The sequence below is a fragment of the Urocitellus parryii genome, chromosome 4 (assembly GCF_045843805.1).
Source record: "Urocitellus parryii isolate mUroPar1 chromosome 4, mUroPar1.hap1, whole genome shotgun sequence".
Classification (NCBI taxonomy): Eukaryota; Metazoa; Chordata; class Mammalia; order Rodentia; family Sciuridae; genus Urocitellus; species Urocitellus parryii.
In genome coordinates this window covers 29,162,533-29,234,621 of record NC_135534.1, presented here as the reverse complement: position 1 = coordinate 29,234,621, position 72,089 = coordinate 29,162,533, and positions in this window count along the sequence as shown.

Genomic DNA, 72,089 nt, shown 5'->3' with positions numbered 1-72,089 from the left:
TATGACTCTGTGGTAGTTTTTATTGATGCCAGTCTCTTCTGTAATATAGGAAACTCAGTGAGACCCAGGACCATATATGATGGTTTGATTTTGTTTTGCATTTGGTTTTGATTTTTGTTCTTTTCCTGGTGTGTGTGTGTGTGTGTGTGTGTGTGTGTGTAAATTCAACTGATTGACTGATACAGGAAAAAAAATGCTAGGTAATTAGGTTGAGCCCTCACCAAAATCTTTAATACAGACAACATCACATAATTTGCTTTCAAGGAATTTGAAATTTCTTTGAAGAAGTGAGATAAGCACAAGATAACCTACACCACATTTAATTGACAGGGTGAGATAGCAAGAGAATGGATGTAGCAGGAAATCATTCTTTGGCCAAACACATTATGCAGACACCCAGCACTGTGGCTCATCAGAGAGCGATATCCCTGTGGGGAGGGGGAAGTGATTATGAGTAAGCCCTTTTTCAGGTATCCATGCCAACAGACACATCGTGGGCCAAAGGAGGGATTGCAGTAATGAGGCGCAGCCCTTGACCAGATCCAAGTGGGAGCCCCTGAATCTCACCAGCCAACTGATGAGAGAGGGCTCTGAACTGAAGGGTTGTTGCAGAAGAATGGAACAGAGGATGGTTTCTTTTGATCAGTGCAGAGAAGCCTTTGTTGGCAGATGGAGACGAGAACTCACTTTGGCCTCAGGGATCAGAGGCAGGAGTTTCTTGGTGGATGCTTTGGCTTAGCTCTGGCCTCCCTCAGGGAAAAAGGCCTTTCCTTTCTCCCCTGCCCATGTCATAAATAATTCTGGTCAAGGGAAGAGTCTCTAATTGTGTCAGATCTGAGGTGAGATGGAGCGAGGCACTTCCTGAATGGAATAAGATCCGTGATACCCGGGGAGGGACAGAAGCTGATCTCCTCGAGATATTTTGTATCCTCATGTGAACGCTTCCCTAACCATTGTAGCCGACTGACCAGGACAGTGCCAAGACTCGCATAAAAGACCCAGTAATTAATCCATGGAGACACCTCTGTGACAGGTCAAATTCAAGATAAGGTGTTTCTTGGCATTTCATACTGTTTAAAATTGGTGTAAAGTTGGCATCAGAAAATAGCCTCTTTGATGGCAAGGAAGGTCCACAGCCCTGATGTGATGGACTTCTCTTCTCAACCTACCTTAGCCTACTTATTCTTTTCAAAAATTCAACTTTATTTTAATTTTTTTCAGCACTGAACTTCACCTGAGGAATGAGAGAGGTTATAAAAACTCCCCAATGATAGGTGGAAATGTCCAGAAACTCAGCCATTGTTATTCTTCTAAGTTTACTGAATTGTAAAGGAATCAGGAGATTCTATGTGACCTTTTGCAGAAAGAATTGGATCTGGGTCCAGATTTTGTTTGTACTTGGTCCCCCTAAAACACTGATAGTGATTCTTGTTATTAACTCTTGTGCTATGGGTGTCCTGTTAAGGAATTTGGAACCCGACCCCACAATATGTAGATCGGAGCCAACTTTGGACTTACTTAAACTGAAAAGTTTTTTCTCAGCAAGAGAAACAATAAGAGAGGTAAATAGGGAGCCTACATCCTGGGAACAAATTTTTACTCCTCACACTTCAGATAGAGCCCTAATATCCAAAGTATACAAAGAACTCAAAAAATTAGACAATAAGATAACAAATAACCCAATCAACAAATGGGCCAAGGACCTGAACAGACACTTCTCAGAGGAGGACATACAATCAATCAACAAGTACATGAAAAAATGCTCACCATCTCTATCAGTCAGAGAAATGCAAATCAAAACCACCCTAAGATACCATCTCACTCCAGTAAGATTGGCAGCCATTATGAAGTCAAACAACAACAAGTGCTGGCGAGGATGTGGGGAAAAGGGTACACTTGTACATTGCTGGTGGGACTGCAAACTAGTGCGGCCAATTTGGAAGGCAGTATGGAGATTCCTGGGAAAGCTGGGAATGGATCCACCATTTGACCCAGCTATTGCCCTTCTCGGACTATTCCCTGAAGACCTTAAAAGAGCTTACTACAGGGATACTGCCACATTGATGTTCATAGCAGCACAATTCACAATTGCTAGACTGTGGAACCAACCCAGATGCCCTTCAATAGATGAATGGATAAAAAAATGTGGCATTTATACACCATGGAATATTACACAGCACTAAAAAATGACAAAATCATGGATTTTGCAGGGAAATGGATGGCACTAGAGCAGATTATGCTTAGTGAAGCTAGCCAATCCCTAAAAAACAAATACCAAATGTCTTCTTTGATATAATGAGAACAACCAAGAACAGAACAGGGAGGAAGAGCAGGAAGAAAAGATCAACATTAAACAGATACACTAGGTGGGAGGGAAAGGGAGAGAAAAGGGAAATTGCATGGTAATGGAGGGAGACTCTCATTGTTATATAAAATCACGCATAAGAGGTTGCGAGGGGAACGGGCAAATAAACAAAGAGAGAAATGAAATACAGTAGATGGGGTAGAGAGAGAAGATGGGAGGGGAGGGGAGGGAGGATAGTAGAAGATAGGAAAGGTAGCAGAATACAACAGTTACTAATAGGGCATTATGTAAAAATGTGGATGTGTAACAGATGTGATTCTGCAATCTGTATTTGGGGTAAAAATGGGAGTTCATAACCAACTTGAATCTAATGTATGAAACATATGTCAAAAGCTTTGTAATGTTTTGAACAACCAATAAAAAAATAAAACACTGATAGTTAACTTTTATTGAACATTTATTAAGTGTTAAACATAGCATTCTAAGTACCTTAAACACCTTATTTTGGTCCATCTCTAAAATAAATCTCATAAAATACATTCACTCATTGCAATTTTAGAGATGAGACTCTGAGGGCTGAGCAAGATGATTTGTACCCAGATGGTCTAATTTCAAAATGCAGACTGTACCACTGTGTGAGTATTTCAACTAAAGACTTTCTCAACTCCCTTTAAACAATAAATGTCAGTGATTCTGTGACAACCAGTATTCAGTATTGATAGCAACTACCTTCAGAGGCATAGATTTTGAGGGAGGGTCTTGCCTGATGTGTTTCTCATGTTTTATATTCTCTTTTGAGTTGTACTAATTGGGTACAGCATAGGAAGATATATTGGCCTCCTACTATTCACTAATATTTGTGTTGTGTTTCAAGGTTAAAAAAATATCTTGCCCATATAATTTTCCATTTAATCTTTGCTGCAGGTGGTGAGGTTGGAAACAGGTGGAATAAATGTTATTATTCTCACTTTTTGGGGGCTCAGAGAATTAAAATACTTCGATGTTGTGATTTGGATCTGAAATGTCCCACAAAGGCTCATGCATTGAAGGGTTGTTCTTTCATGTAGCAATGTTCACAGGTGGGAATTTGGGGGAAGCAATTAGATCACAAGGACTCTGACCTCATCAATCAGATGAATCCATTGAGGGACTCAAAGATGAATGGATTATTGGGGGGTGATGGATACTGTAGGAGGTAGAACCTAGTTGGAGAGAATGGGTCGGGGTGGTGTGCCCTTGGCGACTATATCCTGTCCCCCGCCACTCTCTTTCTCTTTCAAATATCCACGAGGAGGTAACATGTCCTTCCTTCATGATGTTCTGTCTTTCCTCAGGCCCAAAGCAATGGTGCCAGCCAACCTGGGACTGAAACCTCTAAAACCACGAACCTATGAAACTCTCCTCCTCTAAGTTGTTGCTCTCAGGTATTTGTCATGAGATGAAACCTGATGAACACACTAGGTTTACTCACCTAGGAAATATTAGGTGCAAGGTTGGAATCCTGGTTTCCTAGTATATTGAGTGATGTCGTTCTGGATCACTAGGAAAATCTATTTCATCTTGCTTGATCTAAATCTGAAGCACAGGTAAGAGCTTGGAGAAAGCCCCTGCCATGATTTGCTAATACTAGAAAAATCTCTCTTCTTCAGATTCTAAAACGCATTTTATAGGCTCTCTGTGCACTTTTAGGATAGAATTCTGTGAAGCTAAATTAATATTTGCCAGGTGGTTGGGCCTTGGATGAGAGGTACACAGAATGTGAAAGTGAAGAAGAGAAAAACAGGTCCATTGCAAAGGAGTCCTGATGCTGATTTGCCTCTGGAAGATGCTCTACTGTTCTATGGTGGTCCTTTTGGGAGAACACAGGTCATCTAGTTGGAAGACTAGCTCAGACATGGTAGGGACCAAACATAGCTTGGTCACCTTTCCCCAATCATCAGGAGAAACAAGGTGACCAATAACCAGCAAAACTGATTCCCAGATGGGTTTGCTGACCCTGGGTGGCCTCATTGCCATTTGTGGCACACTTCATGCTTTCTTCCTACTGAGGGGCCCGGAGGCTGACCAGGCCTTTCCACCAGTCCCTAGCTCTGAAGTTTTGGAGATGGACACTTGTTTTCCCTGGACCCTCTCCAAGTACCCAGGACTGGCTGGTGTTCATTCTGGATGTCTCATCATCTGCCAAGCAGTCACTTCATCCATCAAAAAGAGCAGGACCAGAAGAGCACTGGGAGAGTTTGCTTTCACAGTGTCTGTGTAAGTATTTGCCAGAGTTCATGATATGCTTTGGCTGAGCCGATTAGTGAAAATGATCCAGCCCCAAATCTGTAGCACAGCAAGAGGGGCTAGTGATGAATCTCTTTCCAGCCTGAGGTCATTTCCACCTCTGCCTCTACCCATGTGTCCTGGAGGCCCAGGAGTCACAGGGTCTGAGTTATTCTTGGCAGCAACCAGGAGGGTCCTTGTATAGATGCAGCTGGTGAATATAGTTTGGCCTTGAGCTCTGACAGCTCTGCTTTCTGCCATTATTCTTCTCTACTCTGGACCCAGGAGGCAGCTCTCTGTTGACTAAATTCAGGCCAGAGGCAGGGACCAGGTGACATTTCCCTTTCAGGGTGAGAAAACATTGTCTTATCTTTGACAAAGAATTTGTTTGCCAAAGCCTTAGACACTGAAAATTAACACTAATTTACTCTCACTGGCCTGACCTGGAAGGGAAGGACAGCATCTCTCACCCAGAACATGTCCACAGTGCTGGCATTTCTGCACACAAGCTTCCATAAATACAATCAGTGACATCTTACGAAACAGTGATGACTTCCTTTGAAGAGTCCTTTATTTTGACATAATATTTTATTCTTTCCAAAGCACTGTCATGTATTATCGTATTTGATTCGCAATTTTTTAAAAAATATATAGAGTTGTTAAATATTCTATTCTCACTCCCAAAGCCAAAACACTTCCACATGCATAGCATATCAATGTCCCCAAAATTTCAAGTTTTCATCGCTTTATTTTTTTTTCTACTTTTCCGCTTTCCTCTCATCTACAGGGTACTCAACCTTTCTGTTGGCTGTTTCCTTATGAATTATGCATTACAAAGTACCCCAAATGATTTTTTGTATCTTAACAATTTAAATGCATGTGAAACAAGGCAAAAAGAAATGTAGAAAAGTTCCGACCCCCTGAAACCAGTTGAAAAGAACTAGGTACAGTTATAGTCCTTCCTACTTGAAAGGTATTTCTCTTTGGAAAAAATAGTTGTCCTTGCACTACTCATCAGAGACTTACAGGCAGCTACCTAAGAATGAAGATGAGGTGTTAAAAATGCAGCTGAATTTTCTTAAAGGAATAGGGGAATAAAAGAGGAAGCAGGATACTAGGGGGATAGATGGGAAGGAGACAGTATTTCTGCTGCCATTGAAATGACTGTTCAGTTCTTGGGCATTGAAAAGCTAAGCAAAGGCTAGGCTTTTGAAAAATGTGATGGCAGAGGATTGGTTCTCATTGGACCCTTCCTTCTTGAACCATTTATGGCGACTTTCATTCAGGAAGCTGTGAATTGTGGTTCTCCAGCACAAGAATCATGTGGGCATGAAGAACCACCTTTCACATGCTTGAATGAGTCAAGAGCCTTCGGCACAGGACTACAAATGTTCTCTTTGGAGGCTAACTCACTTGACAGAGCTCACACTCAGTTTAGCGCTAAAGCTTAGATGCAGGGATCAAAGAGAAAATAGAAACGAAGAGGATTTGAATATATTGAAAAGGATAGAAAGCTACCTCTAATCAAATAATATGGTGATCATGGTTGGGGAGTTGCAAATTCTTACACTTTTCAAGAAGACATGAGTATCTCAAACGTTTTTCTCTGATTGTAGAATCCCATTCCCATTTCCTATGTGGATGGTGACCAGAGGGTTATAATGGACATTTATAATCAACCTCTTAATGGGAGATTGCTGCAGTAAAAAGTAATGAAATCTAAAAAAATCTGGGTTAGGCTACCTGACATTCTGTGAAGATAAATTCAAGAAGATCCTCTCTATCTTTGCTTCTTCCTGGACATCACTAAGATACTATTCTGGTCTTTGTCAAAAGTAACATGGGCTAGATTTCTCCCAGTATTGGTTTTGGGACTATCATTTTGCAGCTGTTTTAGGAGCTGGGACTTACTTGTTTTCTAGATCATGTAAGAAAGTAATTTGGGATTATGAAAAACTGAGTAAATACAACATCAGACTTCTCATGGAGTAGGTGTGCATGATTTAGGATGGGAAATAGAATCAAGAGGTATCTTAGGATACAACATAGCTTTGGATTTAATTTGATTAATATATAAAAGTTAGCTACTGCTGTAATAATGGCATGTAACAAACTATTCCAAAACTCAGTGAATTATAACAATAAGCATTTAGTTTTCCTCATGTATGAGCCTGTAGTACATTGATACTTCAAGTTGGTAGTTGGCTAGCAGGGTTGGTTTAGGGTTGGATTTGAATATGCTCCATATGTTTATTCTTCTTGATTGAAGCAGTTGCCAAATTCTCATAAGCAATGGCAGGTGCTTAAGAGAGAGCAAACACACATGATTCCTCTTAAGGGTTGGTCTCAGAACTAGACACCTTCCATTGGCTAAACCCAGTATCAGTGGGCTGAGGAAATATACACTGATGTTCTTGTTCATGGCAAGTTCTTATTAAAAGAGGATATTAAGAATTCACAGTAACTAATCAACTTCAAGAAATATGCCATTTCACCTCTTATTCATTCATAAGTTGGTCAAAAATCTTCCCTCACAAGTCCTCTAAGGTTCTCCAAAATCGTTAGCACTTAACCCCAAATCATTGAATTGCAAAGTTGCCATATGACATCAGAAATTTGTCTTTTTAACACTATCAGCAGATGATTTCAGTGAACTACTGGATTTCAGTACCTGGTCCACTTAAGTCAGGAAACTTAGCTCCTATTCAACAAGGTATTCATCTAATTAACTTATCATCTGCTTACTAAGTTGTTATTGAAATATATATGTGTTTGGAATTAGCTGTAGCTACGTTAGATCCCTCACATTTCTCCTGACCTACCTTGCAATTTTCTGTCTTGTTCATGTTGTCCTTAACCTCCAGAACACCCCCAAGTGTCTCCATCTACATTCTGCTCCACCTGACTCATTGATATATATTAAGATCCCCCCGGGCTACGTGTTCAGTTCATCTTTTCCTATCTGTGTTTCTGTATTGCGTATCAGATCCTGCCTTTTATCAAAGGTAATTGCACTCGTGTGCCTGCTTTGCCTGTGTGCCCTCCTCAGCTCCTATGAGTGGACCGTTCCCCATTTCAAGCCTTAACTAGTGCTCCCCTTGGATCCTGGGTCTTTTTCCAGTTCCCTGTGCACCCTCTCTCCCTTCAATCTTGCTGGTTTTGAGGAAGATTAGCCAGAGCCCTCAGTTATGGAATCTCCCTTCCTCTGTTATCACTCTGTACAAACCTCTCTCTTGCTTTTTGATTTCCCCCATTCCAGTTCCAGTTTTGCCAATTTTGTCTCTTCTAGTTCTTCACTGCACTAAGTATATTGCAGCAGGGGATATAGATTTTTTTTTCTTTTAAGCTTCAGGCTTTACTCTTCTCTTGAGAGCTTTCTCTTTATTATTTTGAAAAGTGTCCCTTTGAAACACGAGGGGAGGCTCTTCCTGTTCTAGTTTTGATCTTAGGTTTTAATCATATCTGAAAATTTCTTCCAAATGCTACTGGAGCATTTTCTTATTGTGTGTCTATTTATGCCAAATCCTCTGGTTCTTGAGCAATTAATGGCTGCTGTTTCCTTAGTGTGCCCTGATGGGCATTCCTATTTTACTACATTTTTTTAAAGGACCACCTGCTTCTTTTGGTATGTACATTTAGGACTGTTAGAAACATGCTTCTAATTCTATAATGCTCTTGACATATTCTATGACATTGCTTTCCAAGATCATATTACTCCTGGCCTTATCACTTTGTGCAATTTTGACCTCTTCCCAACATCACAATTCTTGCTGTCAGAAGAGGAAGTAACATCCATTAAAAATACATTTCATTCCCTATCCCATTTGCCAAAAAAAAAAAAAAAAGATAAGGAAGGGCATAGGCTTTCCCAATTTTTATGTTACTAGTGTGTTGCACTAGACAGATACAACACAAATACTGTTGTATTTTTTATGATTTTCTTCTTGTCCTCCATAGTTCTTTCAAAAGTTACTTGTTAGAAGGGGATTGCCTGCTTCCTTGTGCCTGTGACATTTCTGATCCCTTTTAGGTAATAGAAAGTTCTCAGGTCACTTAAGTTTCAATAAGGCCTGGACACGGAGGTTAGCATGTCCGTTCCAACATGGTAAATGAGGAAGATTTAATGCCACATTTTTTCCTGCCTGTGGTTGGGGCTTGCTTCAGCCTGGAGGTCAGCAGGAGGACAGGGGAATGCCTGGCTATTGCTCCGTGTTTCTGCTATTTCCCTCCCTTCTCCTCAGTTTTCTTGCCAGTTGCTGACTCTTCCAAGTTCAGAGGTCAGAGTGGGAAAGTTGTAGGAAAGGTCCACCTCAAACTGTACCAATCTAAACTGTTTCCTCACTCTTTGGCATGATGGCGGTTTACAGCTGATTCTTTCTGTCTGGGGCAATAATGGAAGTTTATTTCAGCGACTCTTCAAGCCCATAGTCTTTTGGTCGAGGAAAATGCTTTCCCCATTCCATTTGTGGATCCTTTCGTAGTCTCTAGAAACCTAGCCTTTACTTCCAGCTTTCTGCGGGGGCCCCTGTGTCCTGTGAGCAGCCCACTGAACAAGACCCAAGGTGCCCTTGAAGCTGGCTTCTCATGCGCTCCACCTGGTAGTGTCAGCTGCTCCTATCTCTGCAGGCTGCTTAGCTTTCCTAGGCACATGTCACGCACCAGCCCTCTGCTCCCAATTACATGGAGCACATTTCAAGCCAGTAGTGATTTATTCATTGGCCAACTGAAATAGGTGATAAAATTGCTCTTCCTCTGAGAATTATCTGGGACAAAGGACTAAAAAACAGGGTTAAGAAGCAAAACAACAAAAACAAAACCTCTCAAAAAACAAGATCCAGGCTCAGGAAAATCCAATTCTACTACTCTGCAGTTGTTGTTTGTGAAGGTTTTCTGGTTCCCAAGGTGCTGGTGGGGCTTGTTATCACATCCTTATGTGTGTCAGTGAGTCTGCTGCAATCCCTCGGTGCAGCTTCCCCTCCACCTTCCCGCTTCCCTTTGTCTCCCCCTAGTGGCCAAAACTCGTTTAGACTCAGGGCATGTGGCATTCACAAAGTTCATTTGATTTCTCACAGCCACTTGTGAAATGGTAGCTATGGGGAAAGAGACACCAAAATATGCAGTGACATGTCCTCTATCTGACTGCACGTCCCAATACTTGGTTTCTGAGTTCTTTATGCCAACCTGGAATCGGATAGTGCCCAGGTCCCCCTAGACACTGCCCTGCATCTCTGTGATGCAGGATGTATAAACAGATTTATTGAGAACCTGGGAACCATCAAAACTGTAGAGTATTTGGCATTTTGTTCCTGATATAGCAACAGGAGCCACTCCTTTTCTGGCTAGGTGATGACTCAGTTTTAAATTTTATTTTTTTTCCCTTCAGAGAGCCAGTCTTTATTTGTTCCAGCCAGCCTCCTTCGCGTCCTTTAAGATCTCACTATTGTGAACCAGACTCCTCTGGTTGCTTGGACACCTTTATTTCTGCACAGGAGTTTCTCTGCCAGCACCTCCAGTGTTCGCCCACATGCAGCTTTGCTCATCTTATGCTGTGTGCTTGCGCAGCTTCACCCACAACAAGCAAAAGGAGCCCAATGTTTGGATCTTTCATTTTCCATCTTAGTCTAAGCACCCTGTGCTCAGACCATGTGACTGAAGGAAGTCTAGGCCCTTTTACAACTCTTTGTGAGGATCCCTGGGAGACACTCTCCTATCCTTCCTATTTACGGCCTCCACATCTGCACCCACTCCCTTAGTTCTCTGATCCCTCTATTTCATAACATAGCTTCTGGGTGGCTCCCATCATCAGCAACTGCTAGCACAGCTAGGCAGTTGGTGCACTGCACAACTCCAGGGGGTGCTTTCCATGTCAGCTAAACTTGGTACTGCTCCTTCTCCCTGCACTGCTTAAATCTCAAGAAGGATAGAGCCTGTCTCTTTGATCCTCACTGAGCCCCAACACAAAGCTGGTTTGTGTAATAACAGAACAACAACAACAAGAAGAGCAGAGCCTGAAACCGGTTGTCAGGTTCATGGTGTACATTGTTCCTTAGTTTCTCTCTTTTGGTGGTGGGTCTCTGCCTCAGTTCCCAGCCTGCTTCTGTGTCCAGTTTCTCCATTAGGCCTCCATGATCCCCCTTCCCTCTGATATTTTGAAGAAATGATAGATCAGTTGACAACTTAATATCCGGCCAGAGGTGCTGCCTATACAAAATGAAGACAGCCCCTTCCTGCCTCTCTGCCCTCCTCTTCCCCTTCCCTATTTCTCTCTTCTTTGCCTCCCTCCCTCCCTCCTTCCTTCCTTTCCTTTCTTCCTCAAATACTTACCTGTTGACTCCTTTGCAGCAGGCATAATTCCTCTCCGATGATTCTGTGTTGAATATCTATGCAAAGGGCATGCCTCCATGATACCTCCTTTGTCGTGGGAGATTCACACACAAATACATGATTTCAGATCATGGCAATCCTCCTGAAGGGCGAGGTGACAGTGGGGATGGAACAATGGTTTGCATGAGCTTCCCTTTAGAATCACCTGGATTCTCAACACCCGCTAGGCGTCCCACCACCCTCAGAGTGTCACATCGGAGTGGCCTGAAGGGAGGCATCCGATGTTTCTAAGGTGCACCAGGATGTTAGAAGCCACGGGGTAGAGCAGAATGTGTAAGTCCTACTTTAGAAAAGGGACTTAGGGATGGCTTTCTGAGACGAAACCTAGAATAATGCACTGATGGGCCAGAGGGAGATTTCTGGGGTGCAGTCGTGTCCTGGTTACGCACAGCCACGGACTCTCCATGAACAAGCGCCCCGATTGCCAGGGGTGGCAGATACCCATGATGTAAATCCTAAACTACCAGTGTGACAGTAGTGAACAGGGAGCAGGGCTAGATGCCAACAGTTGGTTCCTGTGAGCCTGTAAGAGCTGGCTCCAGCATCCCACAGGCTTCATAGTCCCGGTAGAGAAAAAAAGTGTGCACCAAGGACCAAGGCCCTGCCACTTTTTTTTTTTTTTTTTTTGATAGGGGAGCTCAGCACCTCTCAGCTCAGCCTCTCCCTTGGGGCCTGGGCATTGAACATTTCCTTGATCTAATCAAAGCATCAATTGAAGTATTCCCTCTGCTCCTACAAAACCCCACAAACAGACAAGAAAACAAACTCGTCCTTTCCTACAAGCGGTTTCTGTTTTAGAAATGGCTTTAGGCTTCAAAGCGGAACTCCTTGTTTTTTTTTCTGTTCCTTTGGTTCTGTCACCCAAAGCATCCTGCGTGTCTTATCTTCCACTCACCAAACCAGGCCAGCAGTTCATCTCTGTTCCCCAGCTCCTACAATCTCTTGACACTCTGAGTAATGACTTTGTGTTAGTTCTCCCTGGGTCTACTCTGTGATCGTGAAAAAGTAAGAACAAAACCCCTTAAAGTGGAAATCCAATAGAGATGGGACACTTGCAGCCCTTCTCAGAAAGCCTCATGCCCACTTTAAGACATAACCAGAAAGCATAGGGAATTATAGCAAGTGTTTCTTCAATTGTATGACACTGATGATTTTTACCATCAGAAAAGTGGTGAGTGTGTGCATGTGGGCACGTGGGTTTATTTCTCTGAAAGCAGACAGAATATCAAACAGAAGTTGCATTTGGACGATGTGATTTACATACAGATGAATCCATTATTAGTCTAAGTGAGAATCTTGATTCAGCAATATGATATTTATCATCTGATTGCTTTGCTCATGTATCCAAGTGACTTTGTAACTTTAATGGTATTGCATGTTCTAGAAATATTACCCATGATTATACTCTGTTTGATATAATTAGGTGGTAATTAGCATTACAAGTTTCTTTTAAAAATACTATCATTAGAGAGATTGCTAAATGAATTACCTGGCATGGGGGACTCAATTTTCTTGGCATAAACTGCTTTCTCTGCAAAAGGGGCCATGGCATTCAAAGACATTCTTAGAGACAGTCTGTATTAGTTTGAAATAACTGCTGTAACAAATGACCATAAACTTAATGGCTTAAAACAATACAGATTTTATCTCAGTTTCTGTAGACAGGAATCTGGCAGACTTTGGTCTCTATTTAGAGACCCTAAATGCCAAAATCAAGGTCTAAGTAGGGCTGCATTCCTTACTGGATGCTTTAGGAGATAATCCAGAGTTCAATTCCTCCCTGTTGTAAAATTGAGCTGAGCTCTCTTTTTCCATGCTAGTGAGGTCCATCCTCAAAAAATTTTAGAGGTTATCTATGGGCCCTGGCTAGTGACCTCACCAACTTCAAAGCCACCAATGTCCATTTGAGTTTCTCTTGCTCTTTGAATTGTTCCTGTTTTTTCTTCCAGAGCATCTCTCTGACTTCTGCTGAGAAAATTCTCCTGTCTTTAAGGGCTCATGTTTAGATTTGACTCAACTGGTTAGCATGAGATACTCTTCCCACTTTTAGATCTTGAACCACAATCATCTGAAAAGTTTCTTTGTGTATGAGGTAACATGCACACAGCTGCACAGGATCAGAGGGTCATGGTTTGGGCACAGGAGTGAGGTGTGGGGGAGTGAGTACCAGCTATCACAGAGCTTGAGCCACAGAGGTGTTTCCCTGGGCATACCATGTCTTCTCAGAAATACTAGCAGGTTAGTAGTCATTACTTCTTTTGTAGTATTGACTAACTCTCTTAGGCGAAGACAGGAGGAAAACTGAGTTCCTTGATGTCTAGGACATATCAAGGTGTTACAATAGGCAGAGCGAAGATAATTTCTGTTACTTACTGGTTGATATCTTTGGGAGAGGTTGCCTCATAATGAGCTGTTGATTTTCAAAATATTGGCTTGTGTAAAAATTGAATTTTACTTGTAAAAGTGTCCCAGGGCTGGGGTTGTGGCTCAGTGGTAGAGCACTTGCCTAGCATATGTGAGGCACTAGGTTTGATCCCTAGCACCACACAAAAAACTAAATAAACAAAATAAAGGTCCATCTACAACTAAAAGTAATTTTTTAAAAAAGTGTCTCAAATACAACCCCATGAAAGCAGAGATGCCTGCCTTGATCAATATTGTGTCTATGGAGGCAGGAAGAGGACCTGGCATGGAGTTACATGAAAACTATTTTCAATAACACCCATTGATTGAATGAACTCTTTCTCTAGTAACTACCACCATAGCGTAACCAGGGAGTCTGGCAGAGAACAAGATAGATAGGGTCCCTGCCTGCCTGATCAAATAAATAGTTATGCAACTAAATTAATCCTAATGAGGATAAAGCTCCAAATTTTGGAAGTGGTATACATATGTACTTTACTATTTTAACTTAAAATATATAGTTGTCCACCAATATGTTAAAATATCTAGTTGTTTACCAATGTAGCATCAAGATATTTTCTTTGAATAGATTTTGGTTGAATGAAGTTCTACACCTTTCTTAAATCAATCAGACTCAAAAATGCTACTTCTATGATTGTCAGTTTTTGCTTTTCCTCAGTATAATGAGGGCTCAAGATCAGAGTTTGGCAAACTATGGCCAGAGCCAAATGTAGCTCACCATCTGTGAGGCCCTGAGCTAAGAATGTCTCTTTCTACCTTAAAAAAAAACAAAAAAAAAAATTTAAGTGGTTGGAAAAATTAAAAGAATAATAATATTTGTGACATATAAAAATTATATAAAATTTAAATTTCAATACTTATCCACAAATAAACATTTTTGGGGTGCAATAAAACCATACACAGTCATTTATGTGTTGCTTGCAGCTGTGTTCATGCTACAGCAGCAGAATTAAGCAGAAACCTGCTTAATTTGGAGAAAAGTTTTATATACTCCTTCTCAGGGTATGTGAAAAGCAAATTGAATGCAGAAATCTTGCATATTCCTCTCAACTACTTTCTTGATAGTGTGTATGTGGGAGGGAATGGTGAGAAGAAGTCCATGATTTACTTCTACTATATTATGTTTTATTTTTGTATTTTATTTCCAAAACATTCCATTTATTTTCCATAGGAACATCCCTCTTATTTAATTCATATTTCATCAGTGTACTCGGTCCTTAATTAAATTATGCAGTAGTGCTAATAGGGACAAACACTGCCAATCAATTTGGAGATGATTCCTGGTAAACAATTATCTCTTGGGGTGGAGAAAAAACATGCATTGTCAAAGAGGGAAGCTCACTGGTCTTAGAAGCAATGAGGCCATGTGTCTTTACATTCTATAGAGGATTGGAGAGGTCTAATGTTGCTGCAAATTGGTCAAGTAAAGGTTGTTTATGAGATCCTCTGCAGTGCATAAGAAAATTTGGAAGCCTGATGGCAGTGCAAAAACCTGACATCCCAGGGAGGCTGGCCAGGGGGATTGCAAGCTCCAGGCCAGCTTGGACAACTTAGTAAGATCCTGTCTCAAAATAAATAAAATAAAGGGGGTGAAGAGGCAGCTTGGTGGCAAAAGAAAGAAAGAAAGAAAGAAAGAAAGAAAGAAAGAAAGAAAGAAATTCCAAACAAAATGTTTTTGTGGATGTCATGTAACTTGTATTTAGAATTTAGAATTTTGGGCATTATGAATGTGCAGAGATATTTTATGTTAAAGGACTTTGAATGTCTAAGAGACTCTTGTTCCCTTCTTGGTGCTGCCTCTGGTGGTGGCAGCCATCACTACATCATAGTCACCCTCAGCCCTCTTGTGAAACCCAAGGATGACAAAAAGGGGACCAAGACGTTCATTTGGCGAGACTGCTATGTCTTAATTAAATGCAACTGGTGGAAACCCAGGAGTACTGACAACAGGGTGAGGAGGGTATTCAAGGACCATGTCTTGATGTCCAGCATTGGTTTTGGGAGCACATGCTGTCCTGTGACTTTTGGAAGTTCCTGGTCTCCAAGGTCAAGGAAGTGAAAGTGCTGCTGATGTGCCACAAATCTCACTGTGCTGAGATTGCTCACAGTGCTTCCTCCAAGAATGGCAAAGCCATGATGCAAAGAGCAGACCAGCTGGCCATCAGAGCCTCCAATCCAGTCCCAGGCTGTGTGTTGAAAAAAATGAACAGAAAGCTCATATGCAAGTTTTTTTTGTGCTTTAATAAAATCCCAAAGACTTCCAAGAAAAACAAACAAACAAAAAAAGACTTTCTTGTCGAAGTTCTTAGAACTCTGGTTTTATTTTCATACAGACTTTGTCTTCCAACCAAATATCAAAGTGCAATACTTTATTTTACCTCCTTCTGTTTAGAATTCATTCAATAAATGCAGTTATTTTCATTGCTTTCCTCAGGGAGAAGGTTCTCCTGTAATTTCTCGATTCAGGAGAGACTATTAATAAAATCCACTTTAAACGTTTTTAAATATGCCCAGTTATATGCTTCTGTACCCTCTTAAACCAATATACTTTTTTCTGTATGATAATTTCAATTCAATAAAATGAGGGTCATCATTGTAAAGTATCCTGGAGAACTAGAAAGTAACATCTTAGCCAATAAATGTGTTAAAAATACAGTTGCTGCAGATCTGGTACCACTTTCAGTTTAGAAACTTTGTCTTTTCATATTTCAGTAGTTCCTTTAGCCCTGAGATGTCACCTCCTCAATGAACAACCAGCCCATTTTTATGTTATACGGTTCTGGGATTCCAGGGTATAAAGCAACCTCTATCCATCTTTTCTAATTTGCCTCAGTAGATGCAATATGAAAAAAAAGCAAAGCATTAAGGAAGGATCTTTCCTTTCTTTTTAGTTTCTCTCTCTGGAGCCAAGTTAAAATGGAATACAGTCATTAAAAGGTTATCTAGTGTAACAAGCTCCCTGCCAAAGGCAAAGCAGAAGGCTCCGTTCCTTTGTGAGTTGTTTTATGAAGTAGCTCATGGCTGACAATCAGTGAACTAAATCCTTCGACAAGGAGAGATTTACAAGGGCTTGTCTACAGAGACGGAATGTTTCTACCGACTTGAGCAGAACTGGGACCAAGGATTAGCAGCCCTGTACATAAATATATCTCAAGGCTCTGGGATTCCACATCTGGGAGCACTCAATAGCCGCTCTGCGTAAAGACACCTATGGAATTGAGCTCTAAATACTGGCCCTGCTGCAGAGTGGATTCTCAGGGCTCCCAGAGTCTATGAATGGGTTAAGAAGGTGCATGGGAGGATTGGAGGACTCTAGATAGAGCGAAGGGGAGGGAGGAGAAGGGAGGGGACATGAGGGTAGGAAAGACAGTGGAATGAGATGGGCATCATTACCCTAGGTCCATGTATGAAGACACGAATGGTGTGATTCTACTTTGTGTACAACCAGAGATATGAAATTGTGCTCTATATGTATAATATGAATTGTAATTCATCCTGCTGTCATATATAACAACTAAAAAAAAAAAAAAAGAAGGTGTTTTCCAGACACACATCTTGACATCTTGACCAGGGAGCTCTTTTTCTTAATCTCTTTGGTAATGACAGAGCTCCCCCCTGTTCTGCCCCACACCAGTGGCCACTAAAGAAAGGGCTGCCCCAATTTTTACCCTGGTCTACATTACTCTGGCTCACAACTGTGTATTATCCTTTGTGGTGTCTCTTGGCAAATTCGTTATAGATATTAGGGGCAGTGATAACATTGTACTATAGCCATAGATATTTAATTACATAATCTTGTTTTGATATGACTCTGAATATTCAAGAGTTAATTTTGTTAGGTCCAAATAAATTTATCATAAATTGCACAGGAACTTAAAGACAGAGAATAGCACAGTTGGAGGCCCATTAAAGATCATTCAGCTCATCTCTATTAATTTTTTTAAATGAGAGAGCTAAAGTTTGTAGAAGGTAAGAGACTTATCCATGGTCACAAAGATGGTCTGGTCCATGTGGGGACTAGAGCCTAAGGATTTTAATAGACTCCACTGCTTGGGCAGTTTTAGGATGCAGTAGTTATAAGCATACGCTTTGGAACTAGATTTCCTGTATTTGAATCCTCCTACAATTTACTTGCAGTCCAACCATAGGGAAGGCATTTGACTTTCTGTGTTCTCAATGTCTTCATTGGCAAATGGAAAGAATAAGTGTGCTACTTCATGTGTTGTCCTGTTTATTGAATTGGTAATGACATGTGAGCCACATAAAGCAACAGCTAGAAATTACTGTTATGCATTGGATCCCAAATGTCCTCCAAAGGCCTGAACTGAAGTTGGTTGCCAGTCTTTTATGCTCATGGGATGTGGCAGAACCTTTAGGACGTGGGGCCTGGTGGAAGGAATGGAGGGCCCAGGGTATATGTGTCCTTGAAGGGGATGATGGGATCCTGGCCCCTTCCTGTCTTGTCTTCTCTCTCTGCCTCTTGACCTCCATGAGGTGAGTAGCTCTGCTCAGCCACATGCTTGCTCTCTGTCATGAGTTTCTGCCTCAAGACAGGCTCAAAACTACAGGACCAAGTGGCAATGGACAGATACCTCTGAAACTGTGAGCCAAAATAAACATTCTCCTCTTTTAAGTTTATTTTTCTCAGGTGATTTGTTATAGTGATAAAAATTTAAGTAGCACAAATAGTAAATGCTCATGAAATGGTAGCTGCGTAGTTAAATATCTAAGGGTGTACTGCAATATTTCATGAGTATCAAGAGTTCATGAAATATTGCTATAATACTCATGAAATATTGCTACTACCCTACCACTATGATTTGCCCCCAACTTAGTGTGATCTATGAACAAGTATAAAAAATAAGAAGAATAAATGTACTCAGTTAAGCATTTTCAACTGAATCATCAACATGAGAGAGAGAGAGAGAGAGAGAGAGAGAGAGTGTGTGAGTGTGGGTGTGTGAGCAAAAAGTATGATCCTACATGTATCATAGTTTATCCCCAAACTAAATAGAAATTAATTCAATATTTCATTACCTTCAAATTGTTTATTTGTATATATTTATTAATCCATTTTGAATTCACATGTGACTTTGAAATAAGTATATACATTGTAGTATATCTGGGGGCTGCTACTTCAATTAAAAAAATCTTACATCATAAAACAGATTGAATTTTCATTTGGAACATATTTAAGATAGAACCCATATGAAACATGAATTTACTAATTACTTAGTTTCTGAATGTATTTTTTTGTTGTGGTTGAGAAGAGTATTAAACTGATTGAATAAATTTACCAAAATAAACACAAAGTCTGATGGCTTATACTAGTATCATTTCTTTCTAAAGAGTTTTAATACAAAGTCCTGCAGAAGATCCCATTAAAAGAATGTTTATAATAGCTCTGTTAATAATCACAGAAAACTAATGAGCATTGGGAAGAAAATGGAAAAACAAATTACAATTTATTTATGCAATATTGCAAAGCATTAAAAATGAATGAGCTATAGCAATGTGCAACAACTTAAACAACTATTGGTAACATAATGATGAGCAAAACCACAAGTTCCTGGAGACAGAGTGGCACTCATCCTATAATGTTTAAAGACAAAACCACTAAACAATATATTATTTAAGAATATATGCATATGCAATAAAACTCTTTTACTATATATGTGTACACACACACACACATTTATATATTCATTTTTAAATAATAAATGAATGACCATAAATAAAAGGAGACTATGCATTGGCTCATAACAATATTGCATTAGGATGAATCCAAGTCCATGTAGCTTAGGTTGAAAGAAAGGCAAAATAATTTCAAAAAGAATGATTTTAATGCCTATAATCCCAGCAACCGGGAGGCTGAGAAAGGAGGACTGCAAGTTCAAAGCTAGCCTCAGCAACTTAGGTCCTAAGCAGCTTAGCAAGACCCTGTCTCAAAAAAAAAAAATGCTGGAGATGTGGTTCAGTGGTTAAGAACCTTGGGCTAAATCTCCAGCACAAAAAAAAAAAAAAAAAAAAAAAAAGAATGATCAGGCATGCAGAGGGTACAGAGCCCCAACCACAGAGTGTGACTTGGGAATAGAAAACTGTTATTTAAAAGTTCCTACATTTTATTTTATTTATTATTTTGGTCTTATCTGATAACATCTGTCCTCTGTAGCCTTTTCACTCCACAATTTCTGGTCAAGACATTGCTATTTGTATCTGAGTCTATGGGGTAAAGCTATGAGATAGCCTTTATAAGGCTCTGTTTAAAAGAAATAAAAATCTGGGCACATTTCCATTTCCTCTAGTCCTACTGAAGCCCAGAGTAGAAAAAAGGCCATGGCTTCTGAGGGCTCATCCTTCAAATACATGGAGAATAGCCCAGCTCATCCTTTCTTCCACCACTGGCTCAGCTTTTATCTCTGCCGTTTGTCTCCTGATGCTGCGCTGTAAAGTGGGGGTGATTCCCAAAGCAAGGACAGGGTGGGGGAAGATGCATAGCTGAGCCTGTGAGCCACCTGAGAGCACCCCTACATGACAGAAGCATGTGTCTGGGTTTCTCCTCTCCCTAACTGCCTGACCTCTGTTGACTTTCAGGTAGGATGGCTGCTGCTGGATGATAACAAAGAACAAGCTTGTGTATCATCAAGTGCAAGGCCGGGCTTATAGGAAAGGGTAGAATCCACAGGCTATTTTCTCCTTTTTTTTTTCTTTATTTCTTATGTTGATAATAAAGAAGTGTGATAAACAGAGTTCTGAGCCTTCTCTGTGTTCTGACTTTTGAATTTTCCAATTCAAAACTTTCTTCTTCCTGTCTGATAGAGTGAATTTGGAATGAATTTCCCCTGTCTCACTGGAATGCTGAGAGAAAACTGTCCTTCAAAGGGTCCAGGGGAAACTCCAGCCAGTGCAGCCCATTAGCCGTGTAGGCCCATCAACCTGGATGACCAGGGATCTGTCTGGCAGTATACTCCCAAGTGGCCTGTGACTTGTTTTAGTTTTTGGAAACATAACAATTTTTTTCCCCTAATGCAAAGTTTGCCTTCTTTAGTGATATGTCTGTGGTTGTTTTATGGAAGGGTTTATTCCTGCCAAAATGTCAAAAAAAAGTGTCCTCTATAAATGTTTAATCCTGTGACTTCTGGTATCTCCAAGAATATTACTATTACCAAAGGTATTCATACCTCCGTCAGAAAAGTACAGTTAGGCAGTCCAGAAAAATGGCAGTATTTTCTTTTTTGTTCCATAAAGTTGTTTCAGTCATATTCAAGTTAAAATTAAATTGATCCAATCAAATTGAATTTGACGAGTGATTCAAACCACAGATCAAATCACAGAGGAGCAACAAGCAGTTAGTGGCTATTTTAGTCACTGTGACCAAAATACCTGACAAAAACAAATTAGGTTTATTTGGGGCTCATAGTTTCAGAGGTCTCAGATTATTGACAACTGAGTCCATACATTGGGCCCAAGGTGGGGCAGAAAATTATGGCCAAAGGGCTGTGTGGAGGGAATCCGCTCACTTCACGGTGGCCAAGAAGCAGAGAGGGAAGAAGGGGCACCAGGAACATGCACCCTTCCAGGGGACAACCCGTTACCCGCTACCTCCAGTTACTTACACCTCACCTGCCTGCAGTTACCATCCAGTTAGTCCATTCAAACTAGAATGGACTGATGAGGCCACAGCTCTTAGAATCCAATTATTTTATTTCAGAATATTCAGGCATTAACACAAGAGTTTTCAGGAGACACCCCCTTATATCCAAACCATAGCAGTAGTTAATTATTACTTTGCTGTATAGATGAGATATAAAACTGACTAACAGCTATTACAATAAGTAGAAAATTCTTAGCATGTAATGCATTTATTTTTTGGTCCAAGGAGCCTTAAATTTGTTTGCAAAACTAAGAAAAGTTTAAACAAAAACACATAAAAGTGCTAAATTATTGAACTAAATACAATGATATGTGACTAGAATGTATTTGTATGAACTAATTATCAAAAAAAATTGTACTAAAAGTGAAGTTCTGCGCCCTTTTCTTATCATTTTGTCTTTGTCATTAAAGTATTAAATAATTGAGCAAATGCAGTAATGATATATAAATAGGATATGTTTGAGTAAATTAATTATCTAAGAGCTATATTAAAACTGAGGGTCTGCCTCCCATTCCTTATCATTTTTTGTCTTTGTTATTAAAATGACCTCCTAGAAAAGAAAATGATCTAGGAAGTTAGTTCTACTATTTTGTATAGGACTACTAAATTTGTACAATCAGATCTCATCTTTATCTTGAATCCCAAGATAGCAGTTTCTCTTAAATATCCTTAAGAAGCTTAAGAAGCAGCTTGTACCTAACATAGTCAGGGTAGAGCTGTGTTCCCCATGTCAGTAGATGGTACCCAAATGGCCCAGTGACCAAAGCTTCAAATCAGATATTATTTTTGATTATTTGTCTTTTTGCTTCACTTGACCCTAAATCCAAACCAAAATGTTAGAATCTGTCCACATACATTCCTCTCCATTGCTGCCACCCACACCTGTGTCTTTCCTGAACTATAACCTGGCTTGCACTTCTGATGGCTCATCTGTCTGTTCGCCTGGAATCAGGAGTGGATTTTAAGAGTGTAAACATGCAAGCTGGGTTGCATGGTTGCTCAGAGCCCTCCCCTGGCGTCCCTCCCAATCCAGTATAATACAGAGCTTCCCCTCCCAGTCCACAGGAGTGAGTTCTGCCTCCGTCTCCCATGCCCTGCCAACAGTCCTCTCTTCCTCTTCATTGTACCTTAGTCACAAGGGCTTTATCTCTGTTTCTAGAAATCTGGTTTCTCCCCCTGGGACCTTGTGCTTCCGCACCTGGATGCTTCTAGATCTTTCGTGGCCAGGCCTTTTCCTTCCCTCAAGATTTAGCTCAAATGTCATTTCTTCAGGGAGGTCTTTTCCTGACCAACCTATTTAAAGTAGCCTCATCTCCTTAGTCACTCTAAAAACATTACAGAGTTTTGGTTTCATTCTTCTCTTAGCAATTACCACCTTTTAATGTTTTTGTTATATAATATATTTTCAGATTATATTTCAAACTTCACCAGTGGAAGGCAAATTAACCACTGCTTTATCTCAGCACCTGGTTCAGGGAACACTGAGTATCTGGGAATGCCTTGAAACCCCTTGATGAACTTCATTTGATCCTCATAACTACCCTCTGGGTAGACACTGTTATTGATTTTTTTCAAGGGTTGATGCCTTAATTATCGTGTGTCTTTAGGCCCTTTTGGCAGATCTATAATACATGTTTTTTGAAAGAATGTATGATTCTCATTTTATAGAAATCTTGGTGTTTGTAGATGCCAAGTAACTTTTCCCAATCTTATGAAATATGTAAATGGCACAGTTGGGTCTTAAATGTATGTGTTTTTAAAACAATTTATTTCTCCAAGATTTATTTAGATATATTTGATGAATAAAATTTGTATATGTTTAAGGTAGACAGTGTGATGCTTTGAAAAATGTACCAAAATATAGAGCCCGGCATACAGCAGACATCTGAAAATGTGATTAAATGAATCCAGAGGCTATGCTGTCCTCCATATCTTTGACAAATATTAACAGGCATATGCCTTTCATCAATTTTCTTAAAGAATTGAGAAATATGTCTGTTGCTTCCCCCTTTTGCCGTTACTGGCCAAACCAAACCAAATTTCTAGAATTATTTGAACAGAATTTCAAAATGTATTTTTTTCCAACTTAAATTATTGTTAACATGATAATATGTATTGTAGGAGAGTCTCAGCTTTCTGCTCAGATTTTCAAATTGCCCAATTCCCCCCCCGTTTTTTTTTCATTACAGAATTGTACAATACTCCTCCTAAAAGCTGATCTCTTCTTCTCAGGCCCAGTGATCCATCATTAGTCTCTTTCCAGAGCATCTATCTCTTAATCCAGGCATTCTCTGTTATCTTTTTTCCTTGTTGATGGAAACATATCATTTTTCAGTATTGCCTTTAAGCTGAGAAATTCAAAGGTGCATATGGATTGCAGGAGTCAGGAGGATGCAGGCCATCTGCTGCCTACTCATGGGTTTGCTGCTGCTGTAGGGGGAGCCATGATTTTGCTTGCCAATTATAAGGGAAGCAAGTGGAGAGTCCTGAGAAAGGAATGAAGCTATCATTTCATAGGCATATGTTGTTCTCTCACATAGACTTTCTACATTTTTTCAACTTATCAGTTTTGGATTTGCATTTGAGTAAACCAGAGGTATTGAGCTGGCCTTCATGTTGCAAAAGGAAGTGGGACTTTGTTGTCTGTGATGCTCATCTAACGAAATACAAAACACAACACAATACAACACAACACAACACAGGGAACCTAAATACATCAAAAGTGAGTCCTCTGACATGCAAATCCCTATCTTAAAAACTCCTTTTTATCAGTAGAGTTCTTTTTCTTTATATCCACAGGCCATGTGGTAAGAAATCCTCCTCCTCCTCCTCCTCCTCCTCCTCCTCCTTCTTCTTTTTTCATTTGGATGATAGAGAGTTGTATCGAGCATAAGAAAAATGATACTGGGTAATCAGGTTTTTAAAATGTGAAGTGTTGGGCAAATGATCAGAATAGACACTTCTCAAGAGGAGAATTACAAAAGGTCAATACATGTATGAAAATATGCTCAATATCCTTAGCCATCAGATAAATGCAAATCAAAACTACAATAATATTCATCTCACCCTAGTTAGAATAGCTGTTTTAAAAAAATAACGAATGCTAATGAGGGGTTATTTTTTCCTCTGAAAAATAAGTTGAGTGTTTTGAAAAATATTGGTAAAATGAGCAGAGGAAAAGAAAATTGCTTTTTAAATTAGATATGAGATCACTCTGAGAATTATAAAAAAACAATAAAAATTTGGAAGGAAGTTATGTTTTGATTCTTTAGCATCTTCAAACTCTTGCTTTACTGTGATGAAGTCAAAACTATAATCTTAAATGAAACTTTATGATCATTTTTTAATCAATAAAGAAGACAATACTCTAAATTGTATATCTGTATGTTCAAAGAAATATATTGACTCTGAATAGAAAGACTAATCATGAATATGTATCTATGTGTTTCTAATAAAATGTCAAGTTATATATGTATATTTTGGGGAGTTCACTTTACCCTACATTCTCAAATAAATCGACTCCCTGTAGGTAGCAACTGAATAGATAAGACAGCTTTTATTCTGATCACAAACCTCAAGGGACTGTCATGACGTGGAAATATGACCAAGAAGAAAGGTGAATTGTCCAAGACTGAGTGTCTTCCCTTCCTGCTTCGTTTTCTATGAGATGAAAGGATTGGACCTAATAACTTATAAGTTCTAATTCTCATATTTTGTATTTCCTCATTGCATATTGGTAAAGGTCTTATTAAGTTACCATTAAATAGCTTTGCAGCAGCTGCCTATATTTCCATTAGCTATGTCTGCTTTTTTTTTTTTAAATATACATTGTGTTGGTCTTACAGTATTTGAGTTCTCCCTGGTCTCTTGTTAGTTATACAAGAGACACTTATCTGCATAAGAAATCCAGATTGGATTCAATTTGGCTTGTCGCATATGTCACTCCCTTTAAGACCATTCTGGAGTTCATCCTTAAGTCCAGGGCCTCACCTCCAGTCCTTAGTATGCCTCCAAGTTCAAGCATAATTAGGTCTGTACAGAACATTCCAGCCTGACTCTACACACATATGTTACTGAACCAGCTTGATTTTACCCCAATCCAAAATGCTATTTTATGCTGCTAAGACTTTGCTCATACTGAATCTCTGTCTAGAATGTTCTCTTTTTCCTGCTAATTCCTACATATTCTTAAAGGCTTAGTCAGTTCTGTGGTTGCCTCCTTCAGGAAGTCTTAGACCAAACCAAGCACTTCTTCCATGGCCTCTTTAGAGGACTGAGTTGACCTGCAATATTTCAATATTCTGTTCCTTATGTCTTCTACTAGCCTGTATCCTGTTTGAAGAAATGGACTGCATCATACTCATGTTTGCCCAGGTCTATACAGCTTCCAACAAGAAGTAGCTGAAAAACATTTGCTAAAATGCATTGTTGCAAACATAAGTATTAGAACTAGACATGAAAGGAGATATCTAGACTGTGTCCCCAAAGACCTTCATTTGTCCCTTAAGAAGTTGAGGCCTGGGAAAGTTCACAACTTGGCATAATGGCTGTTTTGAGCACTGGAAACTACAATGCCCACTATATGTCAGCTTCACCCTCTCTTCCTGGGGTCCCCAAACTCAAGAGCATCTAGCTCACAAATTCACAGAATTTGTTTATTACACAGGAGAGAAAAATTGGCATCATTTGAGAAGCTAATGGAATGTTTCCACCCAAGCTCAGATTCCAAAATTGAGGCCTTAGTAGGCGAACCTTTTCCTCCCCAGTCACCTTGTAAGCATCCTTCTGCCATCCTAGGCCATGACTGGGAACACTTTTTTTTTTATTAAGCAAGTGAGCAGTAGTTTTATTTAAAAGGAAACTAAGAGAAAGACTCAAAATTTCCAGCACAGTGCACAAGATTGTTTTTTAAGACTTACAGCATTCCTTCTTTTAAAAGTATGTAAGGAGAAGTTGATAAGCTCCTTTTGATTGGTTCTTGGTATTTCCACTGTCCTGGGCTCAGGAGTGGAGCACACTGGATTACGAAGTCACTCTCTGTGAGATGGAAATTTATGCCCTTTGAGAAACAGGAGCTGTTTTATAGCATCTTGGGGCATATTAACGTGGCTGTCCTTCTGCTTGCCCACTTGTCCACCTCCACTGGCCTTCCCTTCTCTCGACTGCTATTCTTTTCTATCTCATCCTCTGTCTGATAAAGAAATCCTACTGCTGTAAGGGAAATTGGGTGATGACCACTGCTTCAAGCTGACAGGGGGCCATCAGGAGTCAGCAGTTCTGGTCTCCCTTCTGGGGATGATCATGTCAATCAAGAGGTTCATAGTAGAAGTCATTTGGAGTGACTTTCAAGAACTGCTTCCTGCTGTTAAAGAGTATTGGGAAATGGCAGTGAGGGTTCCCTTGGTGGCTGGTCCAGGGGTCCCTGATAGATGGCCATGTGAGTTTTCTTTGTGTCTGAAAGGAAGATTTTGTTGCTGGTAAGAGACAGGAGTTTGTTGAGTGAGTGTGTTTTGTTTTATTTCTGAAGGAGACCTCATGTGCTCAGGATGATGCAGCACCATACTTGGATGATGCCCCAAGCACTGTGAGTAACAAGCTACCATAGCCTATCAAGCTTTGCATTACCTTATTCCAGAAAAGAACTTCTGTCTGTGAACATAGTAAAATCTGGATTGGCTGGAGGAAAACTTTGGTGGTCTCCCTGGACTGAGTAATCCATAGCTAAGGCTTGTTGACAAACATGTTCGAGTTTCCTTCTAATGATTCTGGAAGAAAGATGGCTGGGTTTAAATTTGAGCAAGTTTTTATTTGAACTACCAGCCCTTGTAGGAGTAGGAGACCATCTGAGAGCCATAATGGGGGAAACTTCTTGATGTTTCTCTACAGCCTCTGAGCCAGGGACTGCCTTCTCCTCCTCAAGGCTGGTATCCTTGTCAGATATGGACAACTAGCACTTTCCCATCTTCCTCTCCATCAAAACTCCACTGAGATGGACTACCAGGTAAGCTCATGGTTACCACGCTGGAGGATTCTCTTGCTATCCAGCTGTATACTGATTTGAATGGAAAGTTCTAATATGTTTTAGTAGAAGGAAGTGAAGGATGATATTGAGCAAAGAATTTATCATTAAAAAAACCCTGCTTAAACGGAAATTGAAGAGGGTGAAGAGTGAGGGATAAAGCCAATAAAAATAATAATAAAAAATTCTAATCCTTAGGGATATATGTCACTTAAGCTTGGTGTCCATAAATGTTAGAGATAATTTATTATCCAAACTGAGATGTTTTTGAGAAGACTACCAATAATGGCATAAGTATAAACCATTGCCCTAGGAAAATCAGGACAGGTTTACCCCAAATAAAGTTTCCCTCCGTTTGTAATTCCATTGCTCCAAGAATGTTCTTCCAGATGAGTGGAACCCCAGAAATTGGGCTGAGATTGTCAGGTGAGCTTTTTTTTTCTGATTTTCTACCTCTTCCCATCCATTCTGGTCCTGGTTCTCCTCTTCAACTCACACTCCCCTCTCCCAGCTTCCCGTTAGCCTGGCCTTCCCCATTGGCAAGACATTCCATCTTCCCTTCTTGGCTTCACATGGCTTGATTTTCATGTGGTTTATGGCTACAGTAAGTGATTTTTTCAAACTACTTTCAGTAGAATCCTAGGTTTCAGGTGTCTAATCAGTTGCACTTTCAAGTCATAATTATTTCAGCCAACACCACCATGGTGATTCTCTGGTTTACTCCCATCTTCAGCCAGAGAAGTTCCTGACTTCTTCCTCTTATCAGGACTCCTTCCTTATTAGGTAGTTGATAAACACTCATTGCCGATGCTGCCAGCCTGTGCCCAGACTCCTGTGCATCAGGAAGGAGGAGCCCAGCCTTAGGTCTATGCTGCAACTGGATCAGGTGCAAGGATGAGAGTCCACTTACCAGGTACCTTCGTCAATGCTTCAGGGAAGGCAACCCTGCTTTCACATGTTTCTAATATTGTGCTTGAAAAGACTTTTCTTATTAAATTTCGTTGAAAACTATGACTCCAGATCGTATCTCAGTAGCTGGCTTCCTTTTGCTTCAGGTGTCAGGATACCCTATCTGTGTCTGTGGTTGACAGAGTCTGAGTTGGCTGGCAATGATCTCTGCCTGCTGTCTCTCACAATCTTGTGCGTTTCCTCCCTTCAAGGGCTAGCAAAACCTAGTTCTTTGCACTTAACAAATAGGACACTAGAGCAAAGGTGCTAGTTTGTCACTTCTGAGATTGAGTCACCCAAGGCTGGCTACACCAGTACTGCTGTCACTCTATCTCCTTCTTGCTGGCTCTGACAAAACCAGCTCCCGTGTTGTAAGTCACCCTGTGGAGAACCCTCTTGACAAGGAAGCATGGGGAAAGAAACGAAGATCTCAGACCAACAGCCTGCAAAGAACAAAATCCTGGGAAATGAACCTTCAACCTTATGACTTCAACCTTATGTGAAAAACCCAGAACTAGAGGATCCACCTAAGCTGTGCCCAAATTCCTGACTCCAGGAACCGTCAGATCATAAGTCGTGTTGTTTTCATCCACTAAGTTTTGGGGAAATTTGTTACACAGCCATAAATATCTAATACAGTGTCCCATCAACCCAAAGGTCCATTTCAGCCTCAGTTTCCCCCCTTTTCTTTTGGCCTGTGGGAAATGGTCAAGTCACCAATGTCACTCATTTTTGTGAGTTAAGAGAACTAAGACTGGAACTCTTTTTAGCCTTAGCCCCAGTTTTACTTCTTTATTCCATTATTTCCATGCAGAACTCTGGTAGTTCCAAAGAACTCTTGCTCAAGTGCTTGGACTAATTCAAAACTGTTGCTTGAGGAAAAAAATAAACCTTCCCATTTTCTGCCTGCAGGGTGCTGCCTGTATCCATGTTGGACAATGTCACAGATTTTTAATTTCCTTGGTGTAGTTCTGGAGAACTTAGGCATCTCCTGGCAATAGGCGGATATTCTCTGTTACGTGTTGCTCATCAAAAGTCCTGCTGAGAAAATTGCTGTTCCCCCTCTTAGAGACAGGTGAGACATTTGGTTATGTTTATCAATTCTTTAGGCTTTATCATGGTATCGAAACCCACCATGAACTAGTCACCTATGAAGTTTATTATTATTCTGATTCTCCGAAGAAATGCCTTTGACAAACTACAATTTAAAATTATCCCCTAAGCTTTGAAATAAGAAATGGACATAAACAGAATTGCTATGTTTCTCTGAAGTTTTGTAAAATTATTATCAAGAATATCATCAATTTGTTGTCATTCAATGTATTTTCATTATGTAAATGTTTTCCCACTTCAATAAGAAGTAGGTATATTTCCCTGGTAATCTGGACATATGTTGTTTTAACAAATAAATAAGAACATGTAACATATTAAATTTCTCATTTTGCCTTGGCGGATTAGAAATACAACTATTTATGATCAGTGATAGTAGCTACCCTTGGCTTAACTTGCTTTTATATTTATTTTTGGTTCTACTTTTTATTACTACTTCTTTAATTGATTTTTCTTTTAGCTATTTTTTTTGTGCTTTTATTTTGGTTTGGTAACTTTATATTTTAAGTTAGCACATTTTAAGAAGTAGCTGGTGAGATACTGCCTCTTCAATGTTTGGGAAAAGGTTTCATTAAATTAAGCAAAGGCTGGGCCTGGTGGTGGTCCCCTGGAATTCTACCTACTTGGGAGGAAGTAGGAGAATCGCAACTTTGAGACCATCCTGGACAACTTAGTGAGATCCTGTCTCAAAATAAAAAGGGGTAGGAATATAACTCGGCGGTAGAGAGCTGCTGGGTTCAATCCCTAGTACAAGAAAAAAAAAAAAACCCTAAGAATATTTATTCATTTTTTTGGACTGTATCACAAAAACCCAGTCACAGTGAATTGATATTTTCCTTTCATAACTTTACAATCTAATATGTAGGTATACCACATCCTATTTTCAAAATGTTGAAGGAGTGAGGTCCTGGTTCTGCCAAGAAGAATTGGAATTGGAAGTGATAAAGTGAGGCCGAGGCAGAGGGAGTCAAACGGCTACACAGAGCCAGGGTGGCAGTGGTCATGTTGGAGGAAAGTGCGAGGGAGCAGATTCTAGCCACTTCTGAGCCTTCTTGCTGCTGGGGGGGGGGGGTCTGAAAGGTGTTTTCAGTACAGAAGTCCTGTTCTGTGGATGACATTGTTCCTCCCTGGATAGCTCCTTAGTCTGGATCTCTGGTCCTCTTAGTGATTCGATGAGCTACCTCATCTTTAATAAATGTTTGTTTTCTGCTTAATCCTGTCCCAGCAGATTTTATTGACTGAAACTGAGAACCCAGAAGAACACAGGCCTACAAACACACATGTCTTCAGGGCTGAGTTAACTAGCAAATTAAAAAGACTGCTATGAGTCAGGATAAACACCCGCCACAGTGGGGCTGGGAGGGAAGGGTCTGTCCACTCCAGTGGCATTAAAATAAACTTCCAAAAGGATCTTCTGACTAACACTAACATGGCTGCATCTCCTCTTCAAATTTTATCTTTTGAGGCTACCAGTTTTTTGACATTGACACTCAGATTTATTAAATGGTTTTGAGTTATTTTTTAAACATTTATGATGGCAATTAGAGAATTCTTTGCTTATCTTTTCATAAAGTTTGAATTTCCCACTGTACAATTTGCCCCCATAGGAACATGGCTTGTGACTCTGTGGCTGCCCTGGGGTTTCTGAGAGATTTGTTTTTATTCATGTACTGATGGAGAGGTCAATCATGGTCCCAAATAAGAAGAAAGGAATAATGGCTGCTGTCGGCCAATAACATCAATGCTCTTCCCTATCAAGTCCTTGTATATCACAGAGAACGAGCTCCCAGGAAATCCCTGTGTCCTAAGTGTATTCTCATGTCCCAAAGATCTCCTGACCTCAACTTCTTTTAAAGCAGCCCCCAAACTGGAAAACCCAGCTCATACTCCTGATCCTAGGACACAGGAGAAACAGACATCCTGTTGCAAGTGATGTGTCTGAAAATGGCATCTGAAAGACTGATCATGAATTCTGTTGACCAGTTTTCCAAGTGGCAGGTGTCCAAGATGATCTACAGGGGAAAATCATTTATTTCATTCTTCCCTTCAGAGCTGGCTAGCTTTGGTCCTTAAAAGAGTGAGATTCAGCACCTTATTCTGTGTCATCCTGAGAGATGCGGCCCTTGTAAGCTATCATTTCACTTGTGGTTTGAAAACGGTATTTGAATTGCATCCTGTCTTGTGATTCATGTATAGGTTGCCTCTTTCCTTCCCGTTGGAATGCCACAACTACCAGCCTCATTAGCGCTAATAGACCTTTTAGCTCCCTCAGAGTTATATGATTTCAAAGCGTTACAGACTCATTCATGTCATTCTAATTTAAACAAGATGTTGTTGTTATTATGACATCTATTTTATAAACTACCCCTCTGCTTCCTCTTCCACTTATTGGGTGTATGAGAAGTGGAAGATAGCATTCCAATCAACTGTGGAGCTAAAAAGTCTGGGTAATTGCATTTGACAAATGTTGAAAACTCAGCCCCCAAATACTCACAACACTTTCTTTCCTGACACCAGCAATAATGGAAATGTCGTGGTGCTAATGAAGGATGTCTGCGGTGGGTCCTTGAACATGGTCCAAATAGCCATCCTCAGACACGAGCTGGTCAGGATTCTTGGCACCACTTTATCCTTCAGCTGAAATTAGGGCTCCAGAGGTTCTTTTTTGCTTTTTTTTTTTTTGATGACAAAAATGTTACGGGTGTTAAAAAGGCATCTTACTCTTGTATGCTTGGTTTTTAAAGCTCTTACAGATACAAGGGGAGAGACGACCACCAGAGGTATCATTTTTCAACAAGAAAAGTAGTGCTTTGGAGTTGCAGAATAGCAGAGCTGGGAGAAAGCTTAGAAATGATTTTGTTCCACCCCCTCGATTTGCAGGCAAGGCAATTGTGGTTTAAAACCTGGAAGTAACTTGCCTGGGCAAGGTATGGGCATGAGGAAGGAGGAAGGAAATTGGTAGAAAAATAGATTCTCCATTAGAACATATCTTTTGCCTTCTTGGGAGTAACAGAGATGAGAGTGAATGTCTCTAGTGAAGGAGAGGAATCATCAGTGGTGGAAATGTAGCAGAATAATATATTTGGATTATCTCCATTCTGTCCTCTCTTCTCTCCCCAGCTTCTTTCTTATTCCCTCCCCTCCTTTTTTGATTACTTTATATACACACCCCTTGAAGCTTTGCAATTCTTTTTTTTTCCAATTAATTCTAAGCCATGATTTTCAACTGAAGGCAAATTTTGTATCCTCTAGGGACATTTTTAGTTGTTATAAAGATGGCTATTGGCATCTAATGGACAGACCAAGGAGGCTGGCACATATCCTACCATCCTATACCCCCGTGCCTGCTTGCAGCGAAAGGTTTTTCTGGTCCAAATTGTCAATAGTGTTGAGTTGGAGAAATCCTATTTAAGCTGATGTATATTGGAAAGAAAAAAAAATCCAGAGAATAGAGTGATCCCCTTTATGTATCAGGGATATATCCCCAAAACTCCCTGTGAATGTCTGAAACTACAGGTAGGACCCAAACATATATATTATGTATATCTGTACACACACACACACACACACACACACACACAGATATTTTTCCCTATACAAATATATTTATAATAAAGTTTAATTGATGTATTAGGCACAGTAAGAGATTAACAAAAATATTAAAATAGAATAATTATAACTATACACTATAATAGAAGTTAAGTGAATGTGATCTCTGTCTCTCATAATATTGTATTGTACTCGTCCTTTTTGGGTTCATGAGAGATGATACAGTCACTGTGTGGTGAACTGAGATGAGGGGAATGGCACAAGCATTGTGACATATGTGAGGCTACTGTATGAGGGTTACCTGAAGACAAGCACAGTGACACTGATGACAAGCTGATATGCTAACTGAGGCATCTGCTCAGTGACTATGGGAAAGATAGCATATTCAGTGTGGATACAGTGCACAAAAGGATGATTCATATTCCAGATGGACCAGAGTGGGGTAGTACAAGATTTCATTATGCTACTCAAAATGGTATGTAATTCAAAACTTATGAATTGTTTACTTCTGTAGTTTTTCATTTAATATTTTCAGATCATGAGCGACTGCAGGAAAATAAAACCTCAGAAAGTGAAACTGTGTATAAGGGGGTCCAGGGAGACTACTGCATTTAGAAAGAAAGAGGAGATATTATAAGGAGATAAAGATGCTCCCAATTGCAGAAAAAGATGATGGGAAACTACTCCAGGGTTGAGGGTAGGACTACGAGGAAAAAGGCTGAGAAGGGTAAGAGGTGAGACTTGGTGTTATCCTGACTCCTTCCACCTCCAGTGGGCCGTGATTTGGAAGGGACAGGGATGCAACAGATAGTATGTTACCCGCATTAAGTTTAAAGGGTAGCAATATCCCAGAGTTAGAGTTATATTTATTTCTTGACTCCTTGACTTTTGGCCTAATTGACAAGACTTCATGCTTCTCAAAATTCAGCTGAGTCTTAGCTCATGTGACTCGAAACCTAAGTTTAGAAGTGGCTGAGGGAGATGCCCAGGCAAATGGATCTAAGACAGTGCTCTCGGCTCCCTGTAGACCATACTGGCACATGGATGGTTAGGAAATTAGTTCCATAGTAGGCGGCTCTCTATACTGGTGGAAGGGATCCTCAGAGGTATGGGAGGGAAGGAGTAAGAAGACGTGGAATGGAGAGGTGCAGGGAAGACCACTCTAGCTGAGCATCTAGATCTCACACATAACAAACATAACAACCCCCGCAGCAGTGGACCTTGATTACCTGAGACCCGGGGTGGAAATGACACCAGCCCACACACTTCTGCTGCAGTTATAATGAGCCTCCAGAGGTCATTACCTGCTCCTCCCTCTCACCCCACCCCTAGATGTCACATCAGCATCGATTCTGTCTGATATCTGCAGAAAGAAATGAGAATGGGTAGGGGAAGGAATCCCGAAAAGTCAATTGCCTGAAAGAAATTATGTTTTAAAATAAGGAGACCAGAATCTTCTAAGTAGAGTGTACCTTTCCTAATTGGTAGGAATGAATGCTCAAGAGAAAAATGAGAGGAAGTAATCTTAACCCTCCAAATACATTCTGTAGCCATGTGACCTCTGGTTACCAGTTTCTCTTTCAGCTGTCTTTCTGGTCCACATCTCTCATCCCTCCAGCCAAGTTCTCTCTTGAATGGAGAATGATGCATCTCATTTTTTTTTTTTTTTGGTACTGGGGTTTTGAACACGGGACACTTAACCACTGAGTCCCATCCCCACCCTAGCTCTTTTTTCTATTTTATTTAGAGACAGAGTCTCACTGAGTTGCTTAGCATCTTGCTAAGTTACTGAAGTTGGCTTTTTTTTTATTATTGGTTGTTCAAAACATTACAAACCTCATGATATATCATCTTTCATACATTTGACTCAAGTGGGTTATGAACTCCCATTTTTACCCCAAATACAAATTGCAGAATTACATCGGTTACACACTCACATTTTTACATAATGCCATATTAGTGACTGTTGTATTCTGCTGCCTTTCCTATCCCCTACTATCCCCCATCCCCTCCCCTCCCTTCTTCCCTCTCTACCTCATCTGCTATTGTTCAATTCTCTCCCTTGTTTTCCCCCCTTTCCCCTCACAACCTCTTATATGTAGTTTTGTGTAACATTGAGGGTCTCCTACCATTTCCATATGCTTTCCCTTCTCTCTCCCTTTCTCTCCCCCGACTCGTCTCTTGTTTATTGTTAATCTTTTCCTCATTCTCTTCCTCCCTGTTCTGTTCTTAGTTGCTCTCTTTATATCAAAGAAGACATTTGGCATTTGTTTTTTAGGGATTGGCTGGCTTCGATTAGCATAATCTGCTCTAATGCCATCCATTTCCCTCCAAATTCTATGATTTTGTCATTTTTTTAATGCAGAGTAATACTCCATTGTGTATAAATGCCACATTTTTTTTTATCCATTCGTCTATTGAAGGGCATCTAGGTTGGTTCCACAGTCTTGCTATTGTGAATTGTGCTGCTATGAACATCGATGTAGCAGTGTTCCTGTAGCATGCTCTTTTTAGGTCTTTAGGGAATAGACCAAGAAGGGGAATAGCTGGGTCAAATGGTGGTTGCATTCCCAGCTTTCCAAGAAATCTCCATACTGCCTTCCAAATTGGCTGCACCAATTTGCAGCCCCACCAACAATGAACAAGTGTACCCTTTTCCCCACATCCTCGCCAGCACTTGTTGTTGTTTGACTTCATAATGGCTGCCAATCTTACTGGAGTGAGATGGCATCTTAGGGTGGTTTTGATTTGCATTTCTCTGACTGCTAGTGATGGTGAGCATTTTTTCATGTACTTGTTGATTGATTGTATGTCCTCCTCTGAGAAGTGTCTGTTCAGGTCGTTGGCCCATTTGTTGATTGGGTTATTTGTTATCTTATTGTCTAATTTGTTATCTTATGGTCTAATTTATTCTTTGTATACTCTGGATATTAGGGCTCTATCTGAAGTGTGAGGAGTAAAGATTTGTTCCCAGGATGTAGGCTCCCTGTTTATCTCTCTTATTGTTTCTTTTGCTGAGAAAAAACTTTTTAGTTTGAGTAAGTCCCATTTGTTGATTCTAGTTATTAACTCTTGCGCTATGGGTGTCCTATTGAGGAATTTGGAGCCCGACCCCACAGTATGTAGATCGGAGCTAACTTTTTCTTCTATCAGACGCCGTGTCTCTGATTTTATATCAAGCTCCTTGATCCATTTTGAGTTAACTTTTGTGCTTGGCGAGAGAAAGGGATTCAGTTTCATTTTGTTGCATATGGATTTCCAGTTTTCCCAGCACCATTTGTTGAAGATGCTATCCTTCCTCCATTGCATGCTTTTAGCCCCTTTATCAAATATAAGATAGTTGTAGCTTTGTGGATTGGTTTCTGTGTCCTCTATTCTGTACCATTGGTCCACCTGCCTGTTTTGGTACCAGTACCATGCTGTTTTTGTTACTATTGCTCTGTAGTATAGTTTGAAATCTGGTATCCCTATGCCACCTGATTCACACTTCCTGCTTAGCGTTGCTTTTGCTATTCTGGGTCTTTTATTTTTCCATATGAATTTCATGATTGCTTTATCTATTTCTATAAGAAATGTCATTGGGATTTTGATTGGCATTGCATTGAACCTATAGAGAACTTTTGGTAATATTGCCATTTTGATGATGTTAGTTCTGCCTATCCATGAACAGGCTATATTTTTCCATCTTCTAAGGTCTTCTTCTATTTCTCTCTTTAGGGTTCTGTAGTTTTCATTGTATAAATATTTCACCTCTTTTGTTAGGTTGATTCCCAATTATTTTATTTTTTTTGAGGATATTGTGAATGGAGTGGTTGTCCTCATTTCCATTTCAGAGGATTTGTCGCTGATATACAGGAATGCCTTTGATTTATGCTTGTTGATTTTATATCCTGCCACTTTGCTAAATTCACTTATTAGCTCTAGTAGTTTCTTTGTAGAGCCTTTTGTGTCTGTTAGATATATTATCATATCATCCGCATATAGTGATAATTTAAGTTCTTCTTTTCCTATTTTTATGCCTTTAATTTCTTTTGTCTGTCGAATTGCTCTGGCCAGTGTTTCGAGGACTATATTGAATAGAATTGGTGATAGAGGGCATCCCTGTCTTGTTCCAGATTTTAGAGGGAATGCCTTCAATTTTTCTCCATTCAGAATGATGCTAGCCTGAGGCTTAACATAGATAGCTTTTACAATGTTGAGGTATGTTCCTGTTATCCCTAGTTTTTCTAGAGTTTTGAACTTAAAGGGATGCTGTACTTTGTTGACTGCTTTTTCTGCATCTATCGAGATGATCATATGGTTCTTATTTTTAAGTCTATTGATGTGGTGAATAACATTTATTGATTTGTGTATATTGAACCAGCCCTGCATCCCAGGGATGAATCTTACTTGATCATGGTGCACAATTTTTTTGATATGTTTTTGAATCTGATTCACCAGAATTTTATTGAGGATTTTTGCATCTAGGTTCATTAGAGATATTGGTCTGTAGTTTTCTTTCTTTGAAGTGTCTTTGTCTGGTTTAGGAATCAGAGTGATGTTGGCCTTGTAGAATGAATTAGGAAGTTCTCCCTCTTTTTCTATTTCCTGAAATAGCTTGAAAAGTATTGGTATTAGTTCCTCTTTAAAGGTTTTGTAAAACTCTGCTGTATACCCATCCGGTCCTGGGCTTTTCTTAGTTGGTAGTCTTTTGATGGTTTCTTCTATTTCCTCAATTGATATTGGTCTGTTTAGATTGTCTATATCCTCCTGACTCAATCTGGGCAGATAATATGACTTAAGAAATTTATTGATGCCTTCAATATCTTCTATTGTATTGGAGTATAAGGATTCAAAATAATTTCTGATTATCTTCTGTATTTCTGAAGTGTCTGTTGTGATATTGCCTTTTTCATCCCGTATGCTAGTAATTTGAGTTCTCTCTCTTCTTCTCTTTGTTAGCATGGCTAAGGGCCTGTCAATCTTATTTATTTTTTCAAAGAACCAGCTTTTAGTTTTATCATTTTTTTCAATGGTTTTTTTTTGTTTCAATTTCATTGATTTCTGCTCTGATTTTAATTATTTCTTGTCTTCTACTACATTTGCTGTTGTTTTGCTCTTCCTTTTCTAGGTTTTTGAGGTGTAGTGTGAGTTCATTTATTTGTTGGTTTTTTCTTTTTTTGAGGAAAGAACTCCAAGAAATGAATTTCCCTCTTAAAACTGCTTTCATTGTGTCCCATAGATTCCGGTGTGTTGTGTCTGTATTGTCATTTGTCTCTAAGAATTTTTTTATCTCCTCCTTTATGTCTTCTGTAACCCATTGATCATTCAGTAACATATTGTTCATTTTCCATGTGATGTAGGATTTTTCCTTCCTTCTTTTATCATTGATTTCCAGTTTCATTCCATTATGATCAGATATGGTGCATGGTATTATCTCCACACCTTTATATTTACTAAGAGTTGTCCTATGGCATAATATATGGTCTATCTTTGAGTAGGATCCATGTGCTGCTGAGAAGAACGTGTATCCACTTGATGATGGTTGCTATATTCTATATATGTTGGTTAAGTCTAGGTTATTGATTGTGCCATTCAGTTCTATAGTTTCTTTATTCAGCTTTTGTCTAGAGGATCTGTCTAATGGTTCGAGCGGTGTGTTGAAGTCACCCATAATTATTGTGTTGTGGTCTATTTGACTCTTGAACTTGAGGAGAGTTTGTTTTATGAATGTTGCAGCACCATTGTTTGGTGCATACAAATTGATAATTGTTATGTCTTGTTGGTGGATAGTTCCTTTTAACAGTATATACTGTCCTTCTTCATCCCTTTTGATTAACTTAGGTTTGAAGTTGATTTTATTCAATATGAGTATGGCCACTCCTGCTTGCTTTCAAGGGCCATGTGAGTGGTATGATTTTTCCCAACCTTTTACCTTCAGCCTGTGTATGTCTTTTCCTATCATATGAGTCTCCTGAAGGCAGCATATTGTTGGATTTGTTTTTTTGATCCAGGTTACTAGCCTATGTCTCTTGATTGGTGAGTTTAGGCTATTAACATTTAAGGCTACAATTGAAATATGGTTTGTACTTCCAGTCATGCTTATTTATTTATTTATTTTAGTTTGGCTAGTTTTTACTTTTTGGTTAATTTTCCTCCTCCTTTACTGAGATACCTCCCGCTGTTAGTTTTGGGCACTATTTTTCAATTCCTCTTCTTGTAGTATTTTGCTCAAAATGCTTTGCAGTGCTGTTTTTCTGGCTGCGAATTCTTTTAGCTTTTGTTTATCATGAAAGATTTTAATTTCATTGTCAAATCTGAAGCTTAATTTTGCTGGATACAGTATTCTTGGTTGGAATCCATTATTTTTCAGCGTTTGAAATACATTGTTCCAGGATCTTCTCGCTTTCAAAGTCTGTGATGAAAAATCAGTCGTTAACCTAATTGGTTTACCCCTGAATGTAATCTGCCTCCTTTCTCTCATAGCTTTTAATATTCTCTCCTTGTTCTGTATGTTGGCTATCTTCATAATTATATGTTTTGGAGTTGGTCTATTATGGTTTTGAATGTTTGGGGTCCTGTAGGCTTCCAGGATTTGGCAATCCATTCCATCTTTCATCTCTGGGAAGTTTTCTAGGATTATTTCATTTAATAGGTTGTCCATTCCTTTGGTTTGAATCTCTATGCCTTCTTCTATCCTGATGACTCTCAAATTTGGTTTTTTTATGACATCCCATATTTCTTGAATGGATTGCTCATGAGATTTAAGCATCTTTTCTGTCTTGACTATATTCTTTTCAAGTTGATAAACTTTGTCTTCATTATCTGATGTTCTGACTTCTACTTGATCTAGTCTATTTGTGATATTCTCCTTTGAGTTTTTAATTTGGTTTATAGTTTCCTGCATTTCTAGGATTACTGTTTGATGTTTTTTTAAGATCTCTATCTCCTGGTAAAGCTCGTTCTTTGCCATTTGAATTTGTTTGTTTAATTTGTTTTCAAAATATACTTTCATTGCTTGGACTTGCTGTCTCATGTCTTCTCTAATATTCCTTTCCATCTGAGTTAGGTATGCCTTGAGTTCTTTCCCTATCCATGTTTCTGATGCTTCTAGGTCCTCCTGTAGATTTAAGTTGTCTTGCATTGTTTGTACTCTTTTTTTCCCTTGTTTTTTCATGATGTTCACGTTACTTTCCAGCTCTATTTGATTGCTGTGTTTCTGCTCTCTTCTATAGATTTGTTTTGGTTTTGTATATCTCTGTTGTCTCTCCTTTGTGTTGGTAGACTATGCCTGCTAAAGTGGATTCCGCTGGGAAGGAATTCTGACGGCCGAGCTCCAGTGATGTCACCTCTCTGCTATGGCGGGCCATAGCAGACACCGGGGTGTCCAAATGGGGGGATTGGACTGGACTGTCTCTGGTTGGTTTCAGCTCCCAGTCACCGGTGGGTGGGTGGTCTCCAGCGCCCAGTCGCAGGACCTGGCCTCTAGTCCCCTGGTTTCTCCTGCTAGTCCTAGCTTCTCCTGCTAGACCAGTCTTCCCCTGAGTGATGTCTCTGGGCAGTTCAAACTGCACTCTGGGCCTGCCGTTTGCTGGGTGTGGAGGGTGGCTATTCCTGAAGTTGGCTTTGATCTCCAGATCCTCCTGCCTTAGCCTCCCAAGCTGCTGGGATTACAAGCATGCACCACCATGCCTGGCCCATCTCATCTTTGAATCAACACCAGTTGCCAGGCTGGCTGCTGCCTGCCTTTGGTCTGTTTCTTCTCCTCCCATCTCTGTAGATATTATCAGTGATAAAGGAGTCACTGCACGAACATTAGGATGAATGTCTTAACTGAGTATAGAAACTTGATGTCTTATGAATTTAGTGTTTTATATAAGACAAATGTCACATGTCCATGTGACCCATCCCCTTCCTGATGGAAAGTATAATTCTGCATAGAAAATTCAGCTACATTTCTAAAGCCATCAGGGTCCCTACAGGAAGCATATAGTACTGGTTTCTGTCTCGAGACTAAAAGGCTCGGGGTCACTCCAGGGGAACTGGGCTAATTGGGCTGTGCAAAATAACCACTCAAGAGACACAAATACCTTTTTCTTTGGGGTGAGGCAAGGGGTCAGGTTTCAGGGGGCTGAGTCTATCTTCATGATGTCTACTGTCAGCAGGTTGACTGACATCTGGGTAGGCCATACCCAAGGGCACAGTAAGAGGAGGGGACATACACACAAGGCACTTCCATGGAACATTCTATCCTAAACAGGGCAAGAGGTTAGATTACAAAGGAACAGGTGAGCGTAGCTCCACCCATGGGGCTGTAAGGAAGACAAGCCTGGGCAGGAAGACAAAAGTCACTCAAACCCTAGAAGAGCAGGGCAGTCTAGCAGCATGGGTGTCTGCTGCCACATGGCCCAGCAGGAGAGTTAACTTCGTCATGTGCGAGGTTGGTCGCCCGCAATATAGTGCTCTTAAATGAAGAAATTGGGGCAATTTTGATAAAGGGGCTATTTATAAAGCTGCAGGCAGGGGTAAGAGAAATAAACAGGGGATGCAGAAGCATCTTAGAGCCAGGAATAGTGGTCTGAAGTGGGAAGAGTTTCTAATTAGGATCAGAACATAGTGCCATCTCCAGCTGTAAGAAGCAGCTTTGGTAGAAGGAAAGAGTCACAGCCAACCTGTGGCCTAGGAGGCAGTTTCCTTTTCCTACTCTCAAATCTCTGGCTGATGAATGACTCCATTGGGTCAACTGAACCTGAAACCAGAAGATAAGACAACATAGTTGATGGAGTCTGTAAGGATCAGCTTCCCAGAACACCGAGCAGATGGAGAGGGTGGAGAAAGAGTTTGTAGGAATAAATGGAAAATACCCCAAACAACTGTTATGGTTTAGATATGAGGTGTCTCCTAGAGGCTCATGTGTAAGACAATGCAAGAAATTTTAGAAGCAAATAATTGGGTTAGGAGAGCCTTAACCTCATCAGTGCATTAATGGTGAATGGATTAATTAGTCGATAACTATAGGCAGGTAGGGTTTTGCAAGAGGGGGTAGATCAGTGGGGGGTGAGCCTTTGGGGTATCTATTTTGTCGCTGGTGAGGGAATCTTTCTCTCCCTCTGCTTCCTGCTGCCATGTCCTGAGCTGTTTTCCTCCTCCACACCCTTCTGCCTTAATGTTCTGCCTCATCTTGTGCCCAGAGCAATGGAGTCGGCCATCTATAGACTGAGACCTCCGAAACTGTGATTCCCAACTAAACTTGTCCTCCTGCAAAATTATTCTTGTCAGGTGTTTTGGTCACAGTGGCAAAAAAAAAAAAAAAGCTGATTAAAACAACTGTGTTTAGTGATACACTGTGGGTCTTACGATTTGCAATTTGGATTCTGCCATGCATAATCTGTGTGACCTTGAGCTGGTTACTTAACTTTTCTGTAAATTAGTTTTCTCCTCTGTGTAATGATGGTAGTAATAACAGTACCTTCTTCATGAAGTTATTTTAGGGATTAGTGGTGATAATGCATGCAGAGCACTCATAACCGCTCCAGACACATAAAAATTGCTTAGTAAATATTATTGGTGAATTTCCTTCATCATTTCGTCTAGCAGGACAGGTATCAGTGGCTATGAATCTTAGGATGCTGTGGGAAAAAATATTTGCTCTTCATTTGCAGGAAGATGCCTTTCTAGCGAAATCCTGAATGTAAGGAGAATAAATGGGTTAACTGCTCTTAAGTGCCCGCTGATTCCACACTTAGTTCATTTCCCTTAGGTCAACAGTCTGCCTCCATCTTCACCAGAGGAGGATTTTCAGAAATTGTTCTCCAGAAAGAAAAATTAACTCACAATCACAGCAAAGCTTTTATTGTGTTTATTTTTTAAATAAATGACTCATATAAGGATTGCATAGCTGTTTTAATGTTCCATGCTTGGATTGGGTGACAGGAAAGCAACAGGACCCTTCATTTAATTCAGAAACCAACTGATCTACACTCCTGTTTGATGTGGTAGGTGCTGTCATGAGCTTGCCTGGGTCCCCTTGCCCCCTTTCAAGGTGAGGTACCTGTCGACCCAGGAATTTCTCTCAATGAAGAGTGCTACCCAGTGTCTGGTCAATGTGCTGAATAAAGACCTGGCTGTCTTGCCTCTATTTGAGACAACTTCAGAGGTCATCTACCTTCTTGCCTTCTGTGGGTCCACCAAAGCCTTTGTTGTGAGTGCATTGTAGCTTAACTTCTCCCTGGTGCTGGTCTGTTCTTCTCCCTGCCTTCTTCTCTCTCTGTCTCTCCCAGGTGTGTCGGTCCCAGGAAATATGCTTCAACAAACTTTCTGAAAGCAAATCTCCATCTGGTACTCTGTTTCCAAAGGAATTCTATCTGTGATATTTGGGGCCAAGAATTACTTTTATAAGCCTTTCTACTGGTTATTATTGTACCATCTGGAATCCTCTATGGGTGTCAATTGAGATGAGCCATGCCATTGAAAAACTGATTCAATAGAACCTTGGGTTTAGGGTGATATGATTTTCATGGAGGTCACTGTTATGATGTCCAGGATTAATCTGGGTAACCGGATTGGTGGCAGACAATTTCTTCTCCTCCCTCACTGTTCCATGTGTGTTTCAACAAAGTCATGTTTTCAATCGGAGAGGAACACTTCTTCGAGTAGAGAGAGGAGAGCCATGCTTTGGTTTCACTGTGGTTGGGCTCCCACAAAAGGACCACTATTCTAAAGACCAATTGGACTTAGCATTTTATGATGGGCTTATATGTTCCCATTAACCAGCCCACAGGCAGTAAAGCTCCATTTTGTACACTTCCCAGTGGATCTTTTGAGGTTGTGCCAGATGTTATGGTGTTAATGTAGGCTTAGCACTCCTTGGGTAGAAATGTCTCCCAGAACGATGCATAAGACAGTAGTGCTATTGCCTTGTGGTTTGTGTGACTTATCAAGGCTCCAGCTCCACTTGAAAACTGCTTTAGAAGAGCTGCATTTGGCATTGACTGTTATGATTATAGGGAAAGGTGGCTCTATTAACAAATTTACTTTAAGAAGTAGCAGCGCATGGTAGCTTGCAGATGTCGGAGGCTTTGGGAAGACTTCCCAGGTAAGGGACACACTTCAGGTTTGCCAGTCGGTTGCAGCAGATGCAGCAGCAATGGCACTGCCCACCGTGCATGCTTTGGCACACAGGCTACTAGCACTTCTTTTCATGATGTTGCCTTTATGGCACTTGTGGTTGGTAGGAAGATGTGCCAGGCTCTCGGGGCAAGTTCTGTTCATGCACAAGAAACTCAGTAATGCTTTCTCCTATTGCTAGATGTTGTTCACACTCTGGTGTTCCCAACAGGACACCAGTGCCCAGAATTAAGCTCCTGTATCATCATCAAGTTATATCATTCTGTTTTTAAATTGAAGGCCAAGAGCTGCCATTAAGTTAGAATATGTTGTGGGGTTTACTGTGAGAAAGTCTTATTTATAGTGTATCTACTTGGGAACCCACATTTCTATTATTTTAAGGACCCTTACCACTATGGACTCCCACTGGGTTGGACCAAGAAAGAAGTTAAGTTACGTAAAGCTCTATAATCTGCAATCCACTAAGGACAGTGTTCCAAGCCAGATGCAAAGTCCTCACCTAGTGAGTGATGAGTGAGCTCTGCAGGATATTGAAGTATGCAGTGGGACCTCAGTGCAGTGGAGGAAGAAAATAGATGACCACATTTCTAGAATAAGTCATCCTTAATATTTTTTAACATATTTTTTATTGATTTAAAAAGAAATAACAGCAGAATGCATTGCAATTCTTATTACACATATAGAACACAGTTTTTCATATCTCTGGTTGTATATAAAGTATGTTGACACCAATTAGTATCTTCATACATGTACTTTGGTTAATGATGTCCATCACATTCCACCATCCTTGCTAACCCCTTGCCCCCTCCCTTCCCCTCCTACCCCTCTGCCCTATATAGAGTTCCTCAATTCCTCCCATGCTCCCCTCCCTACCCAACTAAAAGTCAGCCTCCTTATATCAGAGAAAACATTCGCCATTTGTTTTTTTGGGGATTGGCTAACTTCACTTAGCATTATCTTCTCTAACTCCATCCATTTACCTGCAAATGCCATGATTCTCTTTTATTGATGAGTAAAATTCCATTGTGTATATATGTCACATTTTTTTTTATCCATTCATCCACTGAAAGGCATCTAGGTAGTCACCTTAATATAAAGGACATATCAATGCATTATGTCCCAGATACTTAAGGTTCTTTCCAATTTTTCTTTAAATCAGTAGGGTACTTCCTTAAAGATTTTGGTAAAACAGACAAACAGAGACACACAAACATTTACATTTTGGAGAGGACAATGTAAAATACTCATTTTGAAATGGGTAACTTTGGACCTAACAGGGATCAGGTTTGAGAGAAATATTTACAAGGGAGTCTAAAGAAAAGTAAAGAATACAATCAACTTTCAAGTGTACGGACCAAGTAAACTTGAACTATTTTCTCATTTCTCAGAGGCAGAAATGCTTTGATACCCCTGGTGGGTTTGACGAGTCAATTCAAATGTATACACTGTGGCTAATATGGCCTCTTAGACTGAGGCACAGATGGATATTTCAATCAGTAGGAAAGACACATTCTCAGTCTAAGTGAAAAAAAAAACGCACAGGAAAATTATATACAGTGGTTAAAAAAGTCAAATGTTATCTAGAAACTGAGTACAATGTAAAGTTGCATAAAAAGTTGAAGAAATGCTAGTCTAAAACAAAATACAAATATTCAGCTATAAAATCCCCAAGAGTTATATTTAAGGAATCTGTGGTCATGGGTGACCAAAGGAAACAGAGAGGCCTGGTGTCTGTCCCTAGAGCTGATTCTCAGGCAGAGTCAGGCCTTAAGGACCTGGCCCAGTTGCAGGTACTCACAGCAGAAGTTCCAGCTGAGGGCAAAGTACCATGTCCAAAGGAGGTGCAGTGATAGTTTATAGTCTAGGCAGAGAGCAAACATTGGCAAGAAGAGAGAGCAGAGAGAAAACTAATGAGGCCTTCACAGGAGTGTGGACCCCAGAGAAGGTGAATTTCAGGTTAGGTGTTACACGCAAGTCAGGAAAAGCATTTGCATTCTGGAAAGTTGTTCAGGGCCCATGTCATAGGGCCAGGCTTTAGAGACAGACTCTGGTGTATTAGAAGGGGCAGGCAGGAGCAGCTCTCTGGGAAACCATGACAGTTTTGAATATAGGGATCCTATATGGGTGTACAAGGCTGGAATCCAGTTCAGAAACTAACTGGTGGGATGGTGCCAATACAATCACTTCCAATATCACTGGGTGTCTATTTCTCACATCTCAGACATTCTTTGAACAGAGTTTTATAGACATACTTGCTATTGATGGCAGGCAGGATGTCCTAGCAGGCAGCCAATTCCATCTAAATGGTTCATCTAATGATTCTCAAGTCACCGGCTCAGTAATATAAGCAGATATAATCTGATGTTCACGATACCATTCACTCTTTCATCTTTTCCATTGGTCCTTGGGATGCCTGGAGACTCATTTAGTTTGCATCTGTTTTCATTATTCTCACAAGTAGTGAATCACTTTGCTCTATCAGCAGCAGATTCTCTTTTAAAATCAGATCAATATATCTAATGGGGTTTCAGAATGGGTGCTTTTGATCAATGTGCATTATTTATCACAGAACTGCCCATGTGCGTATTTTTCTCTTGAAATACTTTTAAAAAGGCAACATGCTAAGATAAATATATATAATACACAGAGAATTAATACTTTATAAACAAAATATTAAACTGGCCATAATAGTAAAAGAAAATTTCTTTCTTGTCACTTAGGACGCTCTCTTCTTGTAATAAATGGCGATTTTTTCAAAAGGATCAGTCATAAAAAAATGAAGACATGCATACATACTTCATGATATTATTTAATGGTACTTATTAATTGTTGGCAGAAATACGTACATACATAAGAGAGGACATAGAAATAGAGAAATTGGAAAGTATTTAAGAAAAATAGAGTTAATGACATTTACCCTAAATTTGTGCATGAGCTTCCTGGTTGTCAAGTAAAAAATGAGGAAGATCCCCCCTCCCCACTTCTGTGTGTTATGAGAATGTGCAGGCGGACTTTTCCTGGAACCAAAATGTTGTAGAATATACTAGTTACAACACTGAGTTTTGAACTCAGTAGAAGTGGTTTTGAATTCTAGCTTTCTCACACTATTAGTGTGGATCCATGGGGTAATGATTTCAAATCTTTGAGTCTCAGTATCTTCATAAAAAATGGGTACAGCAATGCCTATTCCTTAAGGTGGCTGAAAAGTTTAAATTAGAATATGCATATAAATTACTTGAGTCAGTGTGCCCATGATAACTCTTCAATAGCTATTAGTTCAAAAATCGATGACACACAGGATCTAAACCAGAAAATTCTCTTGTGTGATACCAATTAAAGGTAATATTAGAATAGCCAAAGTACTTATTTAAAACAAGGATGAAAACTTTATAGACACTAAAAGTGCAATTCTTTTCCTCCTTGAATATTTGTAAAATTAAGATAAATCCCAAATGAGTATTCAGGCCTCATGATAATGAATACCTCCTTCTGTCTTTGCTTCATAGTCTTGCTTTAACATTGTTTGGAAATCCAAATATTGTTGCTCTATCTGAACTATTGCAAAAGTGTCATATCCTGCGAATGACACTTGAGCCTGTTCATCACGGAAGAGGGATAAGCTGAGAGATGTTTGTTGTTGAATAGTTTAGAATGTTTTTAAGTGTATGTTGGTAACAAGATGGAAGTTGAAAGATGCTTATGTTGGAGAAGCTGTAAGACTTCCTTTCCTTGCTGAGTAATGGGAGACTTGAATGATGTACTCATTGTACATGTGGTCATAAACTATGTCCTAGGATGTCTGAGGTCAACTTAGTGTCACTGGTACTTCCTCCTACTATTCTTCTGCATTGTGGAATATTCAAGAATGACGTTTTCAGGCTTCTTTCCCTACATAGTTCTGCCATTAGAACCTATCTGTTAATGAGTGCACCTTGAGGCAGATATGAAAGGCAGAAGAGCAGTTAATATTTTTCAGAGACAAGGTACAGCCATGTAGATGGTCACGTGTGAGATTTGAAGCAGCACTTCTGTGCTTCAGCTGAGCTTAGGGGTGACCCTCATTGGCTCTTCCAGTGGCTGGATAAACCCCATCTGTAAACCTCATAGATTGAGGGGCCTCCATTTTCCTGACCATTCTGAGTCATTCATGTACTCACTTATTGAGCACCTACTGTATGACTTAATTTTAAACACTTAACAAAAATTATTTCATTCAGGCCTTCCAATAGCCCTACTCTACTGCCATTATACATGAAGAACCTGAAGCTCAGATAATCACAGTCTCATTGAGTCCCTACCAGTCGATGACACACAGGATCTAAACCAGAAACATACTGTTGAAACTTTCCACAGATGCCACATTAGCACTCTTACTATTATGGATCAAATATTTACATTCCTTTATAAAACCAGTTCTTTTATTTGTGTACTAGGTCATATTCTCCTTAACCCCACTCAATGATATCATTATAGCACTTTCCATCTTTCTCCTTACATCTCATGCTCCATAGAGAACCATACCTGTTACTACTCCTAACGGACCCTTGAGGGACTCTTAGCAACCACTGTGTCTGGTCCAGTGCTTGGTACCGAGGAAGTGCTCATTGAAACCTGGTGGAAATGAATAGGACAGGCACCCTCTCTTGGCAGGACATGCCTGTAACCTGTCTCTAACAAGTCAAACAAACCATTGAATCATAGTTGTTGCTTTGGAGGTCTGCCCAATGAGACCTGTCCTTGAGGAGCGCGGGCCTTCTCTGATATTGCCTCCATGTTGTCTGGGATGTAGAACTACTCAGTGCCAGTGGGGCGGTATGAATTTTTGTTGGTGAGGACTGTGGCTAAAGTATCTTTCCTTTCCTCTGATGTCACTCCACCTGGCTATAATTTAACCTTCAGGTCTGGCCTCTGACAATGAAGAACAGCCATTGGACAATAACGTCTCCCAGCTGATTCTCTTGGGATCGCCTTTGCCACTCTCCTGGTGGCTCCCTGTGGATGTCGCAGCACACGGAGCTCTGGGATGAGTCCTGCCGATGCTGACCAGCCTGTTGTCTGCTCTTGTATAAAATCTTCATTTCTTGAGTAAATTTCAGTCTTGGACCCAGTAGGTGGTGAGGGAAGTGGCTGTGATGAAGGGATCTTCTCAACGGAGTTGGCCAGAGCCTGCCACCCTTCTCTAAGTTTTTTACCCATCCCCGCTGGCATGTCACACCCTAAACCTAGAGAAAAAAAATCTCCATCTGTCAACCCAGCACTGGAACATGAAGACTGTCATTCATTTAGGAAATGCTTGTCACCGTGGCAGTGGTCCCTTAACTCTGCTCTAGGTACTGCGGGGTGTGACGGAGGTCACAGGTGGATGAGTCATTGTCCCCCTCCTTAGTCAGTCTGATATTTACGGATGGGAGAGGTTGGCGAATCAGTGTGCTAGGTGCTGGAATAAATCAGAGGACAGGGCAAGCCCCCAGGCATGGTAGCCAGCCCAGGCTCAAATAAGTATCAGAATGAGAGAGACCTGAGTTTGAAATCTGATTCTGTCCCTTACCTATGGCAGGAGTTTTTAAACATACTGATGAATCTTAGCTATTGTCCATGGTGATTGGAGATGTAATTCCTTTATGCAATATTGTATTGATAATTACTGGAATAATTTGTACAATGTGTTCACCATAGTGAGTACTTCCAACCGTCAACCAATGTTCATTATTATTATCACTTTTAGCTTGGTCATGCCTGTGATTTTTGCCTTCCAGGAGGATGCTCCTGCCCTTGCATTCTATCATGTATTATCAACTATGGGCTTTGTATTAAAAAGAATAGTGCCCAGGACTCCATGTTAACCAGGACACCAGCCCCTTTTTGGAGCTGCAAATTGATTGACTGGCTTTTCCCAGTATGTTTTATAAAGTTGTAAAGTCATGCCAACTATCATTGCTCACCTAACTTCCCTTGCTTGGCATTTCCTTCCAGTCTTCTCCATCTGTGTGGCCATAGGCTAGCTCAGGAAGCCTCTCTCCCACTCCTGTCCATAGCAGCTCCTCTCTCCTACAGCAGTGCTGGCCAGCACATTCAGCAGGTGCCCCACCTGGCAGCCTCATTATCAGTTTTCTGCTCTCCTCCAATCCAATGAAGAAACTTTGCTTTGTACATGTTCTGTATTCCTACCATGCTTTGCAAAGAGTAAGTGGCTAATTCAGAGTTTTTGCTTGAGAGAGTGTTACACGCATCCTACCACAAATACCTAAATGATTTCCCTGTGTTGTTGGAAATTATTTTGTCTGAAGGCCCAAGAAAACTCAACCAATAGAGACTTAACCCAAAGGACACTTTATTTTTTAACCAAAGAAGCCTGGAAGGAGGCCATCCTGATGATCATTCCTTAGTTCTCTGATATCAAGGAATTGATTTAGCATCTCTACATTATCTTGGCTTCCCATATTTCTCATATTTATAATATTTCTTATGCAGCTCAAGAAACCTCTTTCTTATGCACTTATGTCCAGAGTGCAGGACAGAAGGCTACCTGTGTATGCATGGTTCATGCATGCACGTGACCCACACAGCAAAACAGAGAGGGAGACAGGGAGGAAGTGAGAAAAGAGAGACAGCTAGGGCAAGAGAAATGGTTGAATTCATTTTTCTTTCTTTTATCGGGGAGGAAATAAGCTCAGATGTCCCCTTATGTCTATTGACAGGGACTAGACTCCATGGAACACGTAGCTGCAAGGGAGGCTAGAAACGCAAGGAGTCACTTGGATACTCCCCAATTTAAATTTGAACTTTGAGAATTTAAATTTGGAACTTTGAAAAGCCTCTAGCCTAAGTCAGTTTCTGTTAGTACTGAAGTTGAAGTGGAAGGAGAGGCCTAATAAATACATGTCCATTCATGTTCCAGTAAATGAACACATGCCATTTTTAAGCTCTCCTCAGTGGGTCTCTGATACTTGTTAAGTAAAAGAGCCTAACGGAAAATATGGATGTGGACACATTTTCCATTTAAATAGTTGATCATGGTGGCATGCTGCTTCTCTTAACTTGAAACACACATACACACACACATACACACACACACACACACACACACACACACACACACACACTCACACCCAGAGGAATAAAAGGAATTGATTTACTTGGGTCAGTGCTATTATAAAATGAGAATAATTTCCATTTTATTTTCTATCTTTTGTTCTGAATCTAAGGACCTTCAGGATTACTTTGGTCTCTCCTTGAACTCTCAAAAGCTCTTCTATCCATCCGTGCCTCTGATTTTAATCTCCACAAGTCTCAAAGCTTGATATTTCTTGAGTTTTCCAGGGCAGTCTTAATTCCAACTATTCTTTTCTGTTGTTTCCATATACTATCAATGTCCCAGAAATGCCAATATTTTGGCATTTAAACTATGTCTCCCAGACAGCTTAATTCCCAGAAGTGGAAAAAAAGTCCTTTGTTAGACTCTGTGTCCTAATTTTTGGTTTGGAAAATAAGGTCATCATAGCCTTATTCACTATTCTTTCAGGTCTTGAAAGTTCTAAACTGTCACAGTTTTCCTCTGAGAAAATACATCCCATGGAGTCTTCATCATTGGAATATTGTATTATATGGAATCCATGTGGAGTAAGGCACGTATCAACATATATTATTTTTGTGCTCCTTTGGGACACTTAACTTCTGGGGATCAGCACATCCTTTGGATCTTTTGTATCTTCTTCTTTGATACAAAAAGATGTAATATGGTTATCAGTCCCATGGAAACAAGGGGTTCCCCTGCCCTACACCAGTGAGCATTGGATGAGAGGAAGAAGCTAAGAATGCTATGCCATTCTAAAACGTGTAAACCTACTTCTATCTCTCTCCAAAGCATTTTGAATTTGCTTCCTTGGGTTCTGAGAGACAGAACAATTATTCATATTACTAGAATGATCAGAAACAAATGAATTTCAGTGTGACTGCTGTGGTCCTGCAGCACCTGTTGAACTTTTTGTTCTAATTGACCGTCTCCTTGACATGACTCTAAGATCCATGAGGGCCATGCTGTGCCAGTCTGGTTTATAATCCTCCTGCATGCCTAGCTTGGTCCTGATTCATAGTGAGTAATGATTGATATAAATGCAAAATACAGATGTGTGTTGGTAGATCTGCACTCCCAGAAATGCTTTGGGTGGGTATAAATGTTATTGGGTGGTACATAATACATCCTTGCATTTTATTGGTCTCACTGTCTTTGAAGCATGGCTGAAAGATGATGATTGATTAGTTTAAACAAAATTCATGATCACAATCATTTAGTTGCCATAGAGATTCTCTTTTTAAATGTCTATGCCAATAATCAGGATGAATGTCTATTTATATATGGGTTGAAATTGGCAATTTAAATGAACAGTAAGCAAATTAATTTATTAATTTGGATCATTACACTTCTATAGTCATTTCAAATAATTATTCATTCAGCCCTTTTCTTACTAATTAGTTTCCTAATTACTTGTTAACAAATAATGTATATGAGTTTCACATTTCTTTCATTTTGCCTTTGTTTCTGGGATTCAGTCTTTAAAATGGGAATGATAACAAGTCTCCTTCTGCTTATGTAGTTAATGAAATATTGAAGTGATAAATTAGAAACCAATCAGCCAAGGAGAACTGTAATGATGATGATGATGATGACTGTAAAATAATATCTATTTTTTTGAGAGATAAACGTATTCTAGACATCTTCTGAGGATTTTACATGAAGCAACTAATTATCCCTTGCACAACCTGTGTTACAAATAAATATGCACAGAACAATTAATCAACCCACCCAAGGTCACCCATAAAGGTAGAAGCAGGAGGAGTAGAGATTGAGAGGCTGCAAAAGTCTATCTGTAAATGACATGATTCTATACCTAGAAGACCCAAAAGGGTCTACAAAGAAACTACTAGAATTAATAAATGAATTCAGCAAAGTGGCAGGATATAAAATCAACACTCATAAATCAAAGGCATTCCTGTATATCAGCGACAAAACTTCTGAAATGGAAATGAGGAAAAACACTCCATTCACAATATCCTCAAAAAAAAATAAAATACTTGGGAATCAACCTAACAAAAGAGGTGAAAGACTTATACAATGAAAACTACAAAACCCTAAAGAGAGAAATAGAAGAAGATCTTAGAAGATGGAAAAATATACCCTGTTCATGGATAGGCAGAACTAACATCATCAAAATGGTGATATTACCAAAAGTTCTCTATAGGTTCAATGCAATGCCAATCAAAATCCCAAAGACATTTCTTGTAGAAATAGATAAAGCAATCATGAAATTTATATGGAAAAATAAAAGACCCAGAATAGCAAAAGCAACTCTAAGCAGGAAGTGTGAATCAGGGGGTACAGCGATACCAGATTTCAAATTATACTACAGAGCAATAGTAACAAAAACAGCTTGGTACTGGTACCAAAACAGGCAGGTGGACCAATGGTACAGAATAGAGGACACAGAGACTAATCCACAAAGCTACAACTATCTTATATTTGATAAAGGGGCTAAAAGCATGCAATGGAGGAAGGATAGCATCTTCAACAAATGGTGCTGGGAAAACTGGAAATCCATATGCAACAAAATGAAACTGAATCCCCTTCTCTTGCCATGCACAAAAGTTAACTCAAAATGGATCAAGGAGCTTGATATCAAATCAGAGACACTGCATCTGATAGAAGAAAAATTTGGCTACAATCTACATACTGTGGGATCGGGCTCCAAATTCCTTAATAGGATGCCCATAGCCCAAGAGTTAATAACAAGAATAAACAAATGGGACTTACTTAAACTGAAAAGTTTTTTCTCAGCAAGAGAAACAATAAGAGAGGTAAATAGGGAGCCTACATCCTGGGAACAAATTTTTTACCCCTCACACTTCAGATAGAGCCCTAATATCTAGAGTATACAAAGAACTCAAAAAATTAAACAATAAGATAACAAATAACCCAATCAACAAATGGGCCAACGACCTGAACAGACACTTCTCAGAGGAGGAAATACAATCAATCAACAAGTACATGAAAAAATGCTCACCATCTCTATCAGTCAGAGAAATGCAAATCAAAACCACCCTAAGATACCATCTCACTCCAGTGAGATTGGCAGTCATTATGAAGTCAAACAACAACAAGTGCTGGCAAGGATGTGGGGAAAAGGGTACACTTGTACATTGCTGGTGGGACTGCAAATTGGTGAGGCCAATTTGGAAAGCAGTATGGAGATTCCTTGGAAATCTGGGAATGGAACCACCATTTGACCCAGCTATTCCCCTTCTTGGACTATTCCCTAAAGACCTTAAAAGAGCATGCTACAGGGACACTGCTACAACAATGTTCATAGCAGCACAATTCACAATAGCTAGACTGTGGAACCAACCTAGATGCCCTTCAATAGATGAATGGATAAAAAATGTGGTATTTATACACAATGGAGTATTATGCAGCACTAAAAAATGACAAAATCATGGAATTTGCAGGGAAATGGATGGCACTAGAGCAGATTATGCTAAATGAAGCTAGCCAATCCCTAAAAAATAAATGCCAAATGTCTTCTTTGATATAAGGAGAGCAACTAAGAACAGAATAGAGAGGAAGAGCATAAGAAGAAGATCACCACTAAACAGGGATGAGAGGGGGGGAGGGAAAGAGAGAGAGAAGGGAAATTGCATCGTAAAGGAAGGAGACCCTCATTGTTATACAAAATTACATATAAGAGGAAGTGAGGGAAAAGGGGAAAAAAACAAGAGAGAGAAATGAATTACAGTAGATGTGGTAGGGAGAGAAGATGGGAAGGGAGGGGAGGGGAGGGGAGGGAAGGGGAGAGGAGGGGGGATAGTAGAGGATAGGAAAGGCAGCAGAATACAACATACACTAGTATGGCAGTAGGTAAAAAATTGGATGTGTAACCGATGTGAATCTGCAATATGTATATAGGGTAAAAATGGGAGTTCATAATCCGCTTGAATCAAATGTATGAAATATGATATGTCAAGAACTTTGCAATGTTTTGAACAACTAATAAAAAAAAAGAATCATAAGAAGAATCACTTGGGTGCAGTTCTGGGAAAGGGAACCAGAGGTTTGGAGATGGAGAATTCTAATTTTTAAAAGAAAACTTGCTGTGATGTCTGAATGACAAGATGCCTGTCCACTTAATGGGCATAGCGACTTTCTTCCCTGGTTTTGTGACTTGTGTAAATGTACTCAGGTTGACGCCTAACTTGCCTAAAGAGGACACAGGTAGGTTTGTTCATGAGGTTGGAGCTCCTAATAAGTGCAACCACAGGGTCTATGTGAGAGTCACGTTTCCATCAGAGAGTCTATATTGCTCTTAGAGGCTTCTTGGATCTTAGCCTTTTTCAAACTATGCCTTGGAACATTGGTTATAAGAGATGTGAATGGGTGTTAGGTCAGAAAAAAAGGTTCCCTTGATAAAAAATGGAATCTAATGAAATGAATGTTTTATGACCCAGTGCTCTGATTCTAAAGCACATTGTGAATATCCAGCAGGGGTACAAAGTAGATAGTTTCTTAAACTTTGAGATGGTTTTTAGAATTTTTCCTAGAGAAATGTAGGAGAGGTAGTGGCTCACAGAACAAATGTATTTCTGAAAACTCTGTTTCTGTCTACATGTGTAATAAATACATGTACATATTTAAATAGAGATATGTCCTGTGAACATACGTGTATGTGTAAGGGGGAAGAGAACCCAAAGAGTACATAAGACAGTGTAGTCCTGTGGAAAGATATGGAAGCCTGTAAATTTAGTGTTTTATTCTAGTTTTTTCTAAATAGCTGTGCAATAATGGATAGACATGTAAACATTCTGCATTCTGCATCTTAGTTTCTTATGGATATAGGTGTGGTGGCACACAACAGTTACCCAGTGATTTGGTAGGTCTAGGCAGGAGGATTTCAAGTTCAGGGCCAGCCTTGGCAACTTAAGGAGACCCTGCCTCAAGACATAAAAAAAGGCTGGGGATATAGTGTGGTGGTAGGGGACTTCTGGGTTCAATCCACAATATCCCCCCCTCCAAAAAGAAATAGGGTGATGTAGTGGGAAGAGTGGGGAAAGGGGATGAGTAAGGAAAAAATAATTTCTATCTAGAATGCAGAATGTAGTATCAAGTAGCTAATAATCATTATGTCCAATTTGTTCATTCACTTATCCTTCATTCATGCATTCAGTGACTAGTTTTTTTTTTTCTAACTTTAGTGCATGCTAAAGATAGAGGGATAAGTAAAACAAAATCTCCTGCCTTTTTGGAACTTTTAATCTGGAAATAAACAATAAACAATCAGCAGGGAAACAAATTAATGAATGGCAATCACCTGTGAAAAGTGAAAATAAGTGAATGGGATGAAGCAATGGAGGAGAATGAAATGAATTCTAGCTCACAAGACATAAGGATGTGTTCTCCAAAGACCCATTTGGGAGAAGACCTCTTATTGGTTTGATTTTTGATGGCTGGGAGGATTGATTTCTCCATCCCCAACATGGGTGGCCTTCCCATGATCGACTTCCCATTAAGGCTCCAAGGGACTTCCCATTATGGCTTTAAAATAATCCAGTGTTTCATTGGTAAGTCATAAAATGAAAATAGGAAATGGCTATAGTATATTTCTTATAAGTTCCTGCACAAACATGCCTTGAAATGTTTCCAGTTCTAGCACAGGAGATGATAGTCCATTACTACTCTCCAGTAGGTGGAGGAGAGGAAGGTCTCTATGCTGGATGCCAGGAGACTTGTATTTTGGTGCTGCCACTAACTGACGGAGAAATCTGGACAATTCACTTAATATTTCTCAGCTTTATTTTTTTTCCCCTTTTGAAAAATGAAGGCATGGGTTATCTTGTCCCAAATGCCTTCTAGGACTTAAATGTCCAGTGGAGGATCCTTGGGCCCTTCATCTTTTTTTACTCTTGCCCTTGGCATTTCAGATCTGATGTTGATGCTGCATCCTGCCTTCCTGAACTGTCACTTGTGATTAAGCTCATGGCAGCAGGTTTACAAACTTAAAGGAACCAGGCACGTTGAGGCTTCTATATCACACAAATGGAAACATTAAGCAGTCATCCTCTATGGAAGCCATCTGACGCTTGTAGAAAGCTAATTTAACACTGGAAAGTTTAGGGAACTTGAGATGAAGGTGCCCATTTACTCACTGCCATAGGTCAGGCAGCTCCAGTTAATATCTACACTAATTGAACGCATGAATCAGAGAAAATGATGAGTTGTCGTGCGTATGTGTGTGCTTAAAAAAACAGGAATAATGAAAAACTAACATAAGACAAATTGAGCTGCAAGAATTTTATAAATGGAAATTTCTGCCTGGAAAAATAAGTAAGAAATATATGGAGGAGCCTTGAAGATCCCTAGCTGAGCTTCTCATTTTTCCCCAGCTGAGCTGTTTTTCTTCACAGGTATGGTTAGGTATCATAAATAAAATTGTCTCTGCTGGAAAGGCTCAGAAAGCACAGGGGGAAGGGGAGAAGCTCCTGGATATACGGACTTGGAATAAAAGGATGAAGCTTTCTCTTAGCAATTATGCATTTTTATACCCTGGCCCGTGTGTGTATGGGGTGGGGTGTGCATCCATGGGTACCTTGCTTTACCTGGCTGTATACTCCTGTCAGGGTTAGGCGGCTTTCAGCTTAGTTCCCTGGCTTCTTGGCGGATTATTGTCATTCTTGTCTTTAGTGGTGGACGTGAACATACTCTGCCCTGCAGATTGCTCGACAAAGAAGGACTTACTGGCCCAGCTTTTGGAATTGCCTTTCCAAGTCAGAGTAGTTCCCATCCCAGAGTGGTCGATGCAGGGTACACTTTTCTAGACTTTTGACCCCAATTTAGGATGTCTCTGAAAGGCATTCTGGTTCCTGATCACCCTGAGGGTCAAGAAAGCCTCACGTGGTGATGGCTTTACAGCCTGACTTCTCCCCCTGCCCAATCCCGACCCCTTCCTCTATCTTTCCCAGGGGTGGATCCCCTGTGCACTCTTTAGTAAATATCCTGCAACTAGTCTCCAATGCAGAATTGTTCCCTGGGAAACTCAACCTATCACAGAAGACAATAATATATTTATGAAATGCAAATTGTATCATACTCTTTTCTTTCCTAAAGTTTCCCTGGAGCAAAATCCAAACTCCTTAGCAGGGTCTGAAGGAAGGTCTTTATGGACTGGGACTTACCACACCATTTTACCTTCATCTCCCATTGCTGTCAGAGTTGCTCCCTGAGCTTGGGTTCATGGTTGCTAGAACATTCCAAGCATTCTCATCCTCTGAGACTTACAAATAATATTTTTGGAGGTCTTATCCTTATCTTTCCTGTGTCCTTGACAAACTTCTATTTCATTTGAGATGTACATTGCATCACAATAACGATATCTCACTCTTGTGCTAGGGGCTGGGCAGGGTCCTTAATGTATTTTCATGCATTATCATCTCACTTAGTTCCTAGGAATTTATGCAGTAGGTATTATCATTCCCACCTTATATACTAGAAAATAGAGGCACAGAGAGTTTAAGAAAACTTGCTCACAGTCATGAAAGTGGTAAATAGTGTAGCCAGGACTCATGGGAGAGCAGGCTGTAACCTATTTATTATGTTAACTCACTCTGCATTCCTTGAGGGAAGGGACCTTCTTTTCTCTCTTTTTGTTTTTGAAAAGTCTTTTATATTTATGGTCATTTCAACCATTTCTATCCATCTTCATTACCTTTTTTGGTTGTATTGAGATACAACTTACAAATAAAAAATTGTACATATTTACCTTGTATGTATCTAGCATATAATTTGATGTTTTGATATGCATTATGAAATAATTACCACTGTTGAGCAAATAAACCTACTTATCACCTCTCATAATTACCATTGTGTGTATTTTTGTGCACACAAAAATGCTAGAGATACTGAGATTTACCTCTGAGGCAAATTTTAATACAGCATTTTCAACTATAATCACCTTGCAGGACATTAGCTCTCCAGAACTTACTCATCTTGCATCAATGAAGCTTTGTACCCATTGTGCAGGGCAGAGGGGCTGACTGAGGAGTGCATACTGCCTTGTCAATCCCATTGCTGCTGCTGTAGCTGGAGCCCTCATGAGGACAGAGACTTGGGGCTGGGAGTCTGCGTCCTTCAGCCCCATTATTTCCCCTCTCCCGTGGCTCCTGGGGAGGGAAGATTTTCTTGGGTACATTCCCAAGTGGATCCCTGCATGATTTTCTATGCCACCCTCCTTGTCCATTATCATTATCTGAATCAGCAAGTGAAGGAAAAGAAGCTTGGGTCGTCTTTGAAGATCACTTTCAATATTGAAGATCTATGGTTCTTGACATTCATTCATTCATTCATTCATTCATTCTTTCATTCAGCAAATAGGTATGAGTGGTCTGCCAGCATACTAGACTAGGTGCTGGGGACACCCTGGTGAACACAACAGATACAAACCCTGCCTCATGGAGCTCACATGCTAGAGGGTAGACTAGGACATCTACATTTACATGAATCAGGTAGTGCTCTGTGCTACAGAGGTCAAGTGTGGCAGGGGATGGGAACTCTGGGAGGAGAGGGTGCTTTGATTTTATAGCATTTGAAGTCTGTAGGTCTTAGATGGAAAAATCTCGAGTGGATAACCCAGATTCTGCTTCAGGCACATCCCAGGCCAGGAAAGGATGAAAATCCTATTGATCACACCCTCCTTGCACCCCTTCCACCTTTGCTGCCTCCTCAAAAGCTGTTCACTTCCACGTGGGCCAATCGGGTCTTGGTTAGGATGAGGCTCTGGAGCTGGGGCTAACTGGAGATGAAGCATGAGTTTCTAGGGTACCTCCCAGGCTAACTTGGCATCCAGGTGGTTAATGATTTTCACCAACAGATAAAAGTTCAAGAGTCCCAGGGAGTTCAGTCTCCTTAATACCATCAAGGCGATAAATGTCTTGTAAAGTCATAGGCTGTTGATATTGAAATACTAGCCCAGTGGTCTGTAGTGGTGGGAATTTACCACTTTCCTTATGAAATGGCAGTGCTTATATCTGGTGGAGACGCCCGAGACTGCTTCTCCTGTTTGAACTGCACACATGTTCTCAGTGGTGCCCTTGGTCGTCTCTGAAGGGGGGACAGACTCCACAATTGTTAGGAGGAGCAGGAGAACTTTGCCTGCGATGCCTTCATTAATTTTTATTATTTGCTCCAGAATTCATTTTCTTCTATGAAAAAACCATTAGTGTGCTGTCAAGATCCATTTGTTTCAGCCTTTTCCTTGTTGTATTAGTTCTGCATACCATTAGATCAATTTCTTCTTATGGGATCCATGGCACCCTAGTTTCTTTTTCCTGGGAAAAATCAGAAGAGCAATCACACTGGCCAGGGTAGTGCAATACCTCTTAGCTCCTGGACTTTTTATATCCTTATATGCCTTGTGCTACACTTAAGAGGATTTGCAATCTTCAGATACTAGAAAACAATCAGGAAAATGCATCCTTTTATGTAGTGCTACATCTCTAACTTTTGAGTCTCTGGTGTCTAGAACCGTAGTCAGTGCTTGAAATAAATCATTTCAAAAATATGCATGTGTGGAAATGCAGGGGAATCTGTGCTTGTCCCATTTTTGGATTTGGGCATGCCTATGGATCTGTGATCTTGGAGTGGGTAAGATGGGTGTGAGAGAATAGAGCATGCAGACAGCTTGGGGAGGTCTATTTGTATGAGGCGCCACCTATAGTGAGAATTCATCTTAAGGGGATACGTATGCAGGACAAACTCGAATCCATTCCTACGACCATCGCATGGGGGACAGGCCCAAGTGCCAGTCTGAATGGAATGTGGTGCCAGTCCGTCTGATCTACTACACTCAGTTCACAGACTCATAGCAGAGCCCCAGAGGGAAAGAGGAAAATGCAGAAGCTATTTTATTATTCCTCTCTCCACTGCAGATTATGCTCAAATGGGGGGGGTCCTGGCAATGCTGTCCTGATTGTCCCACTCCATGTGGCACCCACCCACCACTTCTCAGTGTTGGCTGTTGCACAGTAGGTGACAGTGTCTGCAGGGAAGCTATAGTGCCTTGGAGGAGACAGTAGAAGCAGTAGGGTGGCAGTGTGCCCAGGAAAACCACATGGTACCTGACTGGATTTGCTTGTGTGCATATAAATGGTCCCCAGAAATGCTGAGGGGGGTGGTGGGCCTTTGTCAGGCTGGCTGAGGTTTTACATGATCAGATGGTGACAAGAGCAGAAACATTTTTATTATTGTTGTTAATGTAATGCCACTTGGACTTTTAGTGTGTGTGAGTGTGTGTGTGTGTGTTGTGTGTTCCTCAAATTCATGGATACACATTCAGATCTCTAGAGATCCTTAGAGGTTAGAGGCTCTTTCTCAGCTTTTTTTTTTTTTTTTGGTGCTTATTTGAAATATGGTGGGAGCAGCATGTCTGGATGACTTTCCAGTTGGTTTCCCAGGAGGAAGAAAACAGCTTGGAGCACTTGTTAGTCCAAAGGTTTGAATGCACTGGAGGCAAGATAATTAAGGATCTCCAGGAGAGCACAGAGAAGAGTAATTGAGAGAAGCCAAGTGAAAAATAATGGGGGAAGAAAGGGAGATGAAGGGCCATAACTCACGAGAAGTTGGTAGGTCCTTGTTTGGATGATAGAAGGGCTGAGCTGATAACTAGAAAGGATGGGGCGAGTTGTAGCTGAAGAAAATTTCATTTGGACATTTGTCAGGGTATCTAGACGGAGTGATCTCTTCAATAAGAGGCACAGAAAGGGTGTCCTATGACTTGTTAAGAACAAGAATACGACAGTCACTAATATGGCAGTATGTAAAAATGTGGATGTGTAACCAATGTGATTCTGCAATCTGTATTTGGGGTAAAAATGGGAGTTCATAACCCACTTGATTCTAATGTATGAAATATGATATGTCAAGAGCTTTGTAATGTTGTAAACAACCAATAAAAAAAAGAAAAAAAAGAACAAAGAACAAGCATCCCCAGGTGAACAAAGATCAGCAGGCACAGAGGGTGGTTAAGAAAACACCTTCCTAGTCTCTGCTGCTTCTAATGCTGGTGGTGTCAGAACAAGCCCGAGTTTTTTGAAGGCAGAATCGACACCACCACGATGGGACTCGTCTCCTGCTGTGCCTGTGCCCTCAGAGATGAGAGCCATTAAAAGACTGAAATGAAATGGAGCCAGGAGATCGATATTCTGTTGGCCTGGTTAGGCAGTGGGGGGCGGTGGTCCATAGGAGGGTTCTGAGCTAAGTGCTCGGCTTCTCTTCTGCTTGTCAAGAGAGGCTAGCAGTTCAGAGGAGTCCCCAAAGATGGTCATTGCTCATTTCTTCAGCTTGAAGATGTGGGCAGGCAGAAAGGAAATGCAATTTGCTGGAAACTCCAAACTGCTCCTGGGTGAATGACAGTTTTTTTTTTTTTTTAAACTGAGGACAATGCCTTTCTGAAGTTGGATCACTGGGCTTTGAGACTTTCCCCATTCAGTCCAAGCTGGACCAAGCAGACCTGTGTCAGATAATTTGAAAAGGAATTTAAAGCAAACCTCGTGATGGCTCCCTGCTGTTCCAGTAGCTGTCAGGTGCTACCCAGCACTGTCTGCACATCAGTGGACACAGCACTTCCCTGTTACCCTTCCTGTGGGGTGATTTCATGGGCATTGAGACCGATCCTCCCAGTTTGCCAGGCACAGAGTGGTTTCTATGTTGGACATTTACTGCTGAGACCAAGAAAGACCCTGGAAAATTGGAGTGGTTGCTCATAGAAGAGCCTTGTTAGGTCTGCCCTATGCTAAGTGCTTTAGCTTTTTATCTAATGCATCTCATCCACTATTTCTGAGAGATTTGCTTTAATTTCCATCTTATGGAGGAGGTTGCTGGGCACAAACAGGTCAGCAAACTTGCTCCACCCAGTGTCAATGTCAGTTATCTTTGGGTAGTGAAGAGTCCAGATGAACATTATTGCTTTTTCTAGGTTCTCTCTGTATGTTGAATTTTTAAAAAAATGAACATATATTGTGCAATAATGTGAAAATCCAATTAACCTACTTTCCATGTGTGGAAATAAGTAATTTACCAAAGTCATGTGTTGAATAAGCTGAGCCTGGAATCCTGCTCTGATGAGTTCCTGATCCCATGTTCTCTACCACTGCTTGGACGGGCCAGCTTAGAGAAGAAGCTCTCATTTAGGCTCTTCTGGTTCTTTGAGAAGTTTTCATCCTTACCCTGGATGGTCTCAGGACCATCCTATGTTGGATTACTATAAGGAAGAATGTCAGAGCAAGTTTTCATGAACGGCTTCTCACTCACGCAGGGTACCCTCTTTTGTGGTGAGTAAGTTTCTTTTCAGCTATAAGATGCCAGGTGTGGGGCTGGCGTGTGGCTCAGCAGTAGAGTGCTCGCCTAGCACACAAGAGGCACTGGGTTTTGATCCTCAGCACCACATAAAAATAAATTTTAAAAAAGGTATTGTGTCCAACTATAACTAAAAAAAATATTTTTAAAAAAGATGCCAGGTATGAAAATTTCACTTTTAGCATGTTTAATGAGTGCCCTGGGGCGAGTTCTATTTCTCATGAATATGAAGGACTTATGGAACCCCAGAGGAGGGCTCCTAACTTTCTCTGTTCTTCACCTGGGTTGTCCATCCCCTGCTGTCCTGAGCATCTGTCCAGTTCCAGGTGCTGCCTCAGAGAGCAAGTGGAATGAGGAGGGTCCGTTAAGTGACCCCCACCAGTGGGGGAGTTGTGGAGGAGGCTTTGAGCTCTGTCAAGATGCAGTTCTCTGAATTACTTAGAGGAGAAATTCTCTTCTATAGCATCCAGGTCTGTCTCAAATATCCCAAATTAATGGGGCTCATGTTTGTTCTAAAGCAAATTGCTGTTTGTGGTTCCCTCTTCATAAGCCTGAAATATTTCAGAGGATTGGAAATCTCCTTGCAGCAATTCTCCTACTTGGAGAGATTAGGGATGGAGGCTCTGGAATCAGATTACCTGGGTTTGAATGACAGCTCTGCCTTCTGTTAGCTATGTGACCTTGAGTAGCTCAGTTCACCTTCCTAAGTATAAATGTTCTTATCTATAAAGTGAATTTATAATCATACTTGCCCTTAAGATTGTTGTGAGGATTAAATGGTACAGTGTACCCATTATTTCTGAGATAGCGAAGCTCACTGTTGAACACAGGCAGGAAGAGAGCATGGGAAACTTGCGTGAGCTGAGCTGTTTCTTGGGTGGCCAGTATTTGGGCTGTGACATCTCCTCATGTATTTTTGGAGGCTTGCTTTGTGCCAGGGGCTTTGCCAAACTATGGGGAAATGCAAAGGTGGAATTGTTCAGGAGGTGACTAGATGCAGAGGGAGAGTCCTCAAGAACACAGGCAGCCTGGCAGTAACAGGACGTGGAGAGTTAAGGTGCCGCAGGATGGTTATCTATAACATGGTGCAGAATTTTAGAGGAGGGAAGAGACCACTCTCAACTGTAAAGACCTAGGAAGGCTGCCTGGGGGAAGAGAGTGTTTAAATGGAACCTTAAAGGATAAGAAGGTCTAGAGTAGTCAACATCAAACTCCACCATGAGTCAGAATCACTGGCAAGGCCTCTTCAAACCCAGCTTGCTGGGCCCTACCTCCAGAGTTTCAGATTCAGTAAGTATAAATAGGGCCTGAGAATGTGCATTTTAACACATTCCTGGGTGCTGCTGCTGCTGCTGGTGAGAGGCCATGCTTTGAGACCATTGTCTAGACTTATAAAGATGAGGGTGGTAGGGGAGGTAAATTCAATTCTCCCTCAGATTAATTTAGGTCATGCTTTGGATATTCCTTGAGATATTCCACCATCGAGTCAGAGGGAAGTTTGCTGTATTTTCTTTCCTAGTTTTCTTCATATTCATATCCGATGAAGCAGTCATCACCTACCTCGCCTCTGAAACACAAGTTCCATGAGTGTAGAAACTCTCTTGTTCACAGCACTTAGAAAAGTACTTAGCACATAGTAGGTGCTCAGTAAATATTTGTTCCATGAAACAATGCATGATCTCAAGTCTTAGGTAGGGTAAAGTTCTTTAACTCCTCTGACTTTGTTCCTTCAACCCTAAGCCAGTTATTTCATACTGAGTACAATTACTTAAATAGAATTAAATCAGTCAAGTTGGCTATTTGAGAAGAGTTTCTTTTTCTTTTTTTCCCCAACAAGATATTCTAGTCGATAACAGCCTATGCAGAGCTAAAGATAATTTGGAATTTCTTTAAGCAGTGGAGAAATGCCCATAAAGTAATTAGGATGGTTTAAACTCATTTAATTCTTAATATTTCCATTTCTGAATAAATATTTCATGCATTGCTCTTCTGGGAGGCAAAGAGCCAGGAAATTTCAGCAATAATATGTGTATAAAATTTCTTTTTCCCCACAGTAGCACATTTTGAAAGATATCTCAACAGGTTATGACAAGTAGAACAGGAAAATATTATTTTAATTTCCCTGGGTCAATTATTAGAATTACTGAAAAATGTACTTAAATCACACTTTATCAGTGTGATCCACTCTGAGAAGGGAGGTAGGTGAGAAAAAAAAAACTGAACTGGTTTATCATAATTAAGTTTGTGCCCAAAATGCCAAAACAAATCAAATGCATGGACGCATCTGTCTTGCAGTTACTGGATATAGCCGTGAAAAGGGGGATCAGGCCTGTCTCAATGTAGCTGGCTGCTATAAAACAGGTGGCGAAATATAAGGATAATTTCAAGCAAAGTGCATCTTATGAGCTAGGTTCCTAAATTTTTCCTTTAGAAACAGATGTCACATCATAAACAGTAATGAAAACGTTGAACGTGTAGCAGGATATTTTGAATAACTAGAAATTAATTTTAGCCATTAGGTCTGATTATGGATGCTATGTGGTTCTATCCTAATTCTCTCAACAAGCAGGACTGGAGAGGTAGGATTGGGGTCAGGGACAGTGTGCTGCACGTGGAATGGCAGAGTGATCTTCTCATCCCAGTTTGCTTGGGACATGCCCAGTTTTAGTACCAACTATTTTGAATCCCAGAAAACCCTTCTGTACCAAATCCAGAGAACTGGTCACCCCAGAAACAGGCCGGATCCTCTCTGATGACACCCGATTACTGAAGGCAGTCAACAGAGGTTGAATGGCCAGCCCCCTGAATTGTGATTCCTGCAAGGTGGGGAGGTACATCTCTAATGGATTTTAGAGGCTCTCATTGTATAAAAAAACAGACCCTGACCTAAAGATGCTAAATGACTAGTTTTATAAAACAGCATTTACTTATATGATTTCCTATTTTATTTTAACTTTAAAACAAAGATGGGTGAATTTTTAAGTTCTTACCCAAGAGATGTTCACTTTTTTTTTTTTTTAAGATCTATTTGACAAATGAGTCGCTCCCCTGACGACGATGTATAGCTAATTGGAGTTTAAGTCTCCTTTGAATCAAGAATTTTTTTACCTTTTGTTGGTGAAAGAACTATTTTAAGTGTGTGTGAATGTGTGTTGGGGGGAAGGGAGGGCAGGGAAGATGGATATTGTGGAATAGGATTTCTTCTTCTTGCAGATTTTAGCTCTACTGTTAATATTTTTCCTTTGAAACAAAAGCTAAACACCTTTTGTTCTCCCCTGTCACTGTGGCTTATCGTCCTCCCCTATGGTTATGGGAGATGTGTGGGCACCAAGGAACCTAGGTTTGTAGCCTCACAGCCACATGCCAGGGAATGAAAGAGGGTACATGGGGTAAGTGGGAGGCAGCAGCCTGGCTGTCTAATTCTTCTTCCTGGTTGTCTGGTTTTGTGTAAGATACATAACCTGTATGGGCCATAATTTTCTTATTTTAAGAGGGAGAAAATAGTTCTTATACTCTGAATTAGTTGTTAAGGGTTAAAATCATATAGGAATAGTCATTAATACATGCCTTTATAGATTATGCGTGTGTGTGTGTGTGTGTGTGTGTGTGTGTATGGGCTCTCCTATACCATAGAATGTGAAAATAAATTGGAGCCTAGGTTAGATACCCATGTACTCTGGAGCCTCCCCAGCATATTATTATAATATTCATTTCTGATAATCCATACATATGTTTATATGGATATTTATATAAGTGTGAATTACGTGTATAGGAACATTATTTCTGTTTGGCCTCTGGTAGTGAGTTGCCATGTGGTATAGATTATCAACATTTCTTTGAGTTGTTCTATGGGCATTTAATCATTTTTATCTCCCCAATAAACTAGGTTTACTTTTTGGGGGGCATAAATGTGCTCTATGTGCAAACCTTCAGCAGTTCCATAGCCCCTAGGAGGCAAGCCCTACTCCATTGTGTGTCCCCCACCCACAATTCTAATCTCATCCTCTTCCATCCAGCCCTCCCCTACCACCTTTATACCTGTGATTTAGTTGAGTCCTCACATCTCGCTCTGCCTTTTCATGAACTGTTTCCTCCATCTGGTTTGCCCTCCATCCTTCCTTTACCAGGTGTGGGAAACACCAGTCCTTCTCCGTGTCCACTCAACAGGTCACTCTCCCCTCTCTTAAGCTCCATCCTATAAGGCTTCTTATTTCCATAACTTTATTACACTATCTGTTTCTGGAACTGTAATAATTTGATACTGGAATGTCTTCTCTACTAGACTGAACTCCTGTATCTCTACAAAGCTTAACACGAGGCAGGCACACAGTAGGTTTCCCAGTCATATTTTTATTGAATATCAGAATGAATGTGTAATCCAAGAACACCAATATGCCACGTTAGAACAAAAAAAGTTCTCAGCCTTCATGTGTAGGTGCAAGGGTTATTTTAAAGAGTACTGGATTCAGGAAGTAGACTGATCTCATCGACCCAAGGCACTTAAAAACACAAAACCCACATGAATTTACCAATTAATCATTTATATACACATAAAATGCTAAACTCACTTTTAGAAACGAATCTATTATGCTCAGCTTTATTAAATACTACACAGTAAGGACCAAATTAGGGAAGAAATGTTTGCATTCATTCAGATAGAATTAACCTTTTTATCTCCTTCAGGATTGGTTTAAAAACGTTTGGCTTCTAAGCTCATGCTCATAGATAATTGTCTTCAGATCTATGGAGACCGATAACAAACAGGTAAATTCTAGTACCTGAAGGGTACTATCCAGTAGTACAGGACTCCAAGGTGCAATTTAATAAAGCACAGACTTAGTGTAATCTTTTATTCCATTGGGCTACTATTGAACCTATGAAGTAATAATTTTCTAAATTGTACCCTAGTGGCCTAAATGTTAATTCAGCTCCCAGAGATTTCTAGTTTAGAGTGAAGGAGTAGGTTCAACACTATTAAATCTGGGTCTACAAATTTTACTTCCTTTAAACCTTTAGATTAAGAAATCACAGCTTTCAAAATGAGACTGCAAATTAATAGACGGAGGAGGAGACATATATATGAGTTGGCTGAATTGCACTCTTGTGAAGATTTTTTTTTTCCCAGATGCTAAGAGTTATTCTTGACTCAATTTCTTGAAAATTTGAAGCAAACTTTTGTGGTCAGCTTTGGTAATGAACTATCTCTGGAGTAAAGTTACTTGGTCTGCTTTAAATCCATTGGTCTCTTTTTTATTTTGTATAATGTGTTTGGTTCTGGGAGCTTTATCTGGGAATTGTACATTTCCCCTCTCCATGCTCATCTGTACAGGGAAATGAATTTCTTTTCTGTCCTTAATTGACTAATAATATCCCATATAAACCCTTCATTTGGGGTAGGATAAAGCAAATTTCTTTAGTATAATTCAGAAAATTTAATAGTCCCTTCAGGTTTAGTAGGTTCTGAGGTCCTCATTTCTCTGATTTTCACATCTCTATTTTTCCATTTCCTGGGAGGCCAACAGGTGGGTATTGAGTGGTTTGCATGGCTTCGAGGGGAGGCGGTAGTTGTGAAGTCAAGGGAGTGAGTCATATGTGCCTTTCCAAGGGGCAGAGCTGTGGGGTGGCTGATGGGTCTGCTCTCTGCTTCAGTGTGACAGGCCCTGTCTGTACACCCTTCTCCACTCTCTACTTCCATGAGGAATGACTTTCCTAGGGCACATTGCTGTGGGCTCTTGTCTTGCCCCTTACCCTCCTGACAGAGGTGGAGCTGGGCAGCTGGTTGGAGCAACAGGTTTCTTGACGGTTTGGAGACAGTGGATCCAAGGTCCTGAGGGTGCTTCCTGTTCTCCCTCCCTGGGAGAAGCAGCGTGGGTCGAGGGACCATCTTTGTAGACTCGAGCCTTCTGGTGCATGTGTGGTCTCAGGTCTGGGCAGGGGTTGGGACACGGGGTTATCTGGCCCATCCACTTTTAACACCAAGTTCATCCTTTGATCTGTCTGCACCACTGCCTACAGTGACACTCAGCTCTCCATCTCTATGCATTTATATGATTTCTCAAACTCGAGGTCCTGGATTGGTGGGTTAGGTCAGGGAGAGTGGTGCTACTCAGATACTCCTACACCATGATGCTTTGTAAAGAACATGGGGAAATAAAAACTGGACTTTTTACATTCTCAGGAAGATCTTTAGGGAACCAGAAAGATTCCTTTGTTCACCTTTCAACTTGACTTTATACTTCAACACTTTTTTTTTTTTCCTCCTTCCTCTCCCTCCTCCTCCTCGTCTTTCTTCTCAGGGTTTGGTTTAAGGCCCTGTTTAGTATTCACCCAGGCTTTGGCTGATGAAAGGACCATGATTCCTCCTCATGTGTTTTTTTTTTTTTTTTTTTTAAACTATGTCTAAGAGTCACTAGGAAGTATCTTTAACTTTGGGGCCAAGTTTGGAAATGCAGGGCTTGTCTCCCTGAATGTCCCCATAGATCTCTCTGCCATTCTCTCCCAACTCCACATGTAAATTTTTGTTTATGAATCTCAGAGAATCAGATGACAGCTTTGTAGAAACACAGTGAACTTTGTTAACAAACAAAATAACAGGAAGCCCCTACTGTGACGGTATCAATCTCAGCTTGGGTTGAAGAGAAGAAAACCTGACAAATGATTGCGGCTTCAAAGGCCAGAAGAAGAAAAGAGCACTCAGGGTAGCTTGTGTCTGAGATATCTTACTCCTGGGTGTCGGACTGGTATTGCAACCGAGCAGGCAGCTTCAGGAATGCCCCAGTTCTTAGGCCATGAAAACATGAGCTTTGCATGTTTTTCTTATCTGTAAAGTGGGGTGTGATCGTACCTATCTGATAGAGTTGTTTCTGATATTAAATGAAACCACATAACAAATAAGAATCATCTTAGCATGTTTGACTCAAACTCGTACCTCAACACCACAACAATTACTGCATGTTATTTGCATTTGAAGATGAAGGCAGTGATGGAAATATGATTAAGTCTATGAGTGCCAAGAATTTGATGTAGTTTGAGGACCCTGCAGCTTATTATTATTATTATTATTATTATTATTATTCCTCCTCCTCCTCCTCCTCCTCCTCCTCCTCCTCCTCCTCCTCCTCCTCCTCCTCCTCCTCCTCTTCTTCTTCTTCTTCTTCTTCTTCTTCTTCTTCTTCTTCTTCTTCTACTTCTTCTTTTAAAAGCATATTCTTCTATAAAGCAAGATTTTTTGCCATCCTGGTAGAGCCTCCCTGATTTTTTTTTTTTTTTGCATGTGTGCTTTAGCAAGTTTACTGTATTTAGGTTTTCTTTTTAAAATGGCTTCTGTTTTCATGTTCCCTTTTCCAGGTGCAATGAATATGGATGTGATGCATTCTGTGGAATTTGAGGAAACATAGGTGTTTTTAGAGCTATTCGGCCATTGCCAGCCTGTTTCACTGACAGAGCAAACTCAGTTCAGCAAATCCTTGTTTGTTTTGCAATAGATGAAGAAAATGGTAGTGAAAAATGGACTGTCAGATTTGTGATGGTTGGATATGTCTTCCCAGCTAGCTGTACTAAGCATTAATGAGCAAAGTGCAAAAATGAAGTTATTTTGAAATACAATTTATGGTTACTTTTGAATGATATAGTCAGCGACATTCAGTCCCGGGCAAATCAAACCCTTGAGCTAAAACTGCACCCTGATTTTTCTGAACAGCCATATGTAATGCTAAGAATCTCTCTAATTAAAATTCGGCTATGAAACACATGAAAGAAATGATGAATTACCCACTTCAAATCTGTTTTCCTTCCCATTGCCATTCCATCAAATATAATAGATGAAAAGTCAGAACTTATACATTCACCTCAGTATTTGTTGAGCACCTATTAGGTGCTTGGGACTGTGAAGGATATAAAAGCTTTCTACAAGGTCTTTGCCACATGGGATGTAATTGATAGGAAAGGACTCACTCACAGAAGGTAGTTAAGGAATGATATAAAAATTTCAAAAAAAATCAGTAAACTCAATAATTTCCTTAGGAATTTGAGGAAGTGGAGGTTATTTTGCACCCAGGAAGTTGGAGAAAACTGGATTGCAGAGGAAGGGGAAGAAAGCAGGGGTCAGGACATTAGGATTAAATTCAGAGCAGGCTGGGGAACAAGAGGTAGGCAGCTGACTGGCCTGGCTGGAGAGGTGAGTCTTGGAGGTGAAGTTCTGCTGGTGAGGAAGGACTGAGCCAGAGAGTGGGTGTCAACTTCACCAGGGTCTGGGAAGCCAAACCGAGAGTCTTCCTTCTAAGGAAGGTGTGAACCACTAGAAAACCTACAGTCACAGTGATAACTATAATGGTTTGGGACATGGATGAGCACGGCTGTGTGCACTGTGCTGTTGATGGTCTTCCCTTAGCGGAATGGGGTGAGGAGCCCCATTGCTTAAGACCATCCTAGAGAAAGTTCCTGGGAAATGCTTTTAGGTGTGGGAGTGACAAGATGGGTGGTTGGAAAAAGAAGACAGTCAGGGGTTTGATCCATGGTGGACAGATTGCTTAAGGGAAAGGGGAGCCTTCTCAGAGGGCTTTGGTTCTTGGCCAAGGAACAAGGTCAAAAGGCTCTTTTGCGTGGAGAGTGTCTCTGTGATTGCAAACTAATTCAGGTGGACAGTTTCTCCACTGGCTCTTTCCCTTGGATTGGGATCATTTTTAGATGGCCTATCCCCAGCTCACAAAAGAGAAAAGACTCAGACATTAGAATGGAACTCTTCTTGGAAATCCATCTTGCAAACAATTGCCAAGCCAATATATTTTCAAAATACCCTTTTATTTATTTTTTTGCTGTGAATTTCTTATGTTCATAAACCAAAACTTAACTACTTTCAACTTCCTCTTTATAAGTCTCTTTTAAGGTTAGAACCCAATTTTTCTTTCTAGCCATCTATCAATTGGCTCTCTGTATT